The sequence below is a fragment of the Malaclemys terrapin genome, chromosome 2 (assembly GCF_027887155.1).
Source record: "Malaclemys terrapin pileata isolate rMalTer1 chromosome 2, rMalTer1.hap1, whole genome shotgun sequence".
Lineage (NCBI taxonomy): Eukaryota > Metazoa > Chordata > Testudines > Emydidae > Malaclemys > Malaclemys terrapin.
Window position 1 is genome coordinate 286,005,809 of NC_071506.1, and position 72,089 is coordinate 286,077,897.

The window sequence follows — 72,089 nt, forward strand, 5'->3', positions numbered from 1 at the left end:
TCACTGTTTATTTGTCTGCCCTTTTCTGATGTGTCAGATTCTTTTTTATGTGAATGTTTCTCATCTGATCTGGCCCTTACATTATCCTCCTCCATCCTCTGCTCCTGACTATAACCTGGAGATTCTCTATCATTAGACTCTCCCCTAAGAGAAGTCTCTGTCCGATCCACATGCTCCTCTGCAGCGGTCGGCTTTCCCCCATCTCCTAGTTTAAAAACTGCTCTACAACCTTTTTAATGTTTAGTGCCAGCAGTCTGGTTCCACTTTGGTTTAGGTGGAGCCCATCTCTCCTGTATAGGCTCCCTCCATACCAAAAGTTTCCCCAGTTCCTAATGAATGTAAACCCCTCCTCTCTACACCATTGTCTCATCCACGCATTGAGACTCTGAAGCTCTGCCTGCCTACCTGGCCCTGCACGTGGAACTGGGAGCATTTCTGAGAATGCCACCATAGAGGTCCTGGATTTCAGTCTCTTCCCTAGCAGCCGAAATTTAGCCTCCAGGACGTCTCTCCTACCCTTCCCTATGTCATTGATACCTACATGTACCACGACCACCAGCTCCTCCCCAGCACTACACATAAGTCTGTCTAGATGCCTCAAGAGATCCGCAACCTTCGCACCAGGCAGGCAAGTCACCATGTGGTTCTCCCGGTCATCACAAACCCAGCTATCTACGTTTCTAATGATCGAATCTCCCATTACTAATACCTTCCTTTTCCAAGCAACTGGAGTTCCCTCCCCTGGAGAAGTAACCTCAGTGCGGGAGGCAACCCCAGCACCGTCTGGAAGGAGGGTCTCAACTATGGGAAGGTTTCCCTCTGCTCCCGTTGACTGCTCTGCTTCCCTGGGCCTTTCATCCTCCTCAACAGCGCAGGGGCTGTCTGACCGGAGGTGGGACAATTCTACAGTGTCCCGGAAAGCCTCATCCACATACCTCTCTGCCTCCCTTAGCTCCTCCAGTTCCGCCACCCTGGCCTCCAAAGTCCATACGTGGTCTCTGAGGGCCAGGAGCTCCTTGCGCTGAATGCACACATAGGACAACCATATGTTGGTGTTGGGTGTGTAATGGGACAGGGCTGGATCTGGGACAAAGCTGTTGCCTTCAGCATATTGTGGCCAATGGTGTATGGGATTATTCAAACAAAACTAAAGAGTGGCGGGCCGGGTATGGGGATATGACTTTTTTCTCAACCTGGGATCAAACAGAGAAATCAATCTCATGTTCCCCCTACAGTAACCTTAGTGAGAACAATACAGTCTTTCAATGCCATGCAAATAACACCACTCCTCGTAAGGAGAATTACCATGTGCCCTTTGGGGGATATTATTCCTCCTTTGCAGGCACCTACATGGCAAATGGGTGCAGCCAACCCTTTCCGGCCTTGATAGGGCATCATTGGGTTTGTGGGACCAAAGCTTATACTGCGTTACCAGCTAACGGATCAGGTATCTGTTATCCCGCCCGACTCTTCCCACAATTCCGAGTGCTAGGGTCCTTCCCACTAGAACGCCTCTGTAATTTCAGGCGGAAAAGAAGGGACTTATCAGATGCCCAATGGTATGTAAATAACATAAGCCCCTTAACCTGGAAAGAGGCTATTGGCAGTTCCCTTATCCCACTTGGGGGAGTAATACACCATGCAAAAAGGCTCCTAAGGTTACACACAGTAGTTGAAATAATCGCAAATGAAACCGGAGAACGTTTAAGAGCCCTGGCCAAAGAAACAGGGGCGATCCGACGGCCCTCCAAAACCGTCAGGCATTGGATATAGTGCTGGCGGCCAAAGGAGGGACCTGTGCTCTCATTGGAAAAGAATGTTGTGTGTTCATACCTGACGACACCAATGAGGTAATAGGTCGCGCTAGCCACTTAGAACAGATCGCATATCTTCCCCATGAAGAGCCAAGTTCTTTATGAAAGTGGCTAAGTAACCTGTTCAATTTCTCTGGCATACGAGGGTGGTTGTTTCAGGAAGCCTTAACTATCCTGTTTAAAATCCTAATGATTTTTGTATGTTTTCAGTTAATCTCCTGTTGTATCCAAAATTGGGTAAGACATGCCACACAGGTAGCTGCCCCAAACCAGAGTGCTAATATGATAATTCTAAATATTGCTAATAAACAAAGAAACAAAGAACGGTTGATATGTGGAACCCAGTAATTGTTGGTCATTGCGTAGCTTGACCAAAAGGAGGGATTGTGAAAGTAGACTGAATTCTATTGTAGACGTAGAATGAATGAAAGAAATGCTGTATGTTCCTGTAAGCAGGAATGAGGAATGTTAAGATAAAGTTGTCAGGAAGAGGAACATTATGGTATTGAACAATGGGTCCACTTAAGCTGATGGGGAGACATTAATAGGAGACTGGTGAGAGTTAATAAGGACATGAGATATGTGTCTAGCCCCAGGTAAACTTATCAGTTCTGCTCCCTTTGTAATCTTGTTAATTTCGCACCTTTTTATCTGTATAAATAAGGTAGTTTGGGCCTTGTATGACGCTCACATTTTCTGGGTGTATTAGCAGAGCGCTTTTGCTAATAAACAGAGTGGTCTGACAAATTGTGAGTCCTGAGTCTGACTTTGACACAAGCTTTCAGGCTACACAGAGCTCCAGGTCTAGGTCCTTCACTACAGGACAGGGTGCCTCACAGAGGATTCTTAGCAAAGATAGGTGCAGAATTTCCTTTGATGGGTGGGGCTTAGGCCACACACCCCTCCTTGGTCTCTGCTACTGATCATCTTGTGTGGCTCTGCTGCCTACCACACTGGCTTCTATGCTTCTCACTCTTAGGCACCTAAATCTACCCATGCATTGTGTACAAGTGTGACTCAGGGCTGTGAATTCCACTGGGTGGCAAAGCACCCACAGGGTACAGGATTCTACGCTGAGCACTGACATGCCTGTGTCCCTTTTTTGGACTTAGTCCACAATCTCTAGATTGGGGTCGGCAACCTTTCAGAAGTGGTGTGCCAAGTCTTCATTTATTCACTGTAATTTAAGGTTTCATGTGCCAGTCATACATTTGAACATTTTTAGACGGTCTCTCTCTATGTCTATAATATAGAACTAAACTATTGTTGTATGTAAAGTAAATAAGGTTTTTAAAATGTTTAAGAAGCTTCATTTAAAATTCAATTAAGATGCAGATCTTATCAGTTTAGTGTGATCCTTGCCCTCGCTTTTCCTTGCTGAGTTTTCCAATGTCTGACCCGGATTTGGATACTTTAAGCTGCACACAGGCTTCTGAGTGATCAGTTTTTAATCGGCTCCGAGAGGGACAGAGGACAGATTTCATGTGTGAAAATACCTGTTCACACAGGTATGTGGATCCAAATGCTGAAAGGGGGCAGCAGGTGTGTCGGAGGTTGGGTGGCTGGGAGCAGTCAGTCTGCTGGGGGGTCGCTGACAGGGCCGGCTCCAGGGTTTTTGCCACCCTAAGCAGCCATAAAAAAAAAAAAAAGCCACGATCGCGATCTGCGGTGGCAATTCGGCGGGAGGTCCTTTGCTCCGAGCGGGAGTGAGGGACCCTCCTCCGAATTGCCGCCGAATAGCTGGACGTGCCACCCCTCTCTGGAATGGCCGCCCCAAGCACCTGCTTGCCAAGCTGGTGCCTGGAGCCAACCCTGGTCACTGAAGGGGGATGGTGGGGACCGGGGGGCTCTGGGGTTCCCTTAACCCCAAGATGGACTTTACTGAATATTCCTGCTCTCTGTGCTAGCAAGTTCTGTTCTACGCTGTGTTCCTGCCAACTAATAACCCTTCCGCATCACATGCTGGCTGAGTCCCTGCAGACTGCGGAGTGGGGGGCAGGACCCCTCTGGCGTCCCCAGGAGCCCCGCCCGGGCGGACTTGCTGCGGGACGTGCACAGGGGGCTGAATGCTCCGAGGCGAGACCCAGGAAGGCCGTAGCCAAGAAAGCTCAGAGGGGAGGCGACACCAGAGTCCCGGCCGGTTCATTCAGAGCATCGAGCCTGTGACTGCAGGAAACCTCAACCCCACCCCCAGAACATGGCTCCCTCTGCCCCACTCCCCCCCCAGCCCAGAGCATCGCTCCCCCTCCCCCGCCCTGCCCCCCTCACCCCCACCCCCAAAGCACGGCTCCCCCTTCCCCACCCTGCCCCATTCACCATCCCACAATTTTTAATATTTTGGTGCAGAATTCCCCCAGGTGTATAATTTAGCATTCTTTAAAAATATCAGTAAGATATAAGATTTAGTGTTTATTTTAACATGGCTATGCCAGATATAAATGTAAAAGGTAAAGCAAACCCTGCTCTCTCCCCTCTAAGGCATGGTGAGGGTGAGTGGGAGGGAGAGGAGGAATAGAAAAGAGAAAACATTAAACCCTTAGGTAAAATTAAGGCATTAAGTATTTCTATTGCTCTGCTGTGTGCATGTCTGCCTTGGTCAAACTGCCAGCCATAAAAAGCTTATTCAGGGTCAAAGCTTTGGTTTTTGGCAAACGTACTTTTGATTGAAGGAGTTGGTTGTTGTGTATCATTATCCCAAAGGTTGGTATCAAGTCAATTGCGATTGCAGACACACCTGCCATGGCCTTGGCAAATTAAACCAGCAACGTGTGACCTTTGTTTTACACAGCAATCATTCTTCTAAGGAAGAAATTAAGCCTCAATAAAGCCTCTGCTACCCGCAATATGTCATGATTACTATCATTATAGGTCTTAACTGTCATTTCAGTAGATGTGGCTAAATTTATTCCTTATCAAATGTTTATAATTTTCTTTTATTTTATCTATGCAAATAAAGCATGTGTTAATAGGATTTTTGTTAAACATTTGCTTTTTTTTTTAATAGCATATGAATATTTAAGAAAAACACCTTTGGGGTTTCTAACTAAACTATGTAACTTTTTTTAAAGGCAAATTAAGGGGTAATCCAGCTAAAGGGAAGGTTGTTAACTCTAGTAGTTTCTGTAGTAAGATGAGGCCCTGAAACATAAGCTCTTGTGTCAGAGGCCCAGTCTGAGGCCTGAAGCCTGAACCAAAGTACTTCCAGGCATTGCTAAGCAAAAGCTGGGCTGTGAGCCAGAGGCAGGCCCCGCTCACAGAAGTTGGCGAGAAGAAAGTTGTTAGAAGCAGGTGCTTAACATATAAGTGCTAATAAGAGGAACTTGTGCCAAGATGGCACCTGAACAGTCCGATACAAGGACACTCCATAGACATAACAAGGAACAGGCAGGTGTATCTTGAAGACAGGGTCGAAAGTACAGCATGATGGATAGGTCTGTTTGTCTGAAACAACATGATCAAAGGGGGAGACAGCACCCTAATGAGCCAAGAGGCTGTACCTCAGTACGTCAGTAGGGATGAGTAATCTGTCCTGTAACTGTATAAAAGTAGGTCCCGGAGTGCACATCTTTGTCTGGCCGAGGAGGCAGTGGAAAGTCCCGCCACTGACTGAGCCGGGCCATTGCCAGGGGGCACAAATTCGTAGTATATCTTGTAGAGTCTACGGGAAACTATTACTGTGCTTCGTTTGACAATAAACCTGGCTCAGTTCCTTCGTACCCTACTAGAGTCTGTGGTCATTGGGGGTTCTCTCGGGGTTTGCTGTGTCAGCTATCTGCGCAGAGCCGGGGCAGCACACAGAGGGAACATACGCACGCAGCCAACTGGTATCATCATTGAACAAGAAGCAGAGCACCACACTGGTAGCTACTGACAACAGTTTCCTAGGCAGCATCCAGTTTAAATGAACAAATTTCCAGTGCCTGTTTGCCTTATTGGTCAATGTGGTGTCAACTAAGTCAAGGGTGTACCGATGCTGGCTTTGGTGGGATCCAACTGAGAGTGCCAATTCAGGACAAATTGCTTAGAGCAGAGCAGTTCCAGCCCAAGGCTAGGGTCCTTTGCACACCCAGGAAACCAAACCAGCCCGACAGAGAGGACTTTGGTCTCACCCCACTGGCTAACCACAAGTCACACAAGCAATTCCCTTAGACCAGGGGTCTCAAACTCAAATGACCATGAGGGCCACATGAGGACTAGTACATTGGCCCGAGGGCTGCATTATTGACACCTCCCCCCCACTGCCCTCAGCCCCGCCCCCACTCCACCCCTTTCGTGAGGCCCCGCCCCTGCCCCGCCTCTTCCCACCCCTCCCCAAAATCCCCACCCCAGCTCCACCCCCTCCCTGGCCCCAGGGGGTGCAGGAGGGGTGTGGGTTTGGCAGGGGCTCAGGGCAGGGAGTTGGGCTGCAAGAGGGGTGCATGGTGTGGCAGGGAACTCAGGGCAGGGGGTCAGGGTGTGGGGTGCAGCAGGGGGCCCAGGGCAGGGGGTTGGGGTGAAGGAGGAGTGCTGGGTGCAGCGGAGGGTTCAGGGCAGGGGTTCAGGGTGCAGGGGGTTGGGGCTCAGGGCACGGGGTTGGGGTGCAGGAGGGGTGCAGGGTGCAGCAGGGGGTTCAGGGCAAGGGGTCAGGGTGCAGGGGGTTGGGGTGCAGGAGGGGTGCAGGGTATGGCAGGGGGTAGGGGTGCAGAGTGGGCAGGAGGCTCAGGGCAGGGGGTTGGGGTGAAGGAGGAGTGCGGGGTGCAGCGGAGGGTTCAGGGCAGGGGTTCAGGGTGCAGGGGGTTGGGGCTCAGGGCAGGGGGTTGGGGTGCAGGAGGGGTGCAGGGTGCAGCAGGGGGTTCAGGGCAAGGGGTCAGGGTGCAGGGGGTTGGGGTGCAGGAGGGGTGCGGGGTGCGGCCTCTGGCCTGGCGCACACCAGGGGCAGGGCAGACTCCCTGCTTGCCCTGCCCTGCCCTGTTCTGCCCTGTCCCCGCACCGCTCCGGGAAGCGGACGGAACCTGGGGGAAGAGGGACACAGGGTGTGTGTCGCTGTTGCTTCAGGCACCACCCCCAGCAACTCCCATTGGCCGGGAACGGGGAACCACAGGAGACAGTACTGTGTACTGGAGAGTACCCCTCTACTTGCACTCCTGCCGGTTTGTAAGGCAATATCCGGCTCTCGTGTCCCCGGCTCATGCTTCTTCGATCTTCAGACAGGACGAGCTCAGGATGTGCTGTGGCTGGATCCAGAGTCACATTCGCTGGGGAGAGACAGAATCAGAGCGTTATTGGCAGACATGGGTCAATGACAGAGCGAAAGGATTGACTAGGCCAGACCTGAGACTCAGAATCTTCCCCCCTGCACTCACGTCCTTAGGAACAATACTGTGTAACGTATACATGTGCCAGTGGGTGCTGCTCTTTATATAGCTAACTATATAGATAGCGAGACTACATGGCGAAAGTACTTCACTAACCCAGCGTTCAGATACCTGGTGATACCTTGCGCCCTTCAAGAAAGTCAGTTCAGCAAAACTGAATCTTGTGAATGGCGGGAGATAGCGAGTTCGGGTGTGTTAGGATAGAGATATTCAGGCCTGCCTGCAAAGGCCTAGACTTTAACAACTTAGGTGTATTCTTATCACTTAGCTTGTTATAGGGGTATAAAACAGAGAATCAAAATCACAGTCTGCCTGGGTAAGGGCCTTCTCTCACTAGGAGAGTCTGAGGCTTTGTCCTTAGGCTCAGGCCTTTGGCGAAGCAGCTGGGGCAGCCATAAATTGGGAAGTGAATGGTCCCATCCTCACATCCCAAACCCGTCACACGGAAATAAGGGGCTATTGGGCTGTTAGGAAGACGATCCTGTCCTGATAGTGCCTGTCATAGATATAGAGATACGGGTAGCATAAAATCCCTCCTTGGTAGCTGTACTGAATCCCTTTTCCTGTAAGGGGTTAATAAGCTCAGCTAACCTGGTTGGCACCTGACCAAAAGGACCAATAGGGAAAGAAGATACTTTCAAATCTGGGGGCGGGGGGTAGGTTTTGTTTGGGCTCTCTTTGTTGGTTCCCTCTCCAGACGGAGAGAGAGACCAGGCAGGTACAACATCTCCTGAAAACATACCTGAAATGATCCATTTAAGATTACAAAAATTGTAAGTAAGGCAAGGAAATGTGTCAGGTTATCTTTTGTTTTAGCTTGTGAATTTTCCTATGCTACAAAGGTAGTTTTATTTCTAAAACTATCTCTGCGGCGTCAGAGCTGGGAAGGGGGACGCGGGGTAAACGCTCTGCAGCGTCAGAGCTGGAAAGGGAACACTGGGGAACAGACTCTATCGGAGTACAGAGATAAGCTTGACTAGTGTGAAGGGCTTCGGAATATGCTTGCTTGGAAACTAACCCCAATAAACATCTCATTGTCTGCACTTCGGACTTCTGGTCTTCTACTGCTTTCTGTCTATGTGACAAGGACCAGGGGAGAGGGTGAAAGGAAAGCTCTCTAACAATTTCCAATACTTAGATTCACCAAGTCAGCAACAAAACAGCTTCTACAATATCTTGCTGGTTACCCAGAAGCCAAAAACACAGTTCCCTTAAAACAATCCAGCCTTGGACTCCCACCCAGACACCCAAGTCAACTATGATGAGGATTACTGAAAATCTTGTTCGTCATATTTAAAGTTCTACCAGTCCCAAGGGATCGGACACATTACCCACCAGGTCAATGAATATTTCGGATCTTTCCCAACTACCCACTTACAGCCAATCCTTATTAACTAAACTAAGATTTATTTAAAAAGATAAGAGACTATAGGTTAAAAGAACAGGAGTACTTGTGGCACCTTAGAAACTAACAAATTTATTAGAGCATAAGCTTTCGTGGACTACAGCCCACTTCTTCGGAGCTTATGCTCTAATAAATTTGTTAGTTTCTAAGGTGCCACAAGTACTCCTGTTCTTTTTGCGGATACAGACTAACACGGCTGCTACTCTGAAACTTGTCATTATAGGTTAAAAGATTGTTATAGACAGAGATGTGACTAGAGTTCTTAGGTCAGTTTAATAGCAGAGATGGTGAGCTTTATAGTTACAAAAAGTTCTTTCCAGAATCAGTTCTTCAGGTTATAGTCCAGGTGGGCAGTCCCCATGTAGAGTTCAAATTCTCCCATGAGCATTAGCAGGGTGATCCAGACTGGAGCTGGAGACCTCAGTCTTGCAACTCAAGCTTCCCCTGACCAAGCTTAAGCAGATCTGAGATAACAGGATCAGGGCCCTAGAGTTCCTTTATAGATCTCTAGCAGGTTATCCATGGCCTTTTGACAGCAGACATTCCTTGAGTGAAGCATTGTGGCTTTGAAGTAAAACCTCCTATTTCCCATGTAAACACAGGTGATTAGTTGCATTTATCAGCATAAGGTCATTATCCATTAAGCAGTTCATAGACAGTTTACTACAAACTTCAAAGAGAAATATAGACAATAATATTATTACAGCCAAGTTTCATTTAAATATTAGTATTCCCTTTTGATCTTTGAATCAATAGAATATAGTAACAGACAGGAACTGCCTGGTAACAGTGTTAACCTCTAAGAAAATATAGGTAAACACACAAATACAATTAGTATTTTCTTCCAATTTTAAAACAATACAGGCAGGGACATCCCTAGGAGGATGCGGGGTCCAGGACACCCCCCCACACCTCTGCCCGCCCCTGCTCTGCCCCTGCCTCTTTCCTGCTTTCGCCCCCTCCCCCGAGCGACGATGGGAGATGGTGGAGCAGGGCGGAATGGAACGGGGCCGCTGCTGACACTTCCTGCCAGTGAGTGCGGCAAATCAGGGTGGCCACCGCGGGGCCCCCCATAGCGTGACCAGACAGCAAATGTGAAAAATCTGGAGGGGGGTGGGGGGTAATAGGAACCTATATAAGAAAAAGACCCAAAATCGGGACTGTCCCTATAAAATCGGGACATCTGGTCACCAATAGCCCCCCAAAGCACGGGGCTCGGGCCCTTCCTACCATAGGAATCCAGGTTTACGTTTCAAAGCTCTAGTCCAGGGGTAGGCAACCTATGGCACATGTGCTGAAGGCGGCACGCGAGCTGATTTTCAGTGGCACTCACACTGCCCGGGTCCTGGCCACCGGTCCGGGGGGCTCTGCATTTTAATTTCATTTTAAATGAAGCTTCTTAAACATTTTAAAAACCTTATTTACTTTACATACAACAAAAGTTTAGTTATATATTATAGACTTATAGAAAGAGACCTTCTGAAAACGTTAAAATGTATGACTGACACACGAAACCTTAAATCAGAGTGAATAACTGAAGAGTCAGCACATCACTTCTGAAAGGTTGCCGACCCCTGCGCTAGTCTATCTAACATGGCTTTGTTAGCTATTTATAAGGAATGACCTTAATTACAATTCACAAACTTTTCTAATATGTCTTCAAAGGCTGAATTTGGGTTCTGGCCCAGAGTCACACCTGGGATGTGGGAGACCCAGGTTCAATCCCCATCCGCCTGATGGGGCAGAGCATTTGAACAGGGGCCTCCCGTCTCCCAGGAGGGCTCGCTAAGCACTGAGTTATGGGATATGCTGGTGTGGGCCCCCCTCGGTCTCTCCTGTGGAGGAGAGGAGCCCAGACAAGCAGACGTGGTTTCACAGGGGGCTTCTTTCGGAGGCAGCTGCCACCCAAACAGCTCATCAGAAGAAAGTATGGGGCCTCCCACCTTCCCGAACCAGTCACCCAGCTCCAAGCCAGGACCCCGGAGAGTGGGGCTCCAGCCTGCCTAGGTCTGAACCAAGAGGAGAGGGGAGAAACTGCCTCAAGACTCTACCACCTCCTGCCGGTCTCATCCCTTGGGCTGCCCTTACCCCAGAAGCCAGAGAAAGGCCAGGGTCTGAGCAGTCTGGGAGGAAGGGAAAGCAGAGACCACAGCAGTAGGGACTGCTTGCAGTGCATGCAGCTAGCTAAGCCAGGACTCCAGGGTGCGGACACACGTGGTCTGAGGAGTCGATTGAGGTGTGCTCCCAAGCAAGGGGGGGATGAACAGGTATCACACCATTACACACCCCAGCAGAGGTCAGGCCTGCTTTGGTAGCTGAATATTAACTGTAAACCGACCTTTCTTCACTGAATCCTACGGTGAGAGCCAGTGAGCACACTGACCGGCCACGATCTGTGGGTAGACTCTGGGCTGGCACTTGTTTGATTTTGTCATCTGTTTGTGGGATTCCAGTTACACTTAGATATTAAACAGAAGGGAGATGTTCATGTGTGGGAGGGAGTGTCTGCTGACTGTTGTGAGGTTAATCACTTGCACACTCAGACTTCCTTGGCTTGAACACCATTGGTCAGGAAAAAAAACAGGATGAAAAAGTCATTTCTTTTTGCAACCAATTGGTCCATGACTTCTTTAAAGCATAAGAATTTCTAATGCCCTAGACCAGTGGTTTTCAAACTTTTTTTCAGTGACCCAGTTGAAGAAAATTGTTGACGCCCGTGACACAATGGAGCTGGGGATGAGGGATTGGGGTGTGGGAGAGGGCTCTGGGCTGGGGCAGGGGGTTGGGGTGCAGAAGGGGGTCAGAGCTCTGGACTGGGGGTGCAGGCTCTGGGCTGGGGCTGGGGATGAAGGGTTTGGAGTACAGGAGGGGGCTCTGGGTTTGGGGTGGGTTCATGGCTGGGGCAGAGGGTTGGGGTGCGGAAGAAGGTCAGGGCTCTGGGCTGGGGGTTCAGGCTCTGGGGTGGGGCTCGGGATGAGGGGTTTGGGGTGCAGGAAGGGGCTTCGGGTTAGGGGGTCTCAGGGCTGGAGCAGGGGATTGAGGCACGGGGTTGGGCACGGGCTTACCTTGGGCGGCTCCCAGTCAGCGGTGCAGTGGGGGTGCAGAGGCAGGCTTCCTGCCGGTCCTGGCACCGTGGACCATGCTGTGCCCCAGAAGCGGCCAGCAGCAGGTCTGGCTCCTAGGCGGAGGCACGCAAGCGGCTCCGCGTGGCTCTCGCCTGCAGGCACCGCCCTTCCCTCCACCCCCAGCTCCCATTGGCCAGGAACCAGCCAATGGGAATGTGGAGCCGTGCTTGGGGCGAGGGCAGCGCACGGAGCCCGTGGTCCCCTCGCCTAGGAGCCGGACCTGCTGCTGGCCACTTCCGGGGTGCAGCGCGGTGTCAGAACAGGTAGGGACTAGCCTGCCTTAGCCTGGCAGCACCGCCGATGGGATTTTTAACGACCCGGTCGGCGGTGCTGACCAGAGATGCCGTGACCCAGTGCCTTCCATTCCGCAACCCAGTCCTGGGTCGCGACCCGCAGTTTGAGAACCTCTGCCCTAGACATCCTAGAGCTCCGCAGTCATTCAGGGCCTGAGTCAAAGCCCAGCTGCGTCAGTTGAAGGTTTTCTGCTGAGCTCTACGGCTTTGGTCCAGGCCTTGCTCACCCCACCACTCCGTGCAGAAACTGCCCATGAAACACCCAGTGTAGCTCCAGGAGCCCAGCAAGCTAAGGCCTCAGGTGGGCCACAGAGTCCCTGAAGAGGGTGGATCAATCAGGCTTCAGCCCCCTTGGGGGTCAGGGGCTCCTGAAGAGCACTTGGGGTAATTCACAGCCTGTATGCTGAGCCCAAGGAGTTTAGATGATCTATTTTTAGATGGTGCCTGGTGCTGAGAGATGTTAGCACAGCACAACCCCCTGGTATATGCACATTCTTATGAGCTGGGATTTGTATCTGTACCGAGGCTACTGCGTAGTCCGCTGCTGCACGCCGGACGTTTCTCTCACTGGAGTCTGTTGAATTTCTCAGGCAGAGTACTGCTCCCCTGGGCCTCTGAGCCTCTTTTCCCTGGGAAGTTTCTATCCAGATATTTGTCATTCCCTCACATTTCAGCGATGCCGGGTCTGTCCAGCTCTTCTTCCTTTGCTAGCTCCCCTGTGTTCGATGTCAAGCTCTCACCTGGCCATAAACAGACACCGTTAGAGCCATTCTCCCTTCTGGCTAAACTACGCTTGGAACCAGAAGAAATGATTTGGGGGGGGGGGGGTGGATTGCAATGTTGCCTTTAAGCTGCATTTGTGTTTTCCTTCTTCTCAGCCCTGCCAGTGGCCTGCCAAGTCCCAGAGATACGTCACAACAGCCTCAGACTAGCCAGAGCACACCCCACTCCAGCTGTGCCCCCGTGTCTCTGACACATCCCCTCTGTCAGGGCTGCAAGGGGGGCAGCGCAGAGCCTTCTCTGCGCCATTGGGGTAACTCCCCTCTGCAGGAGCTCTCACTGGGCACGCTCTGAGCACGTCACAGCTTAGGAAGACGTATAATAGCAGGAGGGAACTGGGTCTATTTAATGCCAATTGGCATTTCCAGGCCTAGAGCTAGGAGAGCCGCCTGCTGACAGGTGCTGCTGCTGGCGAGGTAGGCTGTGTGGGAGGAGCCCTGTGCGAGGGACACTGAACCTGTTTGCAATTAGCTCTACTGATGGTTTTAAACCTTTCAAAATAGCCCTGGGCCAAATCCTGATGCAAATTCAAAGCTCTGATCTCACTTATCTCAGAATTACCCGGGATTTACACTGGAGTGATTAAGAGCACAATCTGTGTTTCCTTGTGCACCCCTCAGTCTGCTGCTTGTATCCACCCATTGTCTCTTCTTGTTATTTGTCAGCTCTCTGAGGCAAGGACCATTGATCTCCTTGTTGTCTGTGTGTGTACAGCGCCCAGCACATTGGTACCCGATACACGACTGGGCTCCTTGGTGCTGCTGTAACACAAATCACCATATGAAAATCCAGGACTGTCCTTGTAAAACGGGGATGAGAGACACTTTACCTGTGGGTCATTTTCATTAGATGATGATCAGTTTGAATATATTTTTTCAACTTGAAATGCCCCAACTGAGCACTGGATTGTCCTCGTAGCACACGCTGCAGGTTCATGTGGGGGTGCAAGGTGGGATTTTCAGAGTGTTGAGTACCAGATAATTTCTTGTAGCGAGGCAGTGGGCTACCTCACAGCCCCGCTGAGGGCCGAACCTCCCCTACTACCAACGTGGGTGGAGCCACCGGGTCCGGCGCCCGCCCCTCCAAGGTCACGGCCCCGACCCGGAAGTATAAAAGCTCGCCTGCAGAGCTCAGTGGAGCCCAGGCCGGTGGAGAGAGCAGACGTCCCTGGCCGAGCTCCTGCTTGGGAAACAGCCGCAGGCCGCGAGTGGCCTGCTGACTCACCGGGGTGGTCGAGCCTACCTCTCGCCTGGTACCCCGAGGAGGACTGGCCAAGCCTGCCCCGGGCCAGGTCCCCCGAAGAGGAGCCGAGCCTGCCCTCCGCTACCTACCCCGAAGAGGAGCCGATGCTGGTGGAGAGCACCGATGACACTAAGACAGCCCAGGTACCCTACGAGGGGGAGTGTGGAAGTAGCCCGGGGGCAGCTGACCCCAGTCTGGCTGCTGCACGGCCAGAGCCAATGTCAGTGTGTTGCGGCCAGGATCCCCACTGACAGCAGCGAGTTCCCGTCGCTGTTAGGGCCCTGGGCTGGGACGCAGTGGAATGGTAGGGCCTGCGTCCCCCCTGCCACCCACTCCTTGGGTGGCAGACTCCCTGCCCTGACCGAGGGCCTGGGCTGCTACAAACCCCGACCCCGCCCCTGCTTAAGGGCCTGGGCCTCTGACTGACTATTTGCTTTCTGCCCCGCCCTGACCTAGGGCCTGGGCTGCTACCAACTCCGACCCAGTCCCTGCTTAAGGGCCTGGGTATTGGCCTGACTGTGTGATTACTGCCCCAGCCTGATTGGGGCTCGGGGCTCTTTTCGGACTGTAGGGAGGCAGTGGGCTACCCCACAGCCCCGCTGAGGGCCGAACCGCGGCCCAAAACTACTACATTGCTATTCATACAATTATGAAAAATTCTTCAATTTGAGAAGCAACAAGCAACCTACAGAATTATTACTAATTGCTTCTCATACAACTGATTCAGGGAAAACTAAAATCCAAAGATGGAATTATTGATCATTGTTGTTTCAGGTAAAGGTCGCTTCATTAGCTATATCTAAAGCACTGGTATCGATAAAACTGAGTACAAAATCCAACAAGCACAAAATAACGTATTAAATTAGTTATTTACACCCACAAATGTGTTTATTATTCAACTTGAGATAGGCTAAGGGTCAAATATCATTAACATCATTCAGTAGCCATGCTCAAAGAAATCCCATAGAAGCAAATGCAAATTCAGTTAAGGTAAACTAAGTCACAGGACACTGGTATAATTAAACTTGGTATCCGAATATCCTAAAACTGAGCAAAGGACTCAATGAGGTAAAACAGGTAAGATAACTGTGGTACTACACATAAAGAAAGAGCATTAACTGAACAAGTCTTTAGTCTGGCAAAACTAGCAATTGCTTTTCATAATGTTCTAAGTTAATGGTATTTCTAGACCCAGACGTAGGATTCAAAGCGGGAAGCTGCCCAGATGTTCTAAGCTCACAGAGCCTGACTGGAGTGTAGCCACGGCCCAGTCCCAGGGTCCCCGGGCTCGCTGTCCGGGCACAGAGCTGCTGTGTAGTGTTGTTAGTGCTGCGGTGCGTTGCTGGGGCTGCAGGGTTGTTAATGATGCTGGTGCTGCCGTTCTTGGAGCTCTGGGGTCAGCTGCACTAGCAGACGGTGCAGCGTGTTGCTCCAGCAAACCTCGACGTTACTCAGAAAGAGAAACCACCGGCTCGGGGCAGTGGTGAAGGTGCTCGGCCATGTTCATTTTCAGCAAAGCACGATACGAGTGCCCTGTCCAGCGGGTCACAGGGAATTAACACGCATGTGCCCATGACAAGGTAAAAGTTCACTCAGCACACCAGGACGCTGGCCCCTCGGCCACTACAAAGATGCCCCTCTGTCACGTTATGGGTTTGAACTGGGACCATATAGAACATGGTTGCAACCAAGGTCCTGTAGTGGCACCAAATCTTGTATAAAGGGGGTCAAAAGAGGTGTCTTAGACAAGGTTCTGGTTTGCTGGTTATGATTATGCTGTCTATATGTGTGTATCAGTTTTGTAGTTGAAGTTATGAATATTGGCTCTACACTGTCTGTATTTCAAACTTATGCTATGCTTTTGGGAGACATCCCAGACAAGTTGGTGTCAGCTCTGCCTAGCCTGCTTGATGGCCATTAAGGACCATCAGCTACACAACTGACCCCACTGAGAGAAGGCAAATACGCCTTGTAACTCAGCAAAGTATGCAGGGACTGGCCGATGTGACTCCAGACTCCATTTTGCTGTGATTTTCCACAGTAAGGACAAAGAGGTGTTCTTACACCTGGAAAAGACTATAAAAGACTGATGCCTCATCTCCATCATGTCTTCAATCCTGCTCCTTACCTCTGGAGGGACTTTGCTACAAATGGAAGCTCTGAACAAAGGACTGAAGGACCCATCCCAGCTGGGGATGTTCCAGAGACTTGATGTGAACCTCCAGTTTATTCCATCACTGCTACAAGCCTGAACCAAGAACTTTGCCATTACTGTATGTAACTGATTCCATGTAACCAATTCTAGCTCTCATCTATATCCTTTTCCTTTTATGAATAAACCTTTCGATTTTAGATTCTAAAGGATTGGCAACAGCGTGATTTGTGGGTAAGATCTGATTTGTATATTGACCTGGGGCTGGGGCTTGGTCCTTTGGGATCGGGAGAACCCTTTTTCTTTTACTGGGGTATTGGATTTCATAACCATTCATCCCCATAACGAGTGGCAAGGGGGTGATACTGGAAAACTGGAGTGTCTAAGGGAATTGCTTGTGTGACTTGTGGTTAGCCAGTGGGGTGAGACTGAAGTCCTCTTAGTCTGGTTGGTTTGATTTGCCTTAGAGGTGGAAAAACCCCAGCCTTGGGCTGTAACTGCCCTGTTTTAAGCAATTTGTCCTGAATTGACACTCTCAGTTGGGTTCCGCCAGAACCAGCATCGTTACACCCTCCTACGACTTCTCCTTTTACACAGTGATACAAAGAAATTACGTCACACTCCAGATGTTCCAACCCTTATCCTTGTACCTGCTAGTTCAAACAAAACATCCTCATCCATTATCCTGACATCCCATCCTCATCTTAGGAGGAGTTGGTGTGTTCTTGTACCGTCTCTTAGGAGTGTGTTTCTGTAGTTACCGGAGAGATCTGGGTGTTTTTGTTCCATCCTCGCTGGTCAGGAGTGTGCTGACTTGGTTAGCTGCCACTTGGTGTGTTACTGTTCTGCCAAGGCCAGGCCTGCTCTGGTTCCCAGCCCTCAGTTCACACTGTTCGTTATGTCTCGGGCTCCAGCAAGGCCGACATCTAGTACCCGCTCCTGAGAGCTGGAACCCGCTGTCCAACTGCCTAGCTCCTCTGGGCACTGCGCTGACCCTTCGGACTCCCTTGTGCTTAAACATCCGCCCCCAGAACTCCACCCAAAGAGCGCGACGTTTCTGATTTACAGTTTAACTCTCTCAGGGGCACACAGCAGCTGAGAAGCAATTAACGTGTTTGCTTTTTTACTTAATCATATAAAGCACAAGAGGGTACCGATCATACAAACCTACAGACACTCCGTGCCTGTCTCTGCCTCAGTTTCCTCACCACTCCAGGGCTTTTGATGGGCTGGGGTCAGAGACCTGTTGTCTAATATTTGGATGGAATAAATGGGCCAAAGAGTCAAAGATGTTACTGTAACCCTGTCACTGCCTGTGACCCCGGAACCTCTTAATGCCGACTGGCGAGGGGCACAGAGGGGTTACAGGGATCCCCTGAGTCCGGTCTGTACAGTCTAGTTCTCCAGAAGAGTGTCATGTGAGGTCACACTGGTCGTCAGTATCATGGTGAAATGCACGTACCGATGCTGTGTAAGGAGTTATGTATATATGCTGACAATTGTGTTCGTAAGGTCTCTGTCTATGGACTGGTCACCAAGTGAAGGGCAGGTTTTCTGTCAGATAAGAAATGTTTCTCTGTCTGTCTGTTCACATGTAAATGAAGTATTGTATGGCTCCTAATGGGCCTCCTCTCACCAGTCTGAACCGAATGCTAATGGAGGGTTGTGAAACTTCACAGAGAACTAAGAGGAAGAAGTAAACAGCTTGAGTGGGGAGAGGAACACATGTTATCTTGAGGTGCACAGCTAAGGTTTGTTTTTGTATATTTGGGAGGACAAAGAAGACACCCCATCATCTTCCACCTGGGAAGTAAAGACAACGCGTTTGGTTCATGAAGGTGGGATCTCAGCCAGGCTTAGTTGAAAACGCTGGAGAGAACTGTGGTGAGAAAAGCTTCTTTAGACAAGAGGATCACTTGTTAGTTAAGTTTAGTCACTAGAAAGCATGTTGTGATTTGGTTTTATATGTAACTGTTTGTTTCCAATATTCTTACTCGCTGTCACTTGAACCTCTGTTCTCTGATAATAAACTTACTCCTGTTTTCACTAGAAGTGGATCTCCGGGCCGTGTGCTCAGCAGAGCGCTGTTCTAAGGTACGAGGAATACACTGGCATGTTCTGGGCCTTTGGGAGCAGCAGGCCTGGTAATTCTGTGAGTGTTCAGTGGATCAGGGCTGGACGCTACAGAGGACGCTTAGAGAGGTTGAGGGTTGGCGGGTGCCTCTAACCCCTTCACAGAGAGAGCGAGGCCTGCGGGGGCCTGGAGGGCAGGGCTTGTCCTGCCAGAGGCTGGTGGGTTTGGGGAGCTGATCACAGCAGACCCAGACAAGACTTCCTCACATGAAGGGCAGGAGGTGGTGAGGTGCGTCCCAGCCTGGGTGCCCCTGGGGCGCGTCGCGCTGTCCAACATTACGCAGTTTTAAACAAGATTCTGGGTTTGATATGCAGAGACCTCAGCCTGCTTAATACAGTGGCAAACCCACCATTGGAAAGTCTTCTAACCTTTTCTTAAACATACAGAAAAGGAAAAACAGTTAAAGCCTTTGAAATGGGAAGTGTTCAGTCAGGCTTTCATTTTAACAACCCCCTTGTTCCCTTTCCTTTTCAGTGCAGAGAGTCTTTAGAAAGAACCAACCCTCCCCCTTGTCTGCCAATCTCTAAGATGGTATTAAGAATGGTTAGAACATAAAAATGGCCACAGTGGGTCAGACCAATGGTCCATCTAGTCCAATATCCTGTCTTCTGACAGTGGCCAGTGCCCAAATACTTCCGAGGGAATGAACAGAAAAGGGTAATTTTGGAGTGATTCTCCCTTGTCATCCAATCCCACTTCTGGCAGTCAGAGGTTTGGGGTCCCCCAGACTATGGCTTGCACCCCTGACCATCCTGGCTAATCGCCATTGAAGGACCTGTCCTCCATGCACTTAGCTAATCTTTTTTGGACCTTCACAACATACCTTGGCAATGAGTTCTGCAGGTTGACTTTGTGTTGTGTGAAGAAGTACTTCCTTATGGTTGTTTTAAACCTGCTGCCCATTCATTTCAGTGCATGGACCCTGGTCTTTGTGTTATGTGATGAGGTAAATAACACTTTTTCGCCATGCCAGTCATGATTTTAAAGACCTCTATCATATCCCTCCCTTAGTCATCTCTTTTCTAAGATGAACATGAACAGTCCCAGTCATTTTAATCTCTCCTCGTATGGAAGCTGTTCCATTCGGTTCGCTTTTTTGACTGCTGCTGCACAACAAGTGGATATTTTCAAGGAACTGTCCATGATGACTCCAAGATCTCTTTCTTGAGTGGTAACAGCTAATCTAGAACCCATCATTTTGTATGGATAGTTGGGATTATGTTTTCCAATGTGGTTTACTTTGCATTTATCAACACTGAATTTCATCTGCCATTTTGTTGCCCAGTCACCCAGTTTTGTGAGATCCTTTTGTAGCTCTTCGCAGTCTGCCTGGGACTTAACTATCTTGAATTAATTTTGTATCCTCTGCAAATTTGGCCAGGTAACTGTTGACCCCCTTTTCAATATCAGCACTGGTCCCAGTATAGATCCTTGTGGGATCCCACTACTGTATTTACCTCTCTCCATTGTGAACATGACCCTTTGTTTCCTATCTTTTAACCAGTTACCGATCCATGAGAGGACCGTCCCTCTAATCCCATGACAGCTTACTTTGCTTAAGAGCCTTTGGTGAGGAACATTGTCAAAGGCTTTCTGAAAGTCCAAGTACAGAGGAACCCCGCTATAACGTGCCCCGCGATACCGCGAATTCGGTTATAACGCGGGGCGAGTCTGGCCCCGGCGGCTGCAGCGGGCGCGGGGCGTTTGGGATCCATGCCCCGGTGGCTGCAGCAGGAGCGACTCTCCCTGCAGCCCCGGCAGGCCCCTGGGGTTCTCACCTCTGTCCCCGGCAGGGCTGGCTCCAGCCCGCCCCGGCAGCTGCGTGGCTGCCGCGCTCCGGCCAGTGTCCAGCTGGCGTCGCGGGGCTGCGGGGCTGCCGCGCTCTGGCCAGCGGTCCGGCCGGTGTCACGGAGCTGCAGGGCTGCTGCACTCCGGCCAGCGGTCCGGCCGGCATCGCAGGGCTGCATGGCTGCCACACTCCGGCTGGGAGAGTGGGTCTGCTACGCTCTGGCCGGCGTCACAGGGCTGCCGCGGTCCGGCTGGAGGTCTGGCCGGGGTTGCGGGATGGGGCTGCGGGGCTGCCGTGCTCCGGCCAGCGGTCCGGTCAGCGTTGCTGGGCTGCGGGGCTGCTGCGCTCCGGTCGGCGTCGTGGGGCTGCCGCGCTCCGGCCAGCGGTCCGGCCAGTGTTGCGGGGCTGCTGTGCTTCGGCCGGCGTCGCAGGGCTGCGGGGCTGCTGCACTCCGTCCGGCGCTCTGGCCAGGGGAGCGGGGCCCCCAAAGACGACCACCGCCGGGGCGAATCAGCCTAAAGCCGGCCCTGCTGGCCGCCCCCCTTCTCTCTCTCCCCCCGCTCCCTCCCTCCCGCTAGCCAGGGCACACACTCTGCTGCAAACTGAACACAAGTGCAGTGGAACCCCGCTATAACGCGACCCCGCATTGACCGCGATTGAATTTTTTGGACCCCAATGATCGTGTTATAGCGGGGTTCCACTGAACACTATATCCACTGGCTCACCCTTCTCCACATGCTTGCTGTTGACACCCTCAAAGAATTCTAATAGATTGGTGAGGCACGATTTCCCTTTATCAAAGCCATTTTGACTCTTCCCCAACAAACTGTGTTTGTGTATGTGTTATGCTGACCGGCTTGTAATTGCCAGGATCGGCTCTGGTGGCTTGCGAGCTTGTGCGGAGATTGACACTTATTTTCCCTATATTGCCCTAACCTATTGTCTAGTTTCTTCCTAATTTATTTTTAATTTACAAGTTTTGATATCAAATTGAATTATAGTTGCTATAATCTAGTTAATTCACTGAGTTTATACTGGTTATCTGATACTATGTCTAAATTTAGCTATTGAATGATGTTAATGCTTAGCTACTAGTTTATCTGAATTAGGGTAACCAACCTGTTTGAAGCTGTTCAGTAATTAAATGAATTCCAGTGTAGTTAATGGTCATAGTTTTTGAACTTTATACTCAGTTTTATAACACTAGTCTGTTCAAGATAGTTAAATAACCTTGTTTCAATGTACTTTATATTTGACAATTACTCTCCTCTTCATTATTCAAGTCATTAATGAAAAGATTGATTGAACCGGACCCAGGACTGACCCCCTGTGGAACCCCAAAAGATACGTTTTTGCAGGCTGATAGTGAACCATTGACAACTATTCTTTGGATGGTTTTGCCAACAAGTTGTGCACCCACCTTACAGTAATTTCATCTAGAGGATATTTCTCTGATTTGCTTTTAAAAAATGTCACGTTGGACTGTATCGAAAACCTTCTTAAAATCAAGTTCTGTCATGTCTACTTTTCCCCCCATCCTCTAGGCCAATAACCCGGTCAAAGAAGGAAATTAGGTTGGTTTGGCATGATTTGTTCAATGTAATATGCTATTTTTTAACAAAAATACTGATTTTAAGACAATCTTATGATTTTGGGGTTTCACTGGTGATTTTTGAATGCCTGAAGCTGGCAATGCTGCGCTGTTATATGTGATCGTGCCTATGCTAAAAAAAGGTGTTTTAACGCATTAACACAAGTTAATCATAGAATCATAGAATATCAGAGTTGGAAGGGACCTCAAGAGGTCATCTAGTCCAACCCCCTGCTCAAAGCAGGACCAATTCCCAGCTTAATGAACATGTTAAACTCATAGTCTAGACCAACGGTTTTCAAACAGGCGTCTGGGGCTGCCTGGGGGGCTGCAAGGAAGTTTCAGAGGAGCCACCAAATAAACCAGGTCTCCTAGCTTTTCCATCACCAAGTAAGGTATTGCCTTCCATCTGTCAGCTATCTTGTGTTTGCCAGCAATACCCAATTTTCGCAGCAGGACTCTGTCCCCTGGCTGGAGCTCTTGCAGACGTACCCTAGCATCATATCGATGTTTGTTGCGGTCTGCGTTCTTCCGAGCCGCAGATGTAGCTAAGTGATTAGCATCCCGCAGCTTTTCTCTTAGTCGGGATACATATTGCTGAAGAGTTTCTTAGCTATCTCCATCCTCTGATACACCAAAGCACAGGTCTATGGGTAATCTTGGTTCTCGCCCAAACATTAAGAGATATGGGGTGACTCCTGTAGCATCATTCTTTGTGGCATTGTAGGCGTGCACCAGAAATGTGACATGTTGGCTCCAAGTTGCCTTCTGCTCTGGCCGCAAAGTCCCCAACATATCTAATAGGGTTCGGTTGAACCTCTCTGGCTGAGGATCACCTTGCGGGTAATAAGGCGTTGTCCTAGACTTTTTAATTCCTGCTATCCTCAGCACCTCCTTCAGAAGAGGACTCTCAAAGTCCCGCCCCTGATCTGAGTGTATCCGGGCTGGAAATCCATAAACTGAGAAATATTTCTCCCACAGTACTCGAGCAACAGTGGTGGCCCTCTGATCACGTGTGGGATATGCCTGCGCATATTGCGTATAATGGTCAGTCACTACTAGAATGTTCCCAATATTCCTCTTGTCTACTTCTAAAGACAAGAAATCAATGCATACCAGCTCCAGAGGTTTGTTGCTGGTGATGTTCTTCAGATATGCAGCCCTCGTGGGCAGAGTTTTCCTTTGAACACATCGAGCGCAGGTCTCACATTTCCTGCGAACATCTTCAGCCATCCGAGGCCAATAGAACCTACTACGAATAAGTTCCAGGGTTCTCTCCATCCCTAAATGTCCAAAGTCATCATGCAGGGCCCTCATGGCCAGGGCTCTGTACTCTTTTGGCAGCACTAGCTGTGCTCGTTGTTTTTGTAAAGGGTCTGTGGTCACTCGGTGTAGCACTCCCTGAATCAGTTTTAGTTTGGTCCATTCTCTCAATAGTAGTTTACCCTCCGGGTTAGGTGGGACAACCACAGCTGGGCTTCGCCCCTCCCTTTTGGCAAGTAGTATATCACGAATGTCAATATCTTGCAGCTGGGTTTCCTGCCAGTCAGCCGCATTGAGCATGGGCAAAGGAGATTGGTCCAACGCAATATAGTTCACTGAAGCAGAAGGCACGCATTCAGGGGGCAGGCCCAAAGCTTCTGCAGCACATCCATGAAGACTTTCATGGGACTCTGGCTCCCGGCGACTCACACTGCAAATAGCCCTCACTCCATCTGTGGGTATCACAGCAACTCCTGGTGCCTGTGGACGCCGGGACAATGCATCTGTAACTACATTGCTTCTCCTTGATCGGTATTGAATGCTGAAGTCATAGCTAGCCAAAGCGGCCACCCATCTTTGCCCTGTAGCATCCAGCTTAGCACTTGTTAACACATAGGTCAGTGGGTTGTTGTCTGTCCACATCTGGAACTGAGCACCATACAAGTAGTCTCGAAATTTCTCAGTGATGGCCCATTTCAAGGCCAAGAACTCCAGCTTGTGGGTGGGATAGCGAGTTTCACTATCAGACAGTCCTCGGCTGGCAAAGGCTACAGGTTTACGTCTTCCTTCCACTTCCTGGTACAGTACTGCTCCCAGACCCTCCAAACTGGCATCAGTATGCAGGATAAATGGCTTGCTTGGGTCAGCAAAGACTAGGACCAGAGCGTGAGTTAGGCAAGTAATGATTTCTCGAAAAGCCCTTTCACATCTCTCATCCCACCGTGGCCCAAATGGTTCGAAGGGGCCATAGTGTCTCTGCACAGGAGGCTTTGGGGACCTCCCCTTATTCTTGGTCTTAGATTTGTTCTTACTGGACTGGTATCCCCTGGTAAGATCATTCAGAGGTTTTACAATCGTAGCATAGTTTTTCACAAATCTGCGGTAGTAGCCACTAAACCCAAGAAAGGTCTTGAGTTCTCTGTAGTTACTTGGACATGGCCATGTAGTGAGTGCTTCTATTTTATCGGGATCAGTACTCACACCCTCTTGAGACACGATGTGACCCACATACTTCACTGAGGTCCTGCAGAACTGGCATTTGTCAATTGAAAGCTTCAAACCATAATCTTCTAACCTATCAAGCACTTTAAGAAGTCTTTCTTCATGCTCCTCCAAGGTTCTTCCAAACACAATCAGGTCATCCAAATAAACTAACACTTGCAGTAAATTCATGTCTCCCACAACTTTCTCCATAAGAAGTTGAAATGTGGCAGGTGCTCCAGAAATCCCTTGGGGCATGCGTTCAAACTGATAAAACCCTAATGGGCAGATGAAGACTGTCTTCTCCTTATCTTCTTCACCCAGAGGGATCTGGTAGTATCCACTCCGAAGATCCAACACAGAGAACCACTGGCTTCCCAGCAAACAGTTTAAGGCATCTTGGACTCGGGGCATTGTGTACTGGTCAACCACAGTACGGCGGTTTAGGGTGCGGTAGTCAATACACATCCGGATTTTCCCATTCTTTTTACGGACCACTACAATGGGTGAGGCGTATAGGCTGCGGGACTCTGTAATGATGCCATTCGCAGCCAGCTCCTGAAGATGTTGTCGCACATCTTCCATCTCGGAGAGGGCAATCCTCCTAGATCTCTCCCTGAAAGGTCGAGAGTCATGTAGTCTGATGTTGTGCTCTACTCCTTTTGCACATCCCATATCCCACTCATGCAATGAGAATACCTTGGATCTTTCACAAAGTTTCCTCCTCAGGCGATCTTTCCACTCCTCGGACAACGGTGAATCTCCAAAGTCAAACTTTGCAGGGTCTATTGTCGGAACTTGAGTCTCACACTGGGGTTTTACAATTGATTCAGGCTCGAAGAGGTCTGCTATCTTTTGTCCTTGCTTCACAACAACATCACAACTTGTTTCATTAGCAATCAGTATAGTCACCTTTTCCTGGGCTTCAGCAGGTAGGGTTATGACTCCACTGGGGAACAGCACTCCTTCTGGGAGCTCTCCTTCAACCGACTGCTCTACCATTGCTAATGCCCCTTTACTGCCTTTCAGCCGAGTACTCATGACAAGCACTTCTTGCTCCGTCCTTGCAGGCACTACTAAGGGGGTTGTGCCCATGTACTTCAGTGCCCCAATCGGTAGCTCAGATGTCTTTTTAGCACCCTCAATCTTCCTATAGGCTTCAGCACAAAGCGTATGGATCATCAGGGTATTCAGGTACTTTTCCCCAGCCCGTTGGCTGCAGTAATCCGCGAGCACCTTGAAGAAACTGGAGTTGGTCTCTATCAGCACAGACACATCAGAGGTCTCTTTAGGGTCAGGGCATATTAATGCAGCTGTGTCCACCTCTTCTCTTACCCCAGCAACCTCCTCTGGGAATTCCAGGTGCACTATGACATACCCTTGGTAGGGGTATTAATCCATGCTGAGGCCACACAGACCAACGCCAGTCAGTGGCTGTATAGGCAGGTGCCTAAGCATTTGTTGGTAGAATGACTGAAATATAATAGTCACTTGAGATCCAGTGTCAAGCACGGCTTTACACTCCGCCCCTTCAATCCTCCACCGTGACCTCTGCTCGAGGTCCTATCAGTCCTGCGGGGATCCCAGCTGGACGGTCTTTTCTGGGGGAATCTTCAAATCCTGCAGGCCTGGGTGGTCCCCGGACCCGGACCCTCTTGAAGCTACCGGATCTCTCCCAACTGATCCTCAGCTTTCCATACACTAAGGAGGGGTTTTCTTCATTATGGCACTTGGCAGCACTGTATCCATCCTGACCACATCGGTAGCAGAAGAATTGTCCTTTCCCCCTTCGCCCAGATGGGATGGTGGCTCTAAATGCTGACTTCTCCATCGCCACGGTCAGAGGCTCCTTATTGCCGGAAGTCTTAGCTCGGTCAATGGTGCTTTGCAGTTCAGCTATCCGTTCTGTCAGGACCTGCACTTGTTGGGCAAGTTCCTCTGTGGTGCTCACCATCAGTACACTGGCCGTTTGCAGTGGTGTTGTGCCGGCCGGCTCCAATGTTTGGGCTTCCCAAAACTCGCTGGCAGCCTGCCTTTCTTCCTCTTCTCTGACCTCCTTTATCAGCTGGGAATAACTTGGGGGATGTTCCCGTCGTTCTCTTAGCCGGAGATGGAGTAGAATCGAGTTCTGATATTGAGCTCCTCTTACAATTTGAGCCAGTCTGGTCCGATCCATCTGTTCAGCAGTCACTGCACCCCTCATGACAGCTCTCTGAAGCAGTCTTTCCAGCCTCTGTATATAGGCTGAAATCTTCTCGCCAATTTGCTGTCGGGAATTAAGGAACTTACAGTAACTGTCTTCAGGGCCCTCTACACTCCCAAAGGTATGATCAAGGGCCTTCACACTGACCCCAGGGTCAATGAGCTTCAGGGTGCGAATCACATCTAATGCTGGGCCACTAAGGCTCTCTATCAGACATCTTCGCTTTTCTGCATCAGGTACGGCCCACTCCTGCAGCATTTCAGTGGTATGCTCCAACCAGGGTTCGAACTCCTCTGCCCCAGCAAATAACCTTAACTCACGACAAGAGTTTGACCTAGCATGGGACAACACAACCTTTTCCAATATTTGCCCCAGTGCTTTTGTCCAATCATTGGCTGAGGCTGTGGCCCCTGGGCTAGAGGCTGCAGGGCCGGGGCCCAACAAACCTGACATATTAGCCATTATACAAACAGTAATTTCCTCAAAATATAACCACAATTGTTTCCCAATGCAGGGGAACACTCAACAGGTGCTTGCGAGGGGTACTGACCCAGGGGATCCCGGACGAGCCCCCAAAAATGTAACCCTTCTGCCCATCTAAGTTGGCAGCAACAAGGGCCGGGTTCTGTATCTAGGGGTTCCATTTCAATAACGCAATGCAAAACCGGCTCGAGCCCCCACCCAGTGACCTGGGACAATTACATACCAACCCCTGGGCGCCTCTAAGAGGCAATACTTCCCCTCTCGCAAGCACGGAGTCTGAGTGTAACAGAAAATGTTTAATAACATGAGGTAAACAACATCAGCATTAAATGGGAAAAACACCACAACTAGAGTTTTTAGACCAAACCATGAGCGAAGACCCACCCCAGCAAATTGGGCCGTGTCCTCTCCCGTTGGTTCTTGAAACCAGCGACCCAAGAATCACCAAAGTCCCAAAAGTCCACCAATCCCAAAGTCTCTTGGGTCCAGCAACCCAAGAATCACAAAAGTCCCAAAAGTCCGACAACCCCCCAAAGTCTCTGTCCATGATCAGTGCAGCCCCAGAGTTCAAAGGGGGGGGTGAGCAGGGTGTTAAGGGGCACCTTACGTGATCCGAGGCCAACCGGCTGCTTCTCCGTGGGGTTCCACTGCAGCCTTCACCACGAACTGCTCCACTCCACCCGCAGTCCCACTCCTGCCGTCCCACGAACTGCTCTGGCAGCTGCTCCGCTCCGCTCACCAACCTGTGAGCTGCGCCGCTCCGCTCACCGACCTGTGAGCCGCTCCGCTCCAGCCATCCCTTGGGCCGCTCCCACAAGGCTCTGCTCTGCTAGCTGCTCCTCCAGCCGCTCCGCTCACCAATCTGTGAGCCGCTCCGCTCACCCCCGCTAAGCTAACTTAGCACTATAGCTTCAGGCTCCCCCACTAGTTAACACAGCCTCAGTGATCTCAGCTCTTAAATAGCTTTAGCTCTTTTGTGATTTCAGCTAGTAGTAGGGGAGCCCCAGTGCTGGTGCACTATTGGCCCAAAGTGAACTCAGCTCAGCAGCCTGTAACTAGACTCCTAAGGGAATCAAAGTTAGCTCTGACATTCAACAGTGGAGAGAGGAGGTAGTGCAATTGGTGTTTCAACCCCCTCAGGAAGGGGGCCACACCATCAGGTACAAATACCTGTCCCCATCCTCTCTCCATTCACTGGGTTTTGTAACCCATGCCCCTTGACAAGCAAATGATACTTAGGTAATGGTGAATGACTCACTCAGTCCTTCTGTCATACAACAGTTCCACTGGCCTTGATTCACAGAATCAGGGTAACAAAACTTTATTCTTCCTGCCCCAATAACAGAGAAACTGGGGATCCCACACCAGCCAAAGTAACCACTTTGAGTTGCTGTGGTTTCATGCCAGGCGAGTGGGTGTGCCTATGCAAACAAGATCAGCCCCTGGAGTTCTTTTCCACACTCGCCATAATTCACCACCAGATGTCAGGGTAGAGCTCATCCTGACTCTGCTTACATCGGTTTGGTTCCCTTTTTTAAAAATGCCTGTGAAAATCGCATTGTAGGTTTCATGTTTTTGTCTCGCCGTAACTCCAGATCAAATTTGCTCACTCTAGATGTTAAAAGCTATTTTTTCCCATTGTTAGTACTGCAAACCCAGCCTGGGATCTGAAAGTTAAGCCTGATTATTTCTGATTTATCTGTCACCAGTCAATAAAGAGTCTTAGATAACGATTCAGCTGTATTACTGGGGCTAGCTAGGAGTGCCAAGGGTTTGGTTAGCTTACTATGCGACATCTGTGTGCATTCTGTGCAAGGTTTTGTGGTGAGGTTTGTGAATAATAGATGTCCAGAACTGAAGGTGCAGGAATAATTGCTTTTGATTTTATTTTTATTTTTCATGCTCTTTTTCCTTTGCCAAAGCACGTACCATCCTACAAAACATGTTTTTGTACTTATGAAATGTGTTTACTGCCACCTGTTACCCCAAAGTAAAGATGTACGTACATTTGGTTGTGTATACAGAGTTCTTCTAGTGATACATTGACGCTGGCTGGGCTCTAGATGCAAATGGTGATATAGAATAGAATCATAGAATCATAGAATATCAGAGTTGGAAGGGACCTCAGGAGGTATCTAGTCCAACCCCCTGCTCAAAGCAGGACCAATTCCCAGCTAAATCATCCCAGCCAGGGCTTTGTCAAGCCGGGCCTTAAAAACCTCCAAGGAAGGAGACTCCACCACCTCCCTAGGTAACGCATTCCAGTGTTTCACCACCCTCCTAGTGAAATAGTTTTTCCTGATATCCAACCTGGACCTCCCCCACTGCAACTTGAGACCATTGCTCCTTGTTCTGTCATCTGCCACCACTGAGAACAGCCGAGCTCCATCCTCTTTGGAACCCCCCTTCAGGTAGTTGAAGGCTGCTATCAAATCCCCCCTCATTCTTCTCTTCTGGAGACTAAACAATCCCAGTTCCCTCAGCCTCTCCTCATAAGTCATGTGCTCCAGACCCCTAATCATTTTTGTTGCCCTCCGCTGGACTCTTTCCAATTTTTCCACATCCTTCTTGTAGTGTGGGGCCCAAAACTGGACACAGTATTCCAGATGAGGCCTCACCAATGTCGGATAAAGGGGAACGATCACGTCCCTCGATCTGCTGGCAATGCCCCTACTTATACAGCCCAAAATGCCGTTAGCCTTATTGGCAACAAGAGCACACTGTTGACTCATATCCAGCTTCTCGTCCACTGTAACCCCTAGGTCCTTTTCAGCAGAACTGCTACCTAGCCATTCGGTCCCTAGTCTGTAGCAGTGCATGGGATTCTTCCGTCCTAAGTGCAGGACTCTGCACTTGTCCTTGTTGAACCTCATCAGGTTTTTTTCGGCCCAATCCTCTAATTTGTCTAGGTCCCTCTGTATCCGATCCTTACCCTCTAGTGTATCTACCACGCCTCCTAATTTAGTGTCATCTGCAAACTTGCTGAGAGTGCAGTCCACACCATCCTCCAGATCATTAATAAAGATATTAAACAAAACCGGCCCCAGGACCGACCCTTGGGGCACTCCGCTTGAAACCGGCTGCCAACTAGACATGGAGCCATTGATCACTACCCATTGAGCCCGACGATCTAGCCAGCTTTCTATCCACCTTACAGTCCATTCATCCAGCCCATACTTCTTTAACTTGGAGGCAAGAATACTGTGGGAGACCGTATCAAAAGCTTTGCTAAAGTCAAGGAATAACACATCCACTGCTTTCCCCTCATCCACAGAGCCAGTTATCTCATCATAGAAGGCAATTAGGTTAGTCAGGCACGACTTCCCCTTCGTGAATCCATGCTGACAGTTCCTGATCACTTTCCTCTCCTCTAAATGTTTCATAATTGATTCCTTGAGGACCTGCTCCATGATTTTTCCAGGGACTGAGGTGAGGCTGACTGGCCTGTAGTTCCCCGGATCCTCCTTCTTCCCTTTTTTAAAGATGGGCACTACATTAGCCTTTTTCCAGTCATCTGGGACCTCCCCTGATCGCCATGAGTTTTCAAAAATAATGGCTAATGGCTCTGCAATCTCACCCGCCAACTCCTTTAGCACCCTCGGATGCAGCGCATCCGGCCCCATGGACTTGTGCTCGTCCAGCTTTTCTAAATAGTCCCGAACCACTTCTTTCTCCACAGAGGGTTGGTCACCTTCTCCCCATGCTGTACTGCCCAGTGCAGCAATCTGGGAGCTGACCTTGTGCGTGAAGACAGAGGCAAAAAAATCATTGAGTACATTAGCTTTTTCCACATCCTCAGTCACTAGGTTGCCTCCCTCATTCAGTAAGGGGCCCACACTTTCCTTGATTTTCTTCTTGTTGCTAACATACCTGAAGAAACCCTTCTTGTTACTCTTAACATCTCTTGCTAACTGCAACTCCAAGTGTGATTTGGCCTTCCTGATTTCACTCCTGCACGCCTGAGCAATATTTTTATACTCCTCCCTGGTCATTTGTCCAATCTTCCACTTCTTGTAAGCTTCTTTTTTGCATTTAAGATCAGCAAGGATTTCACTGTTTAGCCAAGCTGGTCGCCTGCCATATTTACTATTCTTTCTACACATCGGGATGGTTTGTTCCTGCAACCTCAATAAGGATTCTTTAAAATACAGCCAGCTCTCCTGGACCCCTTTGCCCTTCATGTTATTCTCCCAGGGGATCCTGCCCATCTGTTCCTTGAGGGAGTCAAAGTCTGCTTTTCTGAAGTCCAGGATCCGTATTCTGCTGCTCTCCTTTCTTCCTTGTGTCAGGATCCTGAACTCAACCATCTCATGGTCACTGCCTCCCAGGTTCCCATCCACTTTTGCTTCCCCTACTAGTTCTTCCCTGTTTGTGAGTAGCAGGTCAAGAAAAGCTCTGCCCCTAGTTGGTTCCTCCAGCACCTGCACCAGGAAATTGTCCCCTACACTATCCAAAAATTTCCTGGATTGCCTGTGCACCGCTGTATTGCTCTCCCAGCAGATATCAGGGTGATTAAAGTCTCCCATGAGAACCAGGGCCTGCGATCTAGCAACTTCTGCTAGTTGCCAGAAGAAAGCCTCGTCCACCTCATCCCCCTGGTCTGGTGGTCTATAGCAGACTCCAACCACGACATCACCCTTGTTGCTCACACTTCTCAACTTTATCCAGAGACTCTCAGGTTTTTCTGCACTTTCATACCGGAGCTCTGAGCAGTCATACTGCTCTCTTACATACAATGCAACTCCCCCACCTTTTCTGCCCTGCCTGTCCTTCCTGAACAGTTTATATCCATCCATGACCGTACTCCAGTCATGTGAGTTATCCCACCAAGTCTCTGTTATTCCAATCACATCATAGTTCCCTGACTGTGCCAGGACTTCCAGTTCTCCCTGCTTGTTTCCCAGGCTTCTTGCATTTGTGTATAGGCACTTAAGATAACTCATCGATCGTCCCCCTTTCTCAGCATGAGACAGGAGTCCTCCCCTCTTGCGCTCTCCTGCTTGTGCTTCCTCCCAGGATATAGATGGTCCCTGATGCTTTCATACTTTGCTGATAACAATAAATTTTTTGTTATTATTAAAATCATGTCTGTGTTTGCTGATGTTAAAACTGTCTCCAAAGATTAAGTGCCAGGTACTCCCTAGACCTTTCACATGAAGGGTTTAGGGCATGAAGAGAGGGATTGTGCGAGGAGTCTTACTACCCCCACATCTGCTGTTCAAGGCCCTGGCACAATTGCAGTCCCTTTACTTGGGAAGCATTGACACTTCTTTCTAGAGCCACTCAGTCACTACAAAGTGGGCAGAGAGAAGGGAGGGCCTAGCCCCATACACCTCCTCACCAACCCAGCTAACTAACTGGGCATACAAGGGATAGCTGGCATCAGAATTCAAAGAGATGGTGCAGTGTGTGCATTCCCCCTGCACTAAAGAGTTGGAGGAACAATCCCTCCTGGAGTCCTTTCCACAGCCAGGTGGCTCAGCATCATTATCCTGGTAAATGTCAAAGCGACGGATGGATGAGATAAGAGATTGATGGATGGGTGGGTAAGAAACTGGGAGAAAGGGGAAAAGGTTGTGCTGAAAGGTGAACTATTGGACAGGAAGGAGGTCACTAGTGGAGTTCCTCAAGGATCGGTCTTGGGACAAATCAGTCGATGTTTTTATTAATGAGCTTAGCACAAAAAGTAGGAGTGTGCTAATGTAATTTGCTGATGATACAAAGTTGGGTATTGTCAATGCAGAGCGGGATGAGATCCTCAGGCAGGGGCTGAACAAACAAACAGTTAGTTCAGGACTCAGGCCCTCAGGCAGGGGCTGAGCAAACAAAGAGTACTTCAGGGGCTCAGGCCCTCAGGCAGGGAGGAGGAGAGACTGCCACCCGGCGCGGGGTAGTGGGGGGGGGGAACACAGGCCCACCCACTCCACTGTGTTCCAGCCCGGGGCCCTATCAGCAGCAGTCCGTCTGCTGCTGGGTCAGTGGGGATCCTGACCGCAACACACTGACATGGGTTCGGGGTCTGCTATCCCCGGGCCACTTCCCATCTCCTCCTCCATGGGTACCTGCACATCCTGAGCGTCGTCTGCCATGTCCCAGACCATGGGCTCCTCCGGACACCGAGTGCTGTGTAGGTTGGTCGGTTCCTCCGGACCCTCGGCGGGGGGAAGCTCAGACCGTTCCTCAGGATACCGGGCTCAGGGCCGGCTCGGCCAGTCCTCCTCAGGATACCGGGCTCGGGGCCGGCTCGGCCCAGCGGGAGCTCGGGCACCAGCGTCTGTCCTCTCCCGCGGCCAGCCAGCAACTGAGCGCTGTGGCTTGGCCTTTATACTTCCTGTCCTGCCCCTTGACTTCCGGGGGGCGGGGACAGGCGGCGGTGACTCCGCCCACTCTGGCGACTGTTCTGGCTCGTCCCTCACAGGGGCGCCTGGGAGCCAGGCCGCCTCGCTACACACACATTGCCATTCCTGGCAGAGCAAAGGAGAGAGGAGGGCACTGGGTAAAGAAATCACCTCCCATTTCCTAGCAAACAAAACAAGATAAATACACACCAAAGGGGAGAGAAATGACCAGCAAGTGGTGTTTGGGATTCAGCTGGAGCTGGTGGAGATGGTGATGGTATCTGGATCTCTGGCTCTGGCCTGGACTGGCCAGATCAACTCTTAGGATCATGATCCGATGGTCTGGGGTCCCAGAGATGGTGGGGGTGGCCTCCATACGGGTGAAGCTCAACCAGTTGCCAATTTTCTTTCCCAAAGTCTCTTTCTTTAAGGACCCCAAAAGGGAGCAATGGATGGAACTGCCCGTCCCCTCATGACTTTGTCCACCCGTTAGGCCTAATTTCCAGCACAGCAATTTTGGTTTATTGATTTCCGGTCTTCTACTCCTCTTGATTACCAGCCACGATCTTTACACAGTCCTTGAATTATATCAGGAGGCTTTTTTGTTTGTTCTAATTCAGTCTCTGTCTCGCTTTTGCAACTTTTCTATGAACATTTCTATGAACAGTGGGGTGACTGTTGTAAGGGAGATGACAAAAGATTTGCAGAGGTGAGGCTGTGTTTCACTGAGGGTGGGAAGGTTTCAGCAGCAGAGGCCCGTCAGGGGGCCTGTCAGGTGCAGGCCTCAGGACCATTGGGCTGTGGTCTGGTTAAAGCTCCTGTTACGTGTGACAATGACTCTGAGCTAAAATTCTTGCAGAACCAAGTTAGAGCCACCAAAGAGACAGGTCCTGAACTGACTAGAAAACAAACCACACACTCATGGCCTGGGCAGGAACGAAAGAGCTGGGCGCTCTCTCTCTCTCTCTCTGTCTGTCTCTCACACACACACCCTACATGGGCTCTCTCTCTCTCTCTCACACACACACACACCCCCTACATGGTCTCTCTCTCTCTCTCTCTCTCTCTCTCTCTCTCTCTCACACACACACACACACACACACACACACACACCCTACATGGGCTCTCTCTCTTTCTCTCCCTCTCTTTCTCACACACACACCCTACATGGGCGCTCTCTCTCTCTCTCACACACACACACACACACAGCCTACATGGGATCTCTTTCTCTCTCACATACTCGCGCGCACACCCCCCCCCCTACATGAGCTCTCTTTCTCTCTCACATACACGCGCGTGCGCACACACACACACACACACACCCAACATGTTCTGCAAAATCTGCAGCTAGAGACAGGAAGGGAAAGAGAAACTAGTCTGAGTGTGGGACACAGAGAGACCTGTCGCTGCTGCTCAGGCAGGGACTGGACGGGGGAGGGAACAGAAACCTCAGCAGAGTGCGGTTGGTGACCACAGCCACCCAGAGACGTGTATGTGCAGGATACAGATACACAAACAGGAAAGGAGCGAGAAAGTAGCACAGTGTAATTAACCAGCACCCTTCAGTTAGCACGTTGCAGCTATAGGGACAGGAAAGACCAGAATATTTAGCTACATTTAATGATGCACAAGATTCTTAAACTGCCTTAGGATGCTTTTTAGCTGTCCCAGGAAACAAGATCATGCAAATGTATTTCATATAATACAATGATATCGTATAGGGCAGGGGTAGGCAACCTATGGCACGTGTTCCAAAGGTGGCACACGAGCTGATTTTCAGTGGCACTCACATTGCCCAGGTCCTGGCCACCGGTCCGGGGGGCTCTGCATTTTAATTCCATTTTAAATAAAGCTTCCTAAACATTTAAAAAACCTTATTTACTTTACATACAACAATAGTTTAGTTATATTTTATAGACTTATAGAAGAGACCTTCTAAAAACATTAAAATGTATTACTGGCACGTGAAACCTTAAATTAGAGTGAGTGAATGAAGATTCGGCACACCACTTCTGAAAGGTGCCCGACCCCTCGTATAAGGTGTTGTTCATGCAGCCATCTCACAATGCATGGAAGTTAGAATAGTGGGAACACTGCAGGACTTGGTGTGATTCTGGGTGGGAAGTGGATACTCTCCCCTGACATCGGGTGGTGAGCGGTGGAAAAGGATTTCATGGGCTGATCTCATTTGCATGGGCACACCCACCCTGCCTGGGTGCTCAGCATGATAGGATTACTTGCCTAAATGGTCACTTTTGGCTTGTGTGGGATCCCCAGTTTCTTTGTTATTGGGGCTGGGGCAATAAGGAGTTGTTATCCTGGTTGTGGGAACCAAGGACAGCAGAACTGTACTTGGTGTTTTCAAATTGAGGGACTCACCCTCAACTAAATGGCACTCACTAGGCAAGGGACATGGGTTCCAACACACAGTGAGTGAGAGAAAGAAGGTGAAGATAGGTACCTGTGATAGGTCTGATCCCAGATTTAAATTTTATTAGAGAATATTTAGAAAAAATAAATGATTTTGCTCTCTGCTTAGACTCGATAGAGAGTCTTGTTATGTGTTGCAGAGCAGTGACCCCTGACACCTAGATTTAAGTATTATACCTGCTTTGGGAAGTATCTCTGATGAAAGAGACTTCCTAGTGTGTATGAGCAATGAGGCTCTCCCCCTTAACAGCTGAAATCACTGAGAGCTGCAATAAGTAGGGGGCCCTGAGGATATCTTGGTGTGGCCAGCGGGATGGCTGGTGGAGTAGTGTGGCCAGTAGGTAGCGGGGCAGCAACTGAGTATACCTCTGAACTCTGGGTCTGTACTGTCCAAGGACAGCAGTTGTGAGTGAGGTGCAAGGAAAGGACAGGCATATTAGAGGGATTTTTGGGTTGCTGAACTTCTTGGCTCATGATTTATGTTTATGAATCTGGTTTGTGGTGTTTCCCCAAAATAATGCCACATTGTTTCCCTCCATTTAGTAAAAGGTTTTGCTACACTCAGACTCTGTGCTTGCGAGAGGGGAAATATCACCTCTTAGAGGTGCCCAGGAGGTGGTGTGTAATTGTCCCAGGTCACTGGGTGGGGGCTCGAGCCGGTTGCATTGTGTTATTGACACGGAACCCCTAGATACTGAACCTGGCCCTTGTTGCTGCCGACTCTGACGGGCAGAATGGTTACATGTAGATAAAGTGAGGTAGGTAGCAATGTGGGGAACTTACAGACACAGTATCTCCAACCTCAAGCATCAAACACCAGGAGTCAGGCCCTGAAAATTATGAGATTTGTAAAGATGAAAACATTTTGGGTTCTTTTTATTTCCTTTCTGGCTTTAATTATTAATTATTATTATTATTATTTATTTGTGTTATTGTAGCACCTTGGAGCCCCAACCATACCCCAAGATCCCCTTGTTATAGGCACTATACAAACAGTACAAAATGGTGGTCCTTGCCCCAAAGAGCTTACAATATACGTATGAATTAAGAAACAATAGATGGGTACAGGCAGAGCGAGGAGTGACAATAATGGCTAGCATGAAAGGCAATGGTCTCTGCGCACCAGCAGCCATGCCATTGTCAAATGTTTGTAGGCAACGTGGCAAAGAGATTTTTAAGGAGGGATTTGAAGGTGGATAATAAGGTAGATTTGCAGGTGTTTTCAGGGAACCCCTCCCAAACGTGAGGGGCAGCACTAGAGAAAGCACAAAGGTTTTTTTTTTTAATCTAACAAGTGGACTATGGAGGCTGGCGTCATGGCCTACTTTGGGGATGGGAGTTGACTTCTTGATAGCAAAAGAGAGATGATAGGTGGGGAGTGGATAGGTCATGAAGGGCCTTGAAAGGGAAGACAAGTAGCGTATGTCTGGTATGATAGACATGATAGACAGCTGCAGTGGCACAGGAGCCAGCAAACAGAGCTGTAAACAGGGGAGTTTGAGTGGGACTTCTATTGGAGGAGAAGATTTACAGGATTTAGCTGGGAAGCCTATGACAGATACAGAGGCAGCAGTGGTAATGACCCAAGCTGTGGAAGACACAATGAAGATGACTGGATGTGGAAGCTGCAGCATGTACATGATTCTAGAGGGGGTACCTGAAAAGAGTTTTGTCTGCATGAAGTGCCGCCTGATAGAGCTGATGGAAGAAAAGACAAGAGGATTGGAGATGCAGGTGGAAACTCTGGTCGAGTTTAGAAGGGGGTTCGAGCAGATGATGGAGCACAGACATGAGGAGGCCGAAGGGAAAAACTCAGACTTGCAGATGGAAGCGGGACCAAAGAACCCTGAGGGGACACTGCTGGGTGAGGAAAGTGGACTGTGGAAGCATGTGACTAAGAGAACCAGGCAGAAGAAACGACGGGCTAGTGAAGGAGCAATAGAGCTCAGGAACAGATTTGCGGAGTTGCAAAATGAAGAAGGGGCACATCAGGTGGTTGCTGAAGGTGAGAAGGCAAGGAAGAAGAGAAGAGCAGCTAGCCCTATAAGGAGAGGGAACGAGTCAATGGAGATGACACCAAACACGAACCCCAGGAGGATACAGGATGGGTTTCAGAGGATTGCAAGGGTGAATAGGAATCGAGAGGACTTGCAGCCAGAGGGAACAGGGGATAGACTGGAGAATCGCACCATCGCCAGGAAAAGGCAGGTCTACGTGATTGGGGACTCCTTACTGAGAAGAATAGACAGGCCTGTAACCAGAGCTGATCAAGAGAACAGAAGGGTGTGCTGTCTGCCGGGTGCTAAGATACGGGATGTGGACCTGAGGCTGAAGGGGATCCTAATGGGAGCGGGAAAGAATCTGTTGATTGTCCTTCATGTGGGAACGAATGATACAGCTAGATTCTCGCTGGAACGTATCAAGGGAGACTATGCCAGGCTGGGAAAGACGCTTAAGGAAATCGAGGCTCAGGTGATCTTCAGTGGGATTCTGCCTGTTCCTGGAGAAGGGCAACAAAGGTGTGACAAGATTATGGTGATCAACAGATGGCTCAGGCAGTGGTACTATAAGGAGGGCTTTGGGATGTATGGCCACTGGGAAGCATTCATGGACAGAGGACTGTTCTCTCGGGATGGACTTCACCTGAGTAGGGAGGGAAATAGACTTCTAGGATGGCGGCTGGCACAACTGATTAAGGGAGCTTTAAACTAGGAATTGGGGGGAAATGGTTGGGAGATGTGCAGGTAATCTCCATGCCAGATTTTAACATTGAGAGGGAAGAAAACGAAGCAAGAAAGGATACTGTCGTGGGTAGGAGAATGGACATACCAAGGAAGGGTACTGTAGATACAATTCTTATAGGTGATACTGGAGGTAGAATGTCTGGGCCTAATTGGGTAAAGAATGTGAGTGAAGCCAAACAGCAAAAATTAAGATGTTTGTACACCAATGCAAGGAGCCTAGGTAACAAAATGGAAGAACTAGAGTTACTGGTGCAGGAAGTGAAACCGGATATTATAGGGATAACAGAAACATGGTGGAATAGTAGTCATGACTGGAGTATAAGTATTGAAGGATATGTGCTGTTTAAGAAAGACAGAATTAAAGGCAAAGGTGGTAGATTAGCATTGTATATCAATGATGAGGTAGACTGTAAAGAAATAAGAAGGGATGGAATGGATAAGACTGAGTCTGTCTGGGCAAAAATCACATTGGGGAAGAAAGCTACTAGAGCCTCCCCTGAGATAGTGCTTGGGGTGTGCCACAGACCGCCGGGATCCAATTTGGATATGGATAGAGACCTCTTTAATGTTTTTAATGAAGTAAACACTAATGGGAATTGTGTGATCATGGGAAACTTTAACTTCCCAGCTATAGACTGAAGGACAAGTGCTAGTAATAATATAGGGCTCAGATTTTCCTAGATGCAATAGCTGATGGATTCCTTCACCAATAGTTGAAGAACCAACAAGAGGGGATGCCATTTTAGATTTGGTTTTGGTGAGCAGTGAGGACCTCATAGAAGAAATAGTTGTAGGGGACAACCTTGGTTTGAGTGATCATGAGCTAATTCAGTTTAAACTAAATGGAAGGATAAACAAAAATAGATCTGGGACTAGGGTTTTTGATTTCAAAAGGGCTAACTTTAAAGAATTAAGGAAATTAGTTAAGGAAGTGGATTGGACTGAAGATCTTGTGGATCTAAAGATGGAGGAAGCCTGGAATTACTTCAAGTCAAAGTTGCAGAAACTATCAGAAGCCTGCATCCCAAGAAAGGGGGGAAAATTCATATGCAGGAGTTGTAGACCAAGCTGGATGAGCAAACATCTCAGAGAGGTGATTAGAAAATGCAGAAAGCCTACAAGGAGTGGAAGATGGGAGTGATCAGCAAGGAAAGCTACCTTATTGACGTCAGAACATGTAGGGATAAAGTGAGAAAGGCCAAAAGCCATGTAGAGTTGGACCTTGCAAAGGGAATTAAAACCAGTAGTAAAAGGTTCCATAGACATATAAATAAGAAGAAAACAAAGAAAGAAGAAGTGGGAACACTAAACACTGAGGATGGAGTGGAGGTTAAGGATAATCTAGGCATGGCCTAATATCTAAACAAATACTTTGCCTCAGTCTTTAATGAGTCTAATGAGGAGCTTAGGGATAATGGTAGGATGACAAATGGGAATGAGGATATGGAGGTAGATATTACTGCATCCAAGGTAGAAGCCAAACTCGAACAGCTTAATGGGACGAAATCAGGGGGCCCAGATAATCTTCATCCAAGAATATTAAAGGAACTGGCACATGAAATTGCAAGCCCATTAGCAAGAATTTTTAATGAATCTGTAAACTCAGGGGTTGTACTGTATGACTGGAGAATTGCTAACATAGTTCCTATTTTTAAGAAAGGGGAAAAAAGTGATCTGGGCAACTACAGGCCTGTGAGTTTGACATCTGTAGTATGCAAGGTCTTGGAAAAAATTTTGAAGGAAAAAGTAATCAATGAGATTGAGGTCAATGGTGATCGGGACAAAATACAAAATGGTTTTGCAAAAGGCAGATCGTGCCAAACCAACCTGATCTCCTTCTTTGAGAAGGTAACAGATTATTTCTAGTAAAGATAAGGAGGTGTTAGTACCGTTATACAAGGCACTGGTGAGACCTCATCTGGAATACTGTGTGCAATTCTAGTCTCCCATGTTTAAGAAGGATGAATTCAAACTGGATGAATTCATCCTAGGGCTCCTAGGATGATCCGAGGAATGGGAAACCTGTCTTATGAAAGGACACTCAAAGAGCCTGGCTTGTTTAGTCTAACAAAAAGAAGGCTGAGGGGAGATATGATTGCTCTCTATAAATATATCAGAGGGATAAATACCAGGGAGGGAGAGGGATTATTTAAGCTCAGTACCAATGTGGACACAAGAACAAATGGATATAAACTGTCCATCAGGAAGTTTAGACTTGAAATTAGACAAAGGTTTCTAACCATCAGAGGAGTGAAGTTCTGGAACAGCCTTCCAAGGGGAGTAATGGGGGCAAAAGACGTATCTGGCTTCAAGACTAAGCTTGATGGAGGGGATGGTATAATGGGATAGCCAAATTTTGGCAGCTAATTCATCTTTGACTACTAGCGGTAAATATGCCCAATGGCTTGTGATGGGATGTTAGATGGGGTGGGATCTGAGTTACTACAGAGAATTCTTTCCTGGGTGTCTGGCTGGTGAGTCTTCCCCACATGCTCAGGGTTTAGCTGATCAACATATTTGGGGTCAGGAAGGAATTTTCCTCCAGGGCAGATTGGCAGAAGCCCTGAGATTTTTTTCAGCTGCCTCTGCAATGTGGGGCACGGGTCACTTGCTGGAGGATTCTCTGCATCTTGAAGTCTTTAAACCATGATTTGAGGACTTCAGTGGCTCAGAGACAGGTTTGATACAGGAGTGGATGGGTGAGATTCTGTGGCCTGCATTGTGCAGGGGGTCAGGCTAGATGATCATAATGGTCCCTTCTGACCTTAAAGTCTATGATTCTATGACTGATTCTATGATAGACATGGAGGTGCCCGTGTTGGGATGCAAAGAGACAGCTGACATGGTCACAGTGATGGGCTAGGAGCATGACATTCTGAATGGATATGAGGGAGCCAAGGTTGCATTTGTCAAGGCCAGAGTAACTGAGACATGAGATGCTAGAGCTTGGATGAGCATTTTAGCTGTGTGGATGGACAGGAAAAGACGTATCTTAGAGATATTATGCAGAACGATTCAGTAAGACTTAGACGCAGCCTGGATGTGAGGAGCTAGAGAGAGATCTGTGTTGAAGATGATTCTTAGGTTGCAGACCTGAGTGAAAGGGAGAATGGTAGTGGTGTTCCAAAGAGGATGGAGCTCGGCTGTTCTCAGTGGTGGCAGATGACAGAACAAGGAGCAATGGTCTCAAGTTGCAGTGGGGGAGGTCCAGGTTGGATATCAGGAAAAACTATTTCACTAGGAGGGTGGTGAAACACTGGAATGCGTTATCTAGGGAGGTGGTGGAGTCTCCTTCCTTGGAGGTTTTTAAGGCCCGGCTTGACAAAGCCCTGGCTGGGATGATTTAGCTGGGAATTGGTCCTGCTTTGAGCAGGGGGTTGGACTAGATGACCTCTTGAGGTCCCTTCCAACTCTGATATTCTATGATTCTATGATTCTATGGTGTGCACAGTGATCAAGAAAGGAGGTAGTGGAGAGGGTTTTTTGGAGGGGAAGTTAAGAGCTCTGTTTTACCATGTTGAGCTTGAGATGACAGACGTCCATGAGGAGATGTCATGAGACAGGCTGAGCATTTAGTTTGGACAGAGGGAGTCAGGTCTGGAGTAGAGAGGTAGATTGGAGAGCTGTCAGCATAGGGATGGTTTATTAGTGAAGCTAAGATAAAGGAAGGTGTCTTTGTTGGTCCTCAGATTCGTGAACTTCTTCGAGATGATGCATTTTACCATGCACTGCGTGGCAAGGAAAAGACAGCATGGAAAGCCTTCCAGTTAGTGGCAATAAATTTTCTCGGAAACAACAAGGCAGAGAACTACAGGTTGTTGGTGGAAAACCTCCTCAAGGCATACAAAAGCCTTGGTTGCAACATGTCACTAAAGATACATTTTTTGCACTCTCATCTAGATTTTTTTCCACTGAACTGCGGAGCAATGAGCGGACAAGCACGGCGAGCAATTTCACCAGGACATTGCAACAATGGAGAAATGCTATCAGGGCAAATGGAGCCCATCAATGCTTGCAGACTATTGCTGGACAGTGACAAGAGATTCTCCATTTAATGAATACAAGAGACAAGCCAAGAAGAGCCGAGTAGACATTGAATAGAACTAACCTATGTACATAATAGTTTTTTGCCTTTTGTTTCATAATAAATTTTACTTATATAACCCTTTTGCTGATTTTTAAAGTGTTACATAAACAGGACAGGTGAAATATTATCATGTAAAGCAACCATAAACACATGAAAAGACCTAGGTTTACAATTTATGATTAAAACTCTACTATCTACACAATATACATAGACATAAAATGTAAAAACTTAAATATCTTAGAAACAGTAGCCAATCCGTTGTTTTAATTGTCATATTTTAATTCAGCACATCAAAATACATAATAAATAGCACATTTTATCTCTGAAGCAGACGACTTCTCAAAAATTGTAACCAGTGTTATCAGCCACCTGACCAGGACAGTGATAGTGACGATGAAATGATAAGGGAGATTCCACCAAAGCAGGGTGTTAATAATCCAGGAAACAAAATTACATAGAAATGGTTAACTAAAACGTTCAAAGGGAAAAAAACAAACTCTTTACTTACCAAAAGTACTGAAAGCTCAGTCCTCCACCCCCACTGGGCATAGATACTGTAACCCATAACTTGTACTCTGCCGGGCTGACAGTCGCTGTGCATTTAATTTCTGATTTCTAAGCCATCAGGAAACAAAATTCACTGAATCTTTGACTAGCAACTAACAGATTGCTGTGGAGACCATAGAGGAAATGCTTCTGAGCATTTGGGAGGGAAAAAAAGGAGGTGGGCAAAGTGGATTGGAGTTCGATGTTTGTCCAGAAATTGAAAGAAACAGGCAATGATCTGTCAGCAGGGTAGAATGTCTACCATACAGCTAAGTACGGCATTTCCAAATTCTGAAGATAATCCTGAAAGATTCTCAATCTATTTGTGCCTAGTTCATCTCAGAAGTAGGGAGTGTTCATGATGGAAAGACAGCTGGTTTCTCCATGCCATTAGCGAAAACAATGTCTACTAGGAATAAATGTCTGAGATGAAGTACACTATCCGGTGCACAGTACATATGGCACAGGGATAGCGTATGCATGGACAGCTGTTTCCTGTTTCAATTGATATAATTGCGTACACATGACAGAGGCTTGGTGCCACTAAGCACATGGCTTTCTGGGCAGGTATCCCAAGGTCCTTTGCCTCACTGCCAGTCTCTGTTCATTCTAGGATTTTTCTCTCTGCACATTGCTCAAGCCAGGCAGAGGCTTGTAGAATTCTGGGATTTGGGGTCAAACTCCAAAGTCCCATGATTCTCTTCCCTCTGTCCCGTGGCACCTCTCTATATGGGTGTACTAGAGCCACTCTGAGAGCTTGTATCGTTTTCAAACTGCTGTCAGCCAGCATGGATAAAACAATGCTCCACCCTGGGAAGCTGGCAACTCCAAATACACAGAGGCTGTTGGGAAATTATCTGAGGTCTTGGCTCCAGGTGGGTTTGGCTTTCACCTGAAGCATCACAGAGTGGTTTATGCAGCTGCAGTAGGATAATGAGGAAGAGGATGATATCAAGCAACTGCTCCTACAGAAACTTTTGTTTGAGCAGCATCACACAGTGCAGTGCCATTTCTGGGCTTGAGAAACCAGCAGTGGTTGGGAAAGGATCATTCTGCAGACCGGACATGTTCAGCGGTGGTGCCAGAATTTTAGGAGGACTAAGACAATTTTCCTGGAGATCTCTGCTGCGCTCACCCTGGAACTGCAGTTACAGCACACCAACATCTGAGCTCCCATACCCATTGATAAAGGGGTCCCGACTGCCCTCTGGAAGGTGGCCACCCCTGACTGTTACTGGTCTGTAGCTAATAATTTGATGTGGGCAGATCAACAGTTGAGGTGGTTGTCATGCAGGTGTGTGCTGTTATGCAATAGGTACTAGTGCACCAAGTCATACTCATAATCCTTGATAATGCTCAGGAGGTTATTGATGGCTTTGCAGGCATGGGGTTCCCATATTGAGGCAATTGATGGAACCCATGTGCCTATCATTTGCCTCCTTCACCAGTTATCAGAGTTTATAAACAGAGAGGGGCATTTCTCTGTGGTATGCCAAGGGCTGGTGGATCACTGAGATTGATCACTGGTGGATCACTGTGGCAGGTTCATCAGTGCAGGGTGTCTGGAAACATCTACGATGCCACAGTCTTTCAGACCTCATGTCTGTTTGCATTAATGAACAGTGGAGAATTTGCCACCACGAGGATCACTAAGACATTAGCGGTGTGGAGATAACTCCTGCCATCCTGGGAGAACAAGTTTATTCTCAGCTTCCCTGGTTGGAGAGATAAGTGTGCAAGAACAATTCTGGGCCCATGAAGCTCTGCCCTGACAGCCCTGCTGGGCATGCTCCAGTTGGAGGAGGGATTTAAAGGGGAATCTCTTCAGCACAGCAGGGTGGTGGATGAAGAAAGGAAGATCTGTGCCCACTGCTACAGAGGGACTATGCCTAGAGGCTATTCCCAGGGGAGGTCTGCTGCACAGAACAAGGACCTCCTCACTTGCTGAGACCCATAGACCACACTGCCAGGGGCAACTGGAAGTCATGACATGCCCCATGGGGGGAGGAGGGGTAGAGAGATAGGAAGAGACCCAGGGGAGAGCATTAGCCGACTGCAGGTAGAGGATGTCTGCCTTTCAGTGCTCATGAGGGGCCCATGGGTTGGAACCCAGTAGAGTGAGAGGGACTGGGGCCCCCATCCCCTCTGCCTCCACAGACTCTAGCCACTAGGAGAGGAGGCTTGTATTACATCTTGTATTTTTCACTCTAAGCTTGAAGACACAGGGACTGTTTTTACTGCATGTTTGTACTGCACCTAGCCCAACGGGGTTCTGAGCTGGTTGAGGTGACTGGATGCTACTTCATTATTATCAGTTATTTCATTACTATCTGCAGGGATGAACGTTTGATCTTCTGTGCTTTATTTTTATCCAGAATTGCTCTGGAGGTGCTAGGAGAGCTTCAAGAGCAGCTTGTGCTTTGGGCTGCTGAGGCATTGGGTTCTTGACTTGTGCAGACAGCCAGTGCCTCTCTTGAGGAAAGAGGGTACAAATTCCTTTAATGGATGCTTTTGTTTGACCTCAGCTCAGAAACACCTGACAATTTATCCAATTGGGAACCAAAGGTTAGTATTCCATTTCGGTTACCATTATGGAAAAGGCGGTGCCAAGACAACTCAGATTGTGCCTCAGATTTCCTGAATCCCGGGTAATTTGGTTTCTAATGTGCACGTGGCCCAGCAACTGCTTCTGTGTCATTGGTTGATATTCTCCTCATCATGGATGAAGATCAGGCGCTAGGTCCACAAAGGAACTTAGGTGCCTAACTGCCATGTTAGATGCCTAAATCCAAAATTTAAATTTTCCAAATCCCAGCTCCACTGTCACCTAACCCTGCAGGCACCTACATTTCCTGCGGTAAAGTCCCCAAAGTGCCCAAATTTATGCAAAGCTGAGTCCTGACAACATCTAACTCACAACTAAGCCCCATGAGATGCGCAAACTAGTAATTTCCCACCCCTGACCTAGCTCACCTGTAGTGCCCAAATGATGGCTGAGGGAGAAGTGCCCCCCCCATACCTGCTAGCCCAGTGGATAGGGCAGTCATCCAGGGTATGGGAGAGCTAAGTTCAAAATTTACTCTGCCTGGTATTGAACAGAGACTTGAACCCAGTTCTCCCCCTCCCAGATGAGTTCCCTAGCCACCAGGCTATTGGCTGTAATAGAGGGGGTGTCACTCAGCCTCTCCCGGTCAAGGTGTTCCACTTTGTAGGACATGGAATCACAGAAATGTCGGGCTGGAAGCATAGGTGCTGACTCTGTGGATGCTCCAGGGCTGCAACACCCAGGGAGAAGAATTAGTGGGTGCTCCGCACCCACTGGCAGCCAAGCTCCGCCCTGCCTTCTCCCCCGAGTCCCCACTTCCCCACTCCCTCCTAGTGTTTCCCACCCACCAGCCACCTAACAGCTGTTTAGCAGCACTTAGTACTTTCCGGGAGGGAGGGGGAGGAGCAGGGACATGGCGCATTCAGGGGAGGAGGTGGAGAGGAGGCGGGGCGGCGACATGGAAGGGGGTGGGATGCATTCAAGGTCCTGTGGGTAGGAGTTACCAAAATCTCTAAAAGAGGTAATGGTGTCTTTAACATAGAGTGTTCGCCCATCCCCAGCTCTTTTACTCACTGTCCTGCCTAAACAGGTTATAAACAGTGATTTTAACTTTCAAAACCTAAAACTCATCCCACCAGGTTAAAGTAATGGCAGTTTGAAGGGATATAGGCCCACATTGGATTTGGGTGAACTTTGGTTTTAAACTGAGTTGGGATATTAGTGTGAGCAATAGGCCCAAAGCATGCAAATATAGTTCCGATGTATAAAAAGGGAAATAAGGACAACCCAGGGAATTACAGACCAGTCACCTTAACTTCAGTGCAAGGAAAAATAATGGAGCAAATAATTAAGCAATCAATTTGCAAACATCTAGAAGATAATAAGGTGATAAATAACAGTCGGCCTGGATTTGTCAAGAACAAATCACGTCAAATCAACCTAATCGTTTCTTTGACAGGGTAACAAGCCTTGTGGATGGCAGGAAGCAGTAGATGTGGTATATCTTGATGCAGTAAGGCTTTTGATACTGTCTTGTATGACCGTCTCATAAACAAGCTAGGGAAATATAAGGTGGGTACATAACTGGTTGGAAAACCATTCCCGGAGAGTAGTTATCAGTGGTTTACAGTCAAACTGGAAGGGCCTATTGAATGGGGTCCTGCAGGGATCAGTCCTGGGTTGGGTTCTGTTCAATATCGTCATCAATGATTCAGATAAAGACATAGATAATATGCTTATAAAGTTTGTGGATGATACCAAGCTGGGGGATGTTGTAAGTGCTTTCCAGGATGGGGTTAAAATTCAAAATGATCTTGACAAACTGGAGAAATGGTTTGAAGGAAATAGAATGAAATTCAATATGGACATAAGAAATGTGTGGACAAATTGGAGAAAGTCCAGAGAAGAGCAACAAAAATGATTAAAGGTCTAGAAAACATGAGCTATGAGGGAAGATTGAAAAAAAAATGGGTTTGGTCAGGAGAAGAGAAGACTGAAAGGGGACATGATAACAGTTTTCAAGTACATAAAAGGTTGTTAGAAGGAGGAGGGTGACAAAATGTTAGGCAGGATAGCTCAGTGGTTTGAGCATTAGCCTGCTAAACCCAGGGTTGTGAGTTCAATCCTTGAGGGGGCCACTTAGGGATCTAGGGCAAAGATCAGTACTTGGTACTGCAAGTGAAGGCAGGGGCTAGACTCGATGACCTTTTGGGGTCTCTTCCAGTTCTATGAGATAGGTGTATATCTCCATATATTAACCTCTGAGGATAGAACAACAAACAATGGGCTTAAATTGCAGCAAGGGAGGTTTAGGTTGGACATTAGAAAAAACTTCAGGGTAGTTAAGCATTGGAATAAATTGCCTAGGGAGGTTGTGGAATCTCTATTATTGAAGATTTTTAAGAGCAGCTTAGACAAACACATGTCAGGGATGATCTACATAATACTTAGTCATGTCTTCAATGCACAGGACTAGACTAGAAGACCTCTTGAGGTCCCTTCCAGTCCTTCAATTTTATGATTCTGTGAAATGATGTATGTTCATGAGCAGATTCAAGTTTTTGTTGTGATCTTTTTGGAAGTTTTGGACTGAACTAAGTAGTTAACTGGTGTTCCGCAGCATTCTCAAAGGAGAAACATGAACTTGTTGACAACTTCCCACAGTGCTTCATGGTACTCCCTCCAAACCCTCACTTGAACCTCGATCTCTTTTGCACATGCAGCCACCAACAAGTCACAAGTTGTACATCTCTGTGATCCATCCACCTCTCCAATAAAACAGACTCAGACTACTTGACCTAATGTCTCCTGACACCCAAGGCGGCAATGTGTCTTTCCCTCAACAATACCGTTCCCTTGTCTCCCCAGCAGCCATGCTGCCAACCATGTTCCTTCCTTCCCACACTTCTACCTCATTCTCTTACCCACCCATTCATCCCCAGCCTATGGCCATGGGTCATCAATGAAGTGAGCAACACAGGAGGTTTTCAGACAAGGGTCTTATTGAAGTTTCCCCCTGAATTGGCATGTTATAGTGACGCTCCTGACAGCAAGTTATACTGCATCCTTCACTAGCCAGCAAAACTCTGGCCCAGTCATTTTGCATATTTTAAAATTGATTCGGTACCTGTGACTGTGTAGGGTAGCAGCCATCGGCTTCTGGATCAGCATCTTTTAAAGTGACTGTGCAGTAACAGGACTTTGGTGTGTGTAGAGAGTTATTTCTTACATGCACAAAGCAGGGGTCTTCTGGATCATAACAATGTTGGGCTTCCTATGGAGAACTGTGGGGATGCTGGTGATACTGTTGGCACTCTTGCTTTGCCTCATCCATCCTTCTACTTGCCCAGACATATTGCAGGGTGATGAGACAGTCTTCCCTCCTTCTGAACCAGTCTGCTAGTGTTTACCATTTAATCCCCTGAGTATATGCATGGCTATGAATATACTACATATGGTTTTGCATAGATTAGGGGCCCACTCACAGTCAAATCAAAGCCATGCTGAAACGCTTGCTGGCACATCAGACAATTTAGAAGGATTTGATTTCTGGTGTCAGTGAAGAAAAACTCCCACCCCCATGACAGCAGAGCATTCTCTGCGAGGGGCTCTTACCTTTGGAATGTTGCCTTCCACACACTGGTCCGAAACAGCCTGACACTGCTCACCTTCTGCACACCCTGCAACGTTCATATTCTAAAAGACAGAAGCAGTTGTAGGGGACGGCTCTGTTTGGGAAGAGAGTCTGGTGTGAGGGGAGAGTTTAAATCTACACTGGGCCTGCTGACTCTTCAGCGCTATAAATTATGTGTTGTTTGAAATGACCAAAATTTGAAACAATGAGATTTTAATGGAAATGCTGCCATGTTTATTATACTGCCACCATTTGGTTTTCCATAAAAAAAGTACAAATTTGACACATCCATATACAATCCTTAATGGAATCTCCTGTATGAAGTTCTTGTAAAACAAATCTAAATGACTTCATCTGGTCATAATTTGCATGTTTGTCTTTTGCGGTACTAGTGGTAAGAAGCTGAGCTATAGAACATAGGAAGCTGTAGGATTAGAATGAAGAGAAATTCTGTCCATGATTATTAATAAACTACATTTCAACTCCAAGAGGAAAACAAATAGGAAACTGAGTTATTGTCATTAACCGAACCAGTAATTATACAATGAAAGAATGCACCTCCATCCTCTCCTACATATAGCACAGCCTATCCTACATATAGCGTATATCACCAATATCACAGGTCTCCATAGATAAACTGGAATTATACAACAACATGCTTTCCTAATTCTGTTTAACACCCAACGATGCTCAGCTTCTGCTATGGCTTTTTGGTTTGTTATGTGCTGTTTCACTTTTTCTCCAAAGTTTCTGCATTTTTCTTCAAAGTTTCCATTATCATAACTGAGCATCACCTCTGCCTTGGAATATAATTCACTAGTATAATATGAGTTTCTGTTCTCCCACACCATTCGCTCAGCTATTTCTATCAGCGTATTAACCTGCTCTTTCTGTTCTGCTCCAGTTGCTTTGTTATTGAAAGCACAGTATCGGTCCCCACACCTTTGAATCAGTGTCTGGAGAGCTCTGTTATCCGAGTGTCTCACATAGTCACTCAGTGAACCACCCCCTAAATCTTCCTTTCGGGTGAACAAGACGATCATGTACCTCATGGCCTCAACTCCAAAAATCTCCTGTACTCTCTTCACCGCTTCCTTGTCTTCTTCAGTGTAACGGCCCAGCTGGGTCACCAGCACCAGAGCATGGGGGCCTGGGACAGTGAGCGCGATACAGCGACTGATCTCTTTGTAAGTGTCTGTACTACAGATCTTTGGATCAAAAATTGCAGGAGTATCAACCACTTGAACCATCTTCCCATTCCAAATCCTACTGCCAGTTTTACAAATCTCAGTTACTGTCTGTGCTCCCAGTATGGATTTAAACACTCTCTCGCCAAGGATGGTATTTCCTGTGGCACTTTTCCCAGCTCCTGTTTTACCTACAAGGACGATTCTCAGTTCTGATTCCCCGTAGTGGCCGTGGTAATATGGATCTGTTAAGAACAAAAATGTTAATGTCACTTCAGAGATAACAACGTTCAGCAATGGGGGAGAGATTGATGTTTTGACATTACAACAGCGACAGGGATTTCTTGGGTGCAATCTTGCCTCACACTGCTTTGCTGTGTGGCCTGGGTTAAACCACCTCCCCTCCCTGTGTCTCAGTGCCACCACCCCTGTCATGGAGTGGCGATACTGCTATAGTGAAGGCTGAGAGTCACTTATTGTTTAAAGGAGGACTGTTCTAAATCCTCTAAAACCCACTTGGTTTGTCTCGACATTTGCCGTGCCTCCTGGAGATCTAGGACAGGATCAGTGATCTACATTTGGGGTAATTTGAGCCAGGGGTTCCTGAGAGAAAGCTCCCCTAAAAATATCATGTGACATCAACACTTTCTGATTCTTCTAAGATTTGTTTTGCCTGCAGCTGGGGCTCCGACTGTGATGCTGATCCTCCCTAAATCGATATAACCCACTCAGGATTGATCTCGGCGACTGCACCCACCCAGGTCTCCATTGGGGAAGGAATACGGAAATAGTTATTGCGGCTAAAGTTTAGCACTCCAATATGGGTTGGCTCAAACTGATGCTCTAGAGAGAGTGAAATGGGCATGTGCGGCGGCAATGAGGCTCTGTTGCAAGCGAGGAGTTTGCAGGCAGTGTGTAGTCACTGTAGCTTGATGGCTCAAGGGACATGCTGTGGTCCTTGAATCTGAACACTTCTGGTTTATGAACATATTTCAAAGTGCTCTAAAATCCACATGCAGACTCCGATTTTAGGGCATGTTTACATTACAAAATTAAGTTGACCTAACTTATGTCAGCATACAGTGGCTACAGTAATTAGATCTCTTGTGCGTGTCTATACTTAGCTCCTTGTATTGGCGGTGCACGTCGTCTCCAGGAATGCTTGCACCAATTGAGCTGTCAGTGAGGGGCATTGTGGGGCAGCTTCTGAAAGCCATTAACAGTCAATGTAAGCAATGCTGTGTCTACACTGACACCGCATCAACCTAACTACGTCAATGTTGACTCTATGCCACTCACGGAGGTGGAGATATTAAATCGGTGTAGTGGGAGAGTTTCCATCAGTGAGAGTGAAATGTTAGTGTAGGCACTTACAGAATTAGGTCGACGTAAGATGCCTTGCATCAACCCAACTCTATAATGTAGACCAGGGCTTACTTTGGAAGTTTTGTAAAGGAAAAGAGATTGATTTACTAGAGGGAAGATAAAAGACTCTAGAGAGCAGTTAGGCTCATACAATCATGACTCACGCTCCTCACCGGGTTCTGAAAGGGCCAGGGTTCTGTGGCTAGAAGGAGCTGATGCAGGCCAGAACAATGTAGGAGAGGGACAATTTTCAAAAGAGGATATACAAATGACCCAGGCCCACAACTATGCACAGCCACCCATTAGCATTTCATTAGCATAAGGAAATAAGGACATTGTCATGTTAATGATGTCTTCATGCTCAGGGGAGTGCTTAGAACCCAAAGGGGGTTGTTTTCAGAGATGTGTTCAGTGTCCTACAACACACACACATACACACACACACAAAGACACAGCTTGATGCACCAGGTGCTGGAAGTGCTGGGTAGCAACCTCAGGGTAAGGATGGGTCTGAACTAGTGGGGTGGAAAAAAAGGGGCAAAAATTCACCGTTTGTTTTTTCATTTTAAATTTTTGAAACATTCCAACCAGGTCTTCTCTGGCCAGCACAAGAGCAGAAGGAACAAGAAAAGAAGGGGAACCTCTCTGAGGATGATATTCCTGTATTAGACTCATAGGCTTTAAGGCCAGAAGGGACCATCATGATCATTTAGTCTGACTTCCTGCACAGTGCAGGCAACAGACCTCATCACCCACTCTCCAGTTTAAACCTGCAAATGACCCAGGCCCCATGCTGCAGAGGAAGGCTAAAAACCCACCAGGGTCTCTGCCAATCTGACCTGGGGGAAAGTTCCTTCCTGACCCCAAATATGGCGATCAGTTGTCCCCTGAACATGTCAGCAAGAGCCACTGGCCAGACACCTGGGAAAGAATTCACTGTAGTAATTCAGAACCATCTACTGCCCCATCTCCGGCCACTGGGGATATTTGCTACTATCAGTCACAGATGTGCCATGTGCCATTGTAGGCAATCTCATCAGACCATCCCCTCCATAAACTTACCAAGCTCAGTCTCGAAGCCAGCTAGGTTTCCCCCACCCCACAAACTGCTCCCCTTGGAGGGCTGTTCCAGAACTTCCCTCTGTTGGTCAGAAACCTTCACCTAATTTCAAGCCTAAACTAATTGATGGCCAGCTTATACCCATTTATTATTGTGTCAACATTGACACTTAAATAACTCCTCTCCCTCCCTGGTGTTTCTCTCTCTGATGTATTTACAGACAGCAATCACCTCTACCCTGCGCCTTCTTTTGGTTAGGCTAAACAGGCCAAGTTCCTGGAGTCTCCTCTCATAAGATAGGCTTTCCATTCCTCTGATCATCCTAGTAGCCCTATGCTGTATGGGTATTGAGTCTACCTGTTAAGTCTCCCATTTTTCTCATGAGCTTCCCAATTTCAAAGGCCCTCTTATGCTTCGAATGGATGCCTGGATCTCCTGGGGACACAGGAATTTAACAGGAAGTTGGAGTGAGATGCTGTATCTACTCACACACTCCTCAGCTGAACTAAATTGCTCCAGTCCATGTCTAGCTGAGACATTAGAGATGAGGAGCATATGTGTGTGGTGCATTTCCCCCCAACTTCTGGTAGAAAGACCTAACAGAGTGCAGAGTGTGGAGTATGCTGAGGATAAAGTACCTCACACTCTCTGGATGCAGCAGGTGAGTCCACAGAGGGACTCAGCCATTGTGTCACTGGGTGTTGCGTCACTGAGTGTTGCAACACCTAATTTTAGGTGCCTGGAAAATTCCTGGAACAACAGTGGGATCCAGAAACCCTGAGCTAGGCATCCAGGCTACCTATATAATCCATGGGAAGAGATAAGCACCTTAGAATGGGATCCACAAAAGCCAGTATGGTAGGTGAGAAGCTTTCTAGGCTAGTCATGGGAGATGCCAACAAGAGAGGTGTCTGCTAAGCCCCGCCTCTCTCAGAGAGTTTGGGCACCTAAGTCAGGGCTGCAGGAAGGCGCCTGTCCCTGCTTGTGACCCACAGCCAGAAAACCTTCTCCGGCAATCAGGCAGCTTAAGCATCTAAGTCATTTCTTGTAAGCATTAACTAGGCACTTGCCTTGCTCCACACAAAATGGTGCCCACCATATGATTTTAAGAGTAGTTGTTGGGGCACTCATCTGAGAGACCCAGGTTCAATTCTCCCCTGTGCTTGATGGATAGAAAGGATTTGTACAGAGTCTCCCACCTTTCAGGAGAGTGCCCTAATCACTGGGTTATAGATTCTAAGGCCAGAAGGGACCATTGCAGTTATTTAGTCTGACCTCTGAATAACACAGGCCCTAGAGCGTCTCCAAAACATTTTCTAGGGAAGATCTTTTAGAAAAATGTTCCTTGCATTTATCACTATAAGGCAGGTTTTCTAATTGTTTAATCATTCTCCTGGCTCTCCCCTGAACCCTCTCCGATTTATCAACATACTTCTTGAGTTGCGGACACCGGAATTGGACACAGTATTCTAGCAGTGGCCGCAGCAGTGCCAAATACAGAGGTAAAATAACCTCTTTATTCTTAGTTGAGATTTCACTGTTTATGCATCCAAACAGCCCTTTGGGCCACAGCATCACATATTGTTTTCTTCTGCCCACCTTACCACACAAACTAGAAGTTTTTGGAAAGTGTAGGGGACAATTTCCTGGTGCAAGTGCTGGAGGAACCAACTAGGGGAAGAGCTCTTCTTGACCTGCTGCTCACAAACAGGGAAGACATAGTAGAGGAAGCAAAAGTGGATGGGAACCTGGGAGGCAGTGACAATGAGATGGTTGAGTTCAGGATCCTGACACAAGGAAGAAAGGAGAGCAGCAGAATACGGACCCTGGACTTCAGAAAAGCAGACTTTGACTCCCTCAGGGAACAGATGGGCAGGATCCCCTGGGAGAATAACATGAGGGGGAAAGGAGTCCAGGAGAGCTGGCTGTATTTTAAAGAATCCTTATTGAGGGTGCAGGACCAAACCATCCCGATGTATAGAAAGAATAGTAAATATGGCAGGCGACCAACTTGGCTTAACAGTGAAATCCTTGCTGATCTTAAACACAAAAAGAAGCTTACAAGAAGTGGAAGATTGGACAAATGACCAGGGAGGAGTATAAAAATATTGCTCAGACATGCAGGAGTGAGATCGGGAAGGCCAAATCACACTTGGAGTTGCAGCTAGCAGGAGATGTTAGGAGTAACAAGAAGGGTTTCTTCAGGTATATTAGCAACAAGAAGAAAGTCAAGGAAAGTGTGGGCCCCTTACTGAATTGGGGAGGCAACCTAGTGACAGAGGATGTGGAAAAAGCTAATGTACTCAATGATTTTTTTGCCTTTGTCTCCACGAACAAGGTCAGCTCCCAGACTACTGCACCGGGCAGCACAGCATGGGGAGGAGGTGACTAGCCCTCTGTGGAGAAAGAAGTGGTTTGGGACTATTTAGAAAAGCTGGACGAGCACAAGTCCATGGGGCCGGATGTGCTGCATCCGAGGGTGCTAAAGGAGTTGGCGGATGTGATTGCAGAGCCATTGGCCATTATCTTTGAAAAATTATGGCAATCGGGGGAGGTCCCAGATGACTGGAAAAAGGCTAACCTAATTGCCTTCTATGAGGCGATAACTGGGTCTGTGGATGAGGGGAAAGCAGCGGATGTGTTATTCCTTGACTTTAGCAAAGCTTTTGATACAGTCTCCCACAGTATTCTTGCCAGCAAGTTAAAGAAGTATGGGCTGGATAAATGGACTATAAGGTGGATAGAAAGCTGGCTAGATCGTCGGGCTTAATGGGTAGTGATCAATGGCTCCATGTCTAGTTGGCAGCATGTATCAAGCGGAGTGCCCCAAGGGTCAGTCCTGGGGCCGGTTTTGTTCAATATCTTCATTAATGATCTGGAGGATGGTGTGGACTGCACTCTCAGCAAGTTTGCAGATGACACTAAACTGGAAGGAGTGGTAGATACGCTGGAGGGTAGGGATAGGATACAGAGGGACCTAGACAAATTAGAGGATTGGGCCAAAAGAAAGCTGATGAGGTTCAACAAGGACAAGTGCAGAATCCTGCACTTAGGACGGAAGAATCCCATGCACTGTTACAGACTAGGAACCAAGTGGCTAGGCAGCAGTTCTGCAGAAAAGGACCTAGGGATTACAGTGGATGAGAAGCTAGATATTAGTCAACAGTGTGCCCTTGTTGCCAAGAAGGCGAACGGCATTTTGGGTTATATAAGTAGGGGCATTTCCAACAGATCGAGGGACGTGATCATTCCCCTCTATTCGGCATTGGTGAGGCCTCATCTGGAGTACTGTGTCCAGTTTTGGGCCTCACCCTACAAGATGGATGTGGATAAATTGGAAAGAGTCCAGCGGAGGGCAACAAAAATGATTAGGGGTCTGGAGCACATGACATATGAGGAGAGGCTGAGGGAACTGTGATTGTTTAGTCTCCAGAAGAGAAGAATGAGGGGGGATTTGATAGCTGCTTTCAACTACCTGAAAGGGGGTTCCAAAGAGGATGGATCTAGACTGTTCTCAGTGGTACCAGATGACAGAACAAGGAGTAATGGTCTCAAATTGCAGTGCGGGAGGTTTAGGTTGGATATTAGAAAACATTATTTCCCTAGGAGGGTGGTGAAGCACGGGAATGAGTTATCTAGGGAGGTGGTGGAATCTCCTTCCTTAGAGGTTTTTAAGGTCAGGCTTGACAAAGCCCTGGCTGGGATGATTTAGTTGGGGGTTGGTCCTGCTTTGAACAGGGGGTTGGACTAGATGACCTCCTGAGGTCCCTTCCAACCCTCATATTCTATAATTCTATGAAACTAGATTGCTTTGTATCAATGACCTGTCTTCTTCATTAGTTATCACTCCCCAATTGGTTGTGTCATCTGCAAATTTTTATGTTGTCTTCAAGGTTCTTAATAAAAATATTAAATAGCACTGGGTCAAGTATGGATCCCTGTGGAACCCTGCTAAAAACACACCCATTCGATGATGACCCCCCATTTACAGTTACATTTGAGACCTACCAGTTAGACAGCTTTTAATCCATTTAATGTCTGCCATGTTAATTTATATCTTTCAAGATTTTAAATCATGTGGCACCAAGTCAAATGCCTTACAGAAGTCTATGTCTGCATAGATTCATAGATTCTAGGACTGGAAGGGACCTCGAGAGGTCATCGAGTCCAGTCCCCTGCCCTCATGGCAGGACCAAATACTGTCTAGACCATCCCAGATAGACATTTATCTAACCTACTCTTAAATATCTCCAGAGATGGAGATTCCACAACCTCCCTAGGCAATTTATTCCGGTGTTTAACCACCCTGACAGTTAGGAACTTTTTCCTAATGTCCAATTTAGACCTCCCTTGCTGCAGTTTAAACCCATTGCTTCTTTATCCTTAGAGGCTAAGGTGAACAAGTTTTCTCCCTCCTCCTTATGACACCCTTTTAGATACTTGAAAACTGCTATCATGTCCCCTCTCAGTCTTCTTTTCCAAACCCAATTCTTTCAGCCTTCCTTCATATGTAATATTCTCAAGACCTTTAATCATTACATATTTAATCATTACATATATTACATCAACATTATTACCTTTATCAGCCAAACCTGCAATCTCATCAAAAAAAGATATCAAGTTAGTTTGGCAGGATCTCTTTTCCATACACACATGTCAATTGGCATTAATTATAATACACTCCTTTAATTCTTTATTAATCAATTCCCATATCAGCCACTCTATTATCTTGCCCAAGATCAGTGTCAGATTGACAGGTGTATAATTACACAGGGTCATTCTGTTTATCCTTTTTAAAATATTGACACAATAATAGCTTTCTTCCTGCCTTTTGGATCTTCCTCGGTGTTCCAAGATTGCCAAAAATCACCATTAACAGTCCAGCAAACTCCTCAGCCACCTTTTTTAAACCTCTTTGATCCAAGTTATCTGGACCTGCTAATTTAAACATATCTGACTTTAGCAGCTGCTGTGAAATATCCTCCCGAGATAAAAGGGAAATGGAAAAAAGTTTTATTATAATATATGACTATATTATCTGTTTTTCCCCAAATCTAGAACAGAAATATTGTTGAACACTTCTGCCTTTTCTGCATTCTCATTGAGAATTCTACCATTTCCATCCAGTAATGGACCAATGCCATTTTTCAGAGTCTTTTTGTTCCTAATGTGGTGAGACATCTTCTTTGTCTCACCAGCCTCAGCACTTCTCCCTTTGGTGAGATGGGCCTGGGGTAAATCAACCCCTGTCTGCCGGACTGGGCAGGCTTTCCCTGAACAGGCGCTCAGACTTGTCTGTTTCTCCCATGCGAAGAAGCACAGCCTCTCCTCTTGGAGATGCTCACTTCCCTGCTGCCACTAATGTAGTAACAGCTTGTCTCCCTCTCTTCTCTTCTCTCCTCTTCTCTCAATAGGGGAGGGGATTTAAAAAGGTCTCAGGCAGCCCTTAATTGGATTCAGGTGTTTCTCATTGACCTGAGGTAACTCCTTCTCAGCTGATAGGGAAGAGGGCCTCTAACATTCTAGGGCTTATATATCTGCCTTCCACGACATCATGGTGTGCATGAATGTTCTGGCTGATGCCCTTAAAAACATCAACAATGCAGAGAAACATGGAAAATGTCAAGTTCTCATTAGACCGTGCTCTAAAGTAAAGCATGGTTACATTGGTGAATTTGAGATCATTGACAATCACCAAGCTGGGAAAATTGTTGTTAATCTCACAGGCAGACTGAAAAGTGTGGTGTGATCAGTCTCAGATTTGATGTTCAGTTGAAGGACCTGGAAAAGTGGCAGAACAACCTTTTGCCTTCACTTCAGTTTGGGTACATAGTGCTGCCAACTTCCGTTGGCATCATGGACCATGAGGAAGCAAGATGAAAACACACAGGAGGCAAAGTCCTGGGGTTCTTTTTCTAATAAATTGTTCAAATGGAAAAAAGAAAAAAAAACTCTCTTGCAGCTGGCCAGCCTGACTTTGTCACAATGTGTGTGTGTATATATATATATATATTCACATATCCTCTAAACTAGGTCAGTTTTTTAATCAATCCAGTACAGCCTTCTTCCTCCATTGTGGGATTATGGCATTTTTGGTATCTAATAAAGTGTTTTTAAAGAATTTCAAATTATCATTTTTTTTCTGAATAAATTCTTCCTCCTGGCTGAGTTGGATGTAATTAATTTTCCGGCTTTGTGAAATTGGCCTTTTAAAAAAACCATGTGTGTGTGTATGTGTATATATTTATCTATCACTGCTCTAGACTTTATTCTGTTTCCATATTATAAATGTGGTCAAGTCATGATCACTTGTACCTAAGCTACCATTACATTTTATTTCTGTGATCGGTTCCTTTTTATCTGTCAAGATGAGGTCTAATATAGAACTCCCATGACAGATGTGGGACTTACTCCAAGGTCTGCTGGCCTCGGAATCCAGAATTGCATTCACTTTGCCAATGTCGATTCTTCCACACCTCCTGCTAGTCCCTACATAATGCCACTGTCTACTTGAGGTACTCATAAAGCCCCATCACTGGAGTATCAGAGAATCTCACAATCTTAAGGCCAAGGTCCCCACAGGTCACCTAACTCCCATTGAAATGGGAGCTCTGGTCTCCCACAGATTGAAGAATTGCAGGGAAAGTCCTGCTCAGCCCATAATACATGTTTCCAGTTTCGGTTCTCCCTGTGTCCTATGTGTTTGTTGTTGGAGTGAGGCTGTGGAGGAGAGTAGGATGGAGCTAAGAGCACACGGACTCTGCTTCATGTGCTCCTGGACTAGCCCTGCAATGAGGAAGGGAAGGTGGGTGCTGGGCAAGGAGCTGTAAACGTGAATCTGGCAAATTAACAGTAGCTGAATCATAGCTAAAGGAGCAGCATCAGAGTGGGTGTGTGAAGGGCTCCTGCTCTCCTCTGCAAATGAGGTGACTAGACATAGCCTGAACCATATCCTTTCCACACCCCTTTGTTTCCTATTGTGACAGATATGGGAATTTGCTGCACTACCCTGAACAAACCTTACTGAATTAAGTTTAAGTAGCTTTGGAGTCCATTGCTTTAAAAATGCAAAGATATCTATTATTGTGAGATTGTATGCAACTTCTCTAGGAGGGAAGTGTTCTGAGCTTCAAAGGACTCCTTCAAACGATGTGCCCGACAAGAATGGTCTTTGGGAACAATATATGTGAAGTGGACTTTTCCTGGGAAGTGTCTATGGGGAGGTGAATGCAAATACCTTCCCCGTTTATGCAAAGACCCAACTTTTTGAAGCTACTCCCTGAGGATAGAACCATTGTCTATGATTTACCCATTCCCAGATTAAAGTTCAACGCTGTATAAGGGAGGGACTAAACATTCATGAGCGTGCTTGTTCTGAGGAAAAGGTGTTATGAATTTGTAACCACAGGAAAACCCTTATGTATGGTTTGAAGGACTAATCCCCGCCAGAGCCATTATTGGTATAATTATTAGCGTGTGTGTTTGCTCTTTTATCTAGAACACAGGAAAATCTGAAATGAGCCCTATGGCACAAGGGAGGGCAAAGTACGATATCTTGTTTTCTTACCAGGGGGAGCTTCTTCATCTGCTGCCTGCTGATCTCTCATCATATTTTTCTGAAATATTAATGGGAAAACAGCACCATTTAGAAATTTATAATCACCTAGAAGTGTAGCAAATACAAATAGAGAGCTAAAACACACAGTATCTCCTTACACACATTTGTGCTGTATAGATCACCAGAAATTGAGAAGGATTTGCTGCAAGAATCAAAAGTTGTCTGAAGAGTATTTTTTTATCTCTCCTTTATTTTATTTAGTTATTTTTATGATGTTGAGGTGCTCAGGGATCCTGCCTTCATGGAATTATTTAAATATTGTGTGAAAATTCTGCATGGAGACCATGAAGGTTAATCAAAGCTCCGACTCAGCTGGTTTTGGTTCGTCCAGTCGACCCATGACATCATTTACCCCTTCTGCAGAAAGTCTGAACACAAGGAGATGGGGAAGTGCAAGTGGAGCCCTTCACACTGTTACAATGATTGGTGACCTCTATGCCAGAGCTACTGTACAATGAAAAACACATGGAACAGTGCGTGCGCGTGTGTGTGTGTGTGGGGGGGGCATTTCAAACTCATCTAGGTGGCTTAAGAATCAATGGGATTTGTGCTCCTAAGACACATGCCAGGATTTTCAAAAGTGACTAGTTAATTTAGGTGTTTACATTTTTGGGTGCACAACTTAAGACACCTTGAAGGGGACAGATTTTCAGAGAGCGTGTGCTCAACAATTTCTGCAAATCAGGCCCCTTTTAGGGGGGTCACAAGTAGGGCCCTCAAAATTAGGCACCAAAATTCAAACTGGAACAGGTGCAGAGAAGGGCTACTTGGGTGATCCGAGGAGCAGAATATCTACTTTATGATAGATGACTCAGGGATCTTCACTTGTTTAGCCTAACCTAGCAAAGCCTGAGGGGAGATATGATCACTCTCTATAAATACATCAGAGGGAAAAATACCAGGAAGAGATAGGAGTTATTTAGATTAAGTGCCAATGTGGCCACAAGAACAAACTGGCCACCAACAAGCTTAGACTCGAAATTAGATGAAGGTTTCTGACCATCAGAGGAGTGAAGTTCTGGAACAGTCTGCCAAGGGGAGTAGTGAGGGCAGAAAACCTAACTGGCTTCAAGACTGAGCTTGATATATTTATGGAGGGGTTGGTATGATGAGACTGCCTACAATGGCATGTGGCCCAACAGTGACTGCCAATAGCAAAAATCCCCAATAGCCAGAGATGGGACACTAGATGGGGAGAGCTCTGAGTTACTACAGAGAGTTATTTCCCAGGTATCTATCTGGAAGGTCTTGCCCACATGCTCAAGGTCTAATCGATTGCTGTATTTGAGGTTGGTAAGGAATTTTCCTTTGGGTCAGATTGGCAGATGCTGGGAGGTTTACACTTTCCTCTGCAGCCTGGGGCACGGGTCACTTACAGGTTTAAACTAGTGTAAATGGTGGATTCTCTGTAATTTGAAGTCTTTAAACCATGATTTAAGGACTTCTGTAACTCAGCCAGAGGTTAGGGGTCTATTACAGGAGTAGGTGGGTGAGATTCTGTGGCCTACGTTTTGCAGTAGGTCAGACTAGATGATAGACTCATAGACTCATAGACTCATAGACTCATAGATATTAAGGTCAGAAGGGACCATTATGATCATCTGGTCTGACCCCCTGCATGCTGCAGGCCGCAAGACCCTTCCCTGGACTCTACCGTTGAAGTCCCCAATCCTGTGTTTTAGTGACTTCAATCGGCAGAGACCCTCCTGCTAGTGATCCCTGCCCCATGCTGCGGAGGAAGGCGAAAAACCTCCAGAGGCTCAGCCAATCTACCCTGGAGGAAAATTCCTTCCCGACCCCAAATATGGCGATCAGTAATACCCCGAGCATATAGGCAAGAGTCTCTAGCCTGACCCTTGTTGGCCATTATGCTGTTCATGTACCATTGCTTGGTTTTCCTTGGCTACTATGTTTTATCATTAAACCATTCCCTCCATAAACTTATCCAACTTAATCTTAAAACCAGACAGGTCCGTCGCCCCCACCGTTTCCCTCGGAAGGCCGTTCCAATATTTCACCCCTCTGACGGTCAGAAACCTTCGTCTAATTTCAAGCCTAAACTTCCCCCCGGCCAGTTTGTATCCATTCGTTCTCGTGTCCACATTAGTACTAAACTGGAATAATTCCTCTCCCTCCCTTGTATTAACCCCTCTGATATATTTAAAGATAGCAATCATATCCCCCCTCAGCCTTCGCTTTGTCAGACTAAACAACCCAAGCTCCTCTAATCTCTTTTCATACGACAGGTTTTCCATTCCTCTGATCATCTTAGTCGCCCTTCTCTGCACCCGTTCCAGTTTGAGTTCATCTTTTTTAAACATTGGAGACCAGAACTGCACACAGTACTCCAAATGAGGTCTCACCAGTGCCTTATACAACTGAAGCAGGACCTCCCTATCTCTACTAGATATACCTCGCCTAATACATCCCAAGACCGCATTGGCTTTTTTCACCGCCACGTCACATTGCCGACTCATAGTCATCCTGCGGTCCACAAGGACCCCTAGGTCCTTCTCCTCTTCCGTTACTTCTAACCAATGCGTCCCCATCTTGTAACTAAAATTGTTATTATTCGTCCCCAAGTGCATCACCTTACACTTTTTACTATTAAATTTCATCCTATTTCTGATACTCCAATTTACAAGCTCATTCAAGTCTCCCTGCAGAGAATTCCCTATCCTCCTCCGAGTTTGCAACTCCTCCCACCTTCGTATCATCCGCAAACTTTATCAGCCCACTCTTGCAATCGGTCCCGAGGTCAGTTATAAATAGATTAAATAAGATGGGTCCCAAAACCGAACCTTGAGGCACTCCACTAGTAACCTCCCTCCAACCCGACAATTCACCCTTTAATACGACCCGCTGCATTCTCCCCATTAACCAATTCCCTATCCACCTCTGGATTTTCATATCGATCCCCATGTTTTTCATTTTAACCAATAGTTCCTCATGGGGTACTGTATCAAACGCTTTACTGAAATCCAGGTATATTAGGTCCACCGCATTTCCCTTATCTAATAAATCCGTTACTTTCTCAAAGAAGGAGATCAGATTCGTTTGGCACGATCTGCCCTTCGTAAAACCATGCTGTAATTTATCGCATTTGCCATTAACTTCAAGGTCCTCAACTAGTTTCTCTTTCAGAATCTTCTCCAGCACCTTGCACACTACTGATGTTAAACTAACAGGCCTGTAGTTACCCGGATCACTTTTTTTCCCTTTCTTGAAAATAGGAACCACATTGGCTATTCTCCAGTCTAACGGGACCACCCCCGAGTTTACAGATTCATTAAATATAGTCGCTAATGGGCCTGCTATTTCCCGCGCCAATTCCTTCAATATTCTCGGATGAAGATCGTCCGGTCCACCCGACTTAGTCCCATTAAGGCGTTCTAGTTTTGTTTCTACCTCGGATGCGGTAATCCCCCATCCCGTATGCCCCTCTGTAACGGTGCTAGTATCCCTAATACCTTCATTGGCCTCATTAAACACCGATGCAAAATATTCATTGAGATATTGCGCCATGCCTAGATTATCTTTAATCTCCTCTCCGGCTATAGTCTTCAGCGGTCCCACTTCTTCTTTCTTTGCTTTCTTCCTATTTATATGGCTGTAAAACCTCTTACTATTACTTTTAATTCCCCTCGCTAAGTCCAACTCTTCCTGGCCTTTGGCCTTTCTCACTCTATCTCTACATTCTCTGACTTCACTAAGGTAAGTTTCCTTACTGATCCCTCCCCTCTTCCACTCTTTGTACGCTTTCTGTTTTTTCCTAATCGCCCCTTTCAGCCGGTCGCTCATCCAGCTCGGTCTAAGTCTCTTGCTTAGTAATCTTTTTCCCTTTTTGGGGATACAGGCCTCTGACAGCTCTTGCATCTTTAACTTAAAGTAATCCCAGGCTTCTTCTGCCTTTAGGTCCCTTAATACGTTTGCCCAATCCACTTCCCTTACCAGTCCCCTTAATTTGTTAAAATTGGCCTTTTTAAAATTATAAACCCTAGTCTTTGACTTAATTCTGGTACTCTTTCCATTTAGTTTAAAGCGAATTAGCTCATGATCACTGGAGCCCAAGTTGTCCCCCACTACCACTTCCTCAACAAGGTCCTCACTACTTACCAGAATCAAATCTAAAATGGCCTCCCCCCTCGTCGGCTCAGCTACCACTTGATAAAGGAATTGATCCGCAAGCACATCTAGGAACATCTGAGCCCTATTATTGCTACTAGCGTTTGTTCCCCAATCTATATCCGGGAAGTTAAAGTCCCCCATAATTACACAGTTTCTATTAGTATTTACCTCCCTTAATACATTAAATAGTTCCTTATCCATATCCTGGGTCGATCCCGGCAGTCTATAGCACACCCCAAGCACTATCCCTGGAGAGGCTCTAGTAGTCCTTTTACCCAGCTTGAGTATCGCCCAGACGGACTCCGTGTTATCTATTCCATCCACTATTATTTCTTTACAGCTTATTTCACTATTGACATACAATGCCACCCCCCCACCTTTACCTTTATCCCGGTCTTTCCTAAACAGCGCATACCCCTCCATACCTGTGTTCCAGTCGTGACTGCCATTCCACCACGTTTCAGTTATTCCTACGATATCCGGTTTCAATTCTCGGACCAAGAGCTCCAATTCCTCCATTTTATTACCTAGGCTTCTCGCATTGGTGTACAAACAGCCTAATGTATGTCGTTTAGCCTGTCTCCCATTACTAGCACTGTATGTTGCGGGCCTCTTTGTGTTCGTCCCCCCTGTCCCTCCTATGTCCAATCTCATCTCCCCGGCTATGTCTCCTCTTATTACACTCAGCTTTTCAATACCAGAAACTGGCGTGGAGATTAACTGTGCATCTCCCAACCATCTCCCCAAACTTCCTAGTTTAAAGCTCTTTTGATAAGATGAGCCAGCCTCCCTCCCAGAAGTCTATTTCCTTCCCTACTCAGGTGAAGCCCATCCCGCGAGAACAGGTGTCTGTCCCCGAAAGCCTCCCAGTGGCCATACATCCCAAAGCCCTCCTTATAGCACCACTCCCTTAGCCAACTATTTATCCTCACAATCCTATCAGCCCTTTGCTGCCCTTCCCTCGGAACAGGCAGAATCCCACTAAAGATAACCTGAGCCTCTATCTCCTTGAGAGTCTTCCCCAGCCTGGCATAATCTCCCTTGATTCTCTCTAACGAGAACCTAGCCGTGTCATTCGTTCCCACATGAAGGATTATCAAGGGGTTCTTACCTGCTCCTTTTAGGATCCTTTTCAACCGCAGGTCCACATCGCGTATCTTTGCACCCGGTAGACAGCACACCCTTCTGTTCTCCGGGTCCGCCCTGGTCACAGGCCTGTCCAATCTCCTCAGTAAAGAGTCTCCAATTACATACACCTGCCGTCGCCTGGCAACAGTGCGATCTAGTAATCTAGTCTCCGATCCCTCTAGTCCTGACCTGTGTCTGCTCCTATCTTCCCTTATGCTCCCCCTTATGCCTTCCTGTATCCTCTGGTGGCCCATAATTGGTGCTGTCTCCATCAACTCCTCCCCCCTCTCTCTCGGACATGATCACGATGGTCTCTTCTGACCTTAAAGTCTATGAGTCTAATTCTCTAGTCACTTTGAAGAATCTTAGCTTTAGGCCCTTTCAAAATAATTCATATAACAACCGAGAAAAAATGTAGGGATTTGATTTCAGTTTCTCATATATTTTCTGGAAGTGTTTCAAATAAAATATAATAAAAAGTGCTATAAAAGTAACCAGGCTATTTTGCTTAAATGTAAGTAATTCTGCCATCCCAAACTCATAGTGATAAAACTTTTATATGAGACCACACTATTTTACCCACAGAATAAAATACATATATTTATTATTTCTCTGTAATAGCTATTCCATACATATTAGTAAAGCAATTTAAAGTATTTTAAAAAATAGTCAAGGGATAACATTTTTTTAAAAGAGAAATTTGTCTAAGGTATAGTAATATTTAATCAGAGGCTATTATGAAAGGGTTAAGGATTAATAATAATGGTAATAGTTAAAAGTTAATAATTAGCAAAGAACACACTGAGGTGGATAAAAAAGATTTCTGCATGAACTGTACATTATCTAAACTGAATAAACAATGAGAGAAAAAGGTCTTCTCTGTAATTCTATGTAAGCAGGAAACAGAGCCAATTCCAAAGGCACAAAATAAATCAATTTGATCACACCCTATTTCAAAACAATTGAATTGTTAAATTCATTTAACAAATGGGCTCAGTACAACAATATGTATTTTAACACAGCCAAATATAGTGTCACCCATTCATAACAAAAGAATGCAGGTCGCAGTTGAAAGAGGGGTGTTGTATTCAGGACAGCAGTGACTCTGAGGGTATGTCTACACTACGAAATTAGTTCGAATTTATAGAAGCCGGTTTTATAGAAATCGGTTGTATACAGCCGATTGTGTGTGTCCCCACATAAAATGCTCTAAATGCTCTAGTCGGCGGACCACGTCCACAGTACCGAGGCTAGCATCGACTTCCGGAGCATTGCACTATGGCTAGCTATCCCACAGCTATCCCACAGTTCCCGCAGCCTCCGCCGCCCATTGGAATTCTGGGTTGAGATTCCAATGCCCAGATGATGCAAAACAGTGTCGCGGGAGGCTCTGGGTACATCTCGTCAGGCCCCTCCCCCCCGTCACAGCAACGGCAGACAATAGATTCGCGCCTTTTTATCTGGGTTACCTGTGCAGACAACATACCACGGCAAGCATGGAGCCCACTCAGCTCAGCTGAACTCACCATTCATAGATTATAGATTCATAGATTATAGGACTGGAAGGGACCTCGAGAGGTCATCGAGTCCAGTCCCCTGCCCGCATGGCAGGACCAAATACTGTCTAGACCATCCCTGATAGACATTTATCTAACCTACTCTTAAATATCTCCAGAGACGGAGATTCCACAACCTCCCTAGGCAATTTGTTCCAGTGTTTAACCACCCTGACAGTTAGGAACTTTTTCCTAATGTCCAACCTAGACCTCACTTGCTGCAGTTTAAACCCATTGTTTCTGGTTCTATCCTTAGAGGCTAAGGTGAACAAGTTCTCTCCCTCCTCCTTATGACACCCTTTTAGATACCTGTAAACTGCTATCATGTCCCCTCTCAGTCTTCTCTTTTCCAAACTAAACAAACCCAATTCTTTCAGCCTTCCTTCATAGGTCATGTTCTCAAGACCTTTAATCATTCTTGTTGCTCTTCTTTGGACCCTTTCCAATTTCTCCACATCTTTTTTAAAATGCGGCGCCCAGAACTGGACACAATACTCCAGCTGAGACCTAACCAGAGCAGAGTAGAGCGGAAGAATGACTTCTCGTGTTTTCCTCACAACACACCTGTTAATACATCCCAGAATCATGTTTGCTTTTTTTGCAACAGCATCACACTGTTGACTCATATTTAGCTTGTGGTCCACTATAACCCCTAGATCCCTTTCTGCCGTACTCCTACCTAGACAGTCTTTTCCCATTCTGTATGTGTGAAATTGATTTTTCCTTCCTAAGTGGAGCACTTTGCATTTGTCTTTGTTAAACTTCATCCTGTTTAACTCAGACCATTTCTCCAATTTGTCCAGATCATTTTGAATTATGACCCTATCCTCCAAAGTAGTTGCAATCCCTCCCAGTTTGGTATCATCCGCAAACTTAATAAGCGTACTTTCTATGCCAATATCTAAGTCGTTGATGAAGATATTGAACAGAGCCGGTCCCAAAACAGACCCCTGCGGTACCCCACTCGTTACGCCTTTCCAGCAGGATTGGGAACCATTAATAACAACTCTCTGAGTACGGTTATCCAGCCAGTTATGCACCCACCTTATAGTAGCCCCATCTAAATTGTATTTGCCTAGTTTATCGATAAGAATGTCATGCGAGACCGTATCAAATGCCTTACTAAAGTCTAAGTATACCACATCCACCGCTTCACCCTTATCCACAAGGCTCGTTATCCTATCAAAGAAAGCTATCAGATTGGTTTGACATGATTTGTTCTTCACAAATCCATGCTGGCTGTTCCCTATCACCTTACCACCTTCCAAGTGTTTGCAGATGATTTCCTTAATTACTTGCTCCATTATCTTCCCTGGCACAGAAGTTAAACTAACTGGTCTGTAGTTTCCTGGGTTGTTTTTATTTCCCTTTTTATAGATGGGCCCTATATTTGCCCTTTTCCAGTCTTCTGGAATCTCTCCCGTCTCCCATGACTTTCCAAAGATAATAGCTAGAGGCTCAGATACCTCCTCTATTAGCTCCTTGAGTATTCTAGGATGCATTTCATCAGGCCCAGGTGACTTGCAGGCATCTAACTTTTCTAAGTGATTTTTAACTTGTTCTTTTTTTATTTTATCCGCTAAACCTACCCCCTCCCCATTAGTATTCACTATGTTAGGCATTCCTTCAGAAGTCATTAAGCATCTCTGCCATTTCCAAGTTTCCTGTTACTGTTTCTCCCTCTTCACTAAGCAGTAGACCTACCCTGTCTTTGGTCTTCCTCTTGCTTCTAATGTATTGATAAAAAGTCTTCTTGTTTCCTTTTATTCCCGTAGCTAGTTTGAGCTCATTTTGTGCCTTTGCCTTTCTAATCTTGCCCCTGCATTCCTGTGTTGTTTGCCTATATTCATCCTTTGTAATCTGTCCTAGTTTCCATTTTTTATATGACTCCTTTTTATTTTTTAGATCGTGCAAAATCTCGTGGTTAAGCCAAGGTGGTCTTTTGCCACATTTTCTATCTTTCCTAACCAGCGGAATAGCTTGCTTTTGGGCCCTTAATAGTGTCCCTTTGAAAAACTGCCAACTCTCCTCAGTTGTTTTTCCCCTCAGTCTTGATTCCCATGGGACCTTACCTATCAGCTCTCGGAGCTTCCCAAAATCTGCCTTCCTGAAATCCATTGTCTCTATTTTGCTGTTCTCCCTTCTACCCTTCCTTAGAATTGCAAACTCTATGATTTCATGATCACTTTCACCCAGGCTGCCTTCTACTTTCACATTCTCAACGAGTTCCTCCCTATTTGTTAAAATCAAGTCTAGAACAGCTTCCCCCCTAGTAGCTTTTTCAACTTTCTGAAATAAAAAGTTGTCTCCAATGCAGTCCAAGAATTTGTTGGATAGTCTGTGCCCCGCTGTGTTATTTTCCCAACATATATCCGGATAGTTGAAGTCCCCCATCACCACCAAATCTTGGGCTTTGGATGATTTTGTTAGTTGCTTGAAAAAAGCCTCATCCACCTCTTCCACCTGGTTAGGTGGCCTGTAGTAGACTCCTAGCATGACATCTCCCTTGTTTTTTGCCCCTTTTAGCCTAACCCAGAGACTCTCAACACTTCCGTCTCCTATGTCCATCTCTACCTCCGTCCAAGTGTGTACATTTTTAATATATAAGGCAACACCTCCTCCCTTTTTCCCCTGTCTATCCTTCCTGAGCAAGCTGTACCCATCCACACCAACATTACAATCATGTGTATTATCCCACCAAGTTTCAGTGATGCCAACAATGTCATAGTTGTATTTATTTATTAGCACTTCCAGTTCTTCCTGCTTATTCCCCATACTTCTCGCAATTGTATATAGGCATCTAAGATACTGGTTTGATCTTTCCTCCCAGTTTTGTCCTGACTCTCCTTTCTCTCTGCCAATATAGCCCACACTCCCTCTCGTTTCCGACCCATCTCCCCGGTCTCCATGTTCCCCACTTACCTGTGGGCTTTGCTCACCTGTCCCGGTCGAACCTAGTTTAAAGCCCTCCTCACTAGGTTAGCCAGTCTGTGTCCGAATAGGGTCTTTCCTCTCCTCGAAAGGTGAACGCCATCTCTGCCTAGCAGTCCTTCCTCGAATACCATCACCATATGTCCTCTGGGTGCCGGCAGACATGGGACTGCATTGCTACACAGCAGCAGCTGCTAACTGCCTTTTGGCGGTAGACGGTGTAGCATGACTAATAGCCGTGGGGCTGGCAGCCGTAGGGCTGCATTGCACCAGCCCCTTGCCTTTTGGTAGAAGATGGTATATTATGACTGGTATCCGTCTTCGTCATACTGCAGTGGCTGTCAATCATGGGCACCTGGGCAGACATGCTACTGTCTCGATGATGATGGCTATCAGTCGTAGTATACTATTTTCTGCCAATTGCCCAGTATTGTCTGCTAAGCACCCAGAAGAGCCCGAGGGCGATCTGGGTGCTGGCAGATGTGGGGCTGGCAGACGTGGGGCTGCATTGCTACACAGCAGCAGCCCCTTGCCTTTTGGTAGAAGATGGTATATTACGACTGGTATCCATCGTCATCGTACTGCAGAGGCTATCAGTCATGCTGCACCGTCGGCTGCCAGCTTAAGATGTAAAAAATAGATTTGTTCTGTATTCATTTGCTTCCCCTTCCTCCGTGAAATCAACGGCCTGCTAAGCCCAGGGTTTTCAGTTTAATCTTTGGGGGGACCATTCTGTGTGACAGTTGTTTGTGTTTCTCCCTGATGCACAGCCACCTTTCTTGATTTTAATTCCCTGTACCTGTACCTGTACCTGTACGCCATGTCGTCACTTGGCCCTCCCTCCCTCCCGCCCTCCCTTCTTCTCCTGGTCCATCAGATACTAGTTTTGCGCCTTTTTTCTGACCAGGCGCCATAGCTAGCACTGGGATCATGGAGCCCGCTCAGATCACTGCGGCAATTATGAGCACTATGAACACCACACGCATTGTCCTGGAGTATATGCAGAGCCAGGACATGCCAAGGCGAAACCCGGACCAGCCGAGGAGGCGATTGCAGCGCGGCGAAGAGAGTGATGAGAAAATTGACATGGACATAGACCTCTCACAAGGCACAGGCCCCAGCAATGTGGAAATCATGGTGTCACTGGGGCAGGTTCATGCTGTGGAACGCCGATTCTGGGCCCGGGAAACAAGCACAGACTGGTGGGACCGCATCGTGCTGCAGGTGTGGGACGATTCCCAGTGGCTGCGAAACTTTCACATGCGTAAGGGCACTTTCATGGAACTTTGTGACTTGCTTTCCCCTGCCCTGAAACGCCAGGATACCAGGATGAGAGCAGCCCTCACAGTTGAGAAGCGAGTGGCGATAGCCCTGTGGAAGCTTGCAACGCCAGACAGCTACCGGTCAGTCGGGAATCAATTTGGAGTGGGCAAAGCTACAGTGGGGGCTGCTGTGATCCAAGTTGCCAGGGCAATGAAAGACCTGGTGATATCAAGGGTAGTGACTCTGGGCAACGTGCAGGCAATAGTGGATGGTTTTGCTGAAATGGGATTCCCAAACTATGGCGGGACCATAGACGGAACCCATATCCCTATCTTGGCACCGGAGCACCAAGCCACCGACTACATAAACCGCAAGGGGTACTTTTCAATGCTGCTGCAAGCCCTGGTGGATCAGAAAGGACGTTTCACCAACATCAACGTGGGATGGCCGGGAAAGGTACATGATGCTCGCGTCTTCAGGAACTCTGCTCTGTTTCGAAAGCTGGACTTTCTTCCCGGACCAGAAAGTAACCGTTGGGGATGTTGAAATGCCTATCGTGATCCTTGGGGACCCAGCCTACCCCTTAATGCCATGGCTCATGAAGCCGTACACAGGCAGCCTGGACAGGAGTCAGGACCTGTTCAACTACAGGCTGAGCAAGTGCCGAATGGTGGTGGAATGTGCATTTGGACGTTTAAAAG

The 72,089-nt window shown here is 47.2% G+C and overlaps 1 protein-coding gene and 1 pseudogene across 1 annotated transcript; one reads left to right on the plus strand and one right to left on the minus strand.

Moving 5' to 3' along the window:
- Positions 1-12,654: 12,654 nt before the first annotated feature.
- On the minus strand, positions 12,655-51,532 carry GIMAP1 (GTPase, IMAP family member 1). The gene is made up of 3 exons (XM_054017673.1): positions 51,460-51,532; positions 49,838-50,611; positions 12,655-12,731 (listed from the first exon to the last, which is right to left on the minus strand). The coding sequence occupies exons 1-3, from the start codon at positions 51,530-51,532 to the stop codon at positions 12,655-12,657; spliced, it is 924 nt and encodes a 307-aa protein (XP_053873648.1).
- Positions 51,533-58,318: 6,786 nt separating this feature from the next.
- LOC128830973 (40S ribosomal protein S15a-like) lies at positions 58,319-58,683 on the plus strand (annotated as a pseudogene).
- The last annotated feature ends 13,406 nt before the right edge of the window (positions 58,684-72,089 follow it).

Excerpts from the sequence above, each read along its gene's own strand:
- GIMAP1 (XM_054017673.1), bottom strand. The coding sequence starts at position 51,532 with ATGCCCCTCACTGACAGCTCAATTGGTGCAAGCATTCCTGGAGACGAC. Across the intron at positions 50,612-51,459 it reads CCGCCAATACAAGGAGCTAA|TGACATTAACATTTTTGTTC; the intron begins GTATAGACACGC and ends TTATCTCTGAAG. Across the intron at positions 12,732-49,837 it reads CATAGCAGAAGCTGAGCATC|GTGAGAGCTTGACATCGAAC; the intron begins GTTGGGTGTTAA and ends GTTTATGGCCAG.